The sequence below is a fragment of the Crinia signifera genome, chromosome 7 (genome assembly GCF_055691185.1).
Source record: "Crinia signifera chromosome 7, ASM5569118v1, whole genome shotgun sequence".
In the NCBI taxonomy this organism is placed as follows: domain Eukaryota; kingdom Metazoa; phylum Chordata; class Amphibia; order Anura; family Myobatrachidae; genus Crinia; species Crinia signifera.
In genome coordinates this window covers 174,213,741-174,274,688 of record NC_139223.1, presented here as the reverse complement: position 1 = coordinate 174,274,688, position 60,948 = coordinate 174,213,741, and the positions used below count along the sequence as shown (strand labels likewise).

Below are 60,948 nucleotides of genomic sequence, written 5' to 3'. Positions count from 1 at the left end.
ATATGCCGGGTCAGTTAAAGTATTATAGATAGACCTCAGCATGTAGGGCCTGGATCAGTAATTTCCACTAATTACCCCTTTACTGCACAGATGGTGGGAGAAGGGGGCATTGGGCTGAATGAAGGGGCCCTGATACATAACCTCTAGGGTGGTAGAGGATGTTTAATACGCAGAGGAAGGGTGTATAGTGGAGTGGGCTTATTATTTATAATTTTCTGGTGGGAGCACAGCTTGCTTGACTGCAGATATCTCCAGTCCCCGGAAATAGATTTCTTAGATTTTAATGGAATTAAAAAATAGAGAATCCTACCTACCAAATGGTATTGGGGACTAAAGTTCAGGAGGCAGAGCAATCCGCCAACGAGTATATAAAACTACATACCAGGTGTGTGGAGCTGGAGCACTAACCAGCTGCTGGAAGGCTGATATCTCTGGTTCTGGGAACAGTAGAGACAAGCTACTAGGGGGAAAGTCCCAGCTTTTGGAATATACCCTCAGAAAAACTCTTGTCAGACAGAACCTGAAATATCTGACTGGGAAGAGCAATTAACAGGCTTGGATGGGGACCACTGCTTTGAAATCAGATATCTCCGGTTCCCAATGCCCGATTTTTTAAATTCTTGTCCCCTTGGAAAGAGGGAACCCTCAGCTTTCAGCCTAGGGCCCGTAGACTCCTGGAGGGGTTTCTGGGTACTCCGAAACCCCCCTGTGTGCTCTACTGACCCTGAAAGATGTCTGATTTTTTCAGCGTAGATTGGTGTCGGTAGTGGAGTGCTTAATAGCCCTAATAGGCAAATAATTTACACCTAGATGCTATGGGGGCTTAATATTCGTTGCACAGACCTGGTACTTTCTTATTATTCCCACATATCAGGTATTCCAGTACCTATGGGTCTTATATTAATATATAAAGGATCCGACTATCATTGTATATAAGACCACATTATGCAATATATATGAGGCAGGTTTCAAAGTTTGGCTGCCACCTGTAAGATATTGCTATTCCTGTGTGTCTCACACCTTGTATAGTATATTCATGTGTATCTCACACTTTATATGGGATGCGGTCATTTGGTCTACTGCATTATGGTCGACAGTCATTAGGTCGAATCCATTAGGTCGACATGACTCTAGGTCGACATGGGAAAAGGTCGACATGATTCGACATGATTCTAGTTCAAAAGGTCATTAGTTCGACAGGTCATTAGTTCGACAAGGTCATTAGTTCGACATTCACAAGGTCGACATGGAGTTTTTCACTGTTTTTTGAGCCAACATGTGCCGACAGGCGGTATTTCATGCCCTACCATCCACTAGGGCGTGGTGGGAGAATAAAATAGTGTGCCGAGCGTAGCGAGGCACCGTGCCCGACGCATTGCGAGCGCAGCGAGCGTTGCGAGGGGATGCAGTGCACTTTAAACTGTGTCCATGTCGACTGTGTTGACATTCAGGTAAAAAAAACAGTGAAAAACCCCATGTCGACCTTGTGAATGTCGACATAGACAATGTCGAACTAATGACCTGTCGAACTAATGACCTTTCGACCTAGAATCATGTCGACCTTTTAGCATGTCAACCTAATGGATTCGACCTAATGACTTTCTACCATAATGCAATAGACCAAATGATCCCAACCCCTTTATATATAGGGGCTTTGTTTCTTGCTAGGCGTTCCCACCGTTTATTATAGTGGGAAAAGCCCAGAGGGTTTTATTGCCACCTGCTGAGTGTTTGTGCTAGGTAGCACAAAATTCTGATGCCACCTGCTGGATCTTTTTATGAAACCCCATCTATACTACATAGCATAACTCCTTTTGTTGGTATTTGCTGCCCTCTGCTGTTAAGAGCTTAGTAGCTCAGTATAAATGATTTTATGCTAATTTCCTCCTATGCCGACACACAATATTTTAGCTGAGACATTTCAGTTGACACTAACCTAACCGACACGTGTTTCATCACTGGTTACCCAGTTTTTTCAAGGCCAACCAGAGTGTCCTCGCCACCTTATATTTATTGGTATAGGATCACCAATCAGAATTCTGATTGGTGATCCTATACCAATAAATATGCGGTGGCGAGTAAATTGTATAAGGGAGTCTTGGACATTAAAAGTAAAATTTTAATATTTTTCTGTGCACCCCAGGGGGGAAGGTGCAAGCTGAAATGCTGACACTGAAAGCTGATTACACCGAAACTGTACAACAAATAGAGGTCTGTACAGTAACAATTGAATAGTGCCAACGTTTCCAAATTAAAATACCCTAAAAAAAAAAAAAATATATATATATATATATATATATATCTCCACTCAATCCGGCACTGCCCACCAGTGTAATGCAGATGACTTGCCCGGATGCTCGTTCAATGGACAGGGAAAACCTGACCACATACAGCAATTCCAATAAGACACGTCACTCCGGGTCTAGTAAACTCAAAATGTAGTTTTACTGGTCTATATATATATATATTTTTTTTTAAAAGAAGCAAACTGGGAGGAAGCCAAACCGTATCAATCTTCCCATGAGGTGGAACCGTAGCTGAAACAAGGAAACGGCCTGTTCTAATCAGCATCACAAAACATGTAAGTATCCCTACATGCTAACCTAAGTAGCCAAATGTAATACTGTGTATTTAGCGCCTCGGGTGTCCGACCACCATGTCAAGTATCCTCCTCCAACCTCGGCACATTTATGCTGCTTTCACATTGCCTAAACATTTCAGACCCGGTATTTTGAAACCGTATATTACCATTTTAAATCCCTTTCACACCGCACATAAATACCGGGTCTCAAACAGGTTTGCAGTGTAAAAACAGGACAAACAGCAGCTACGAGAGCTCATTGCATATATAATGAGCGGCTCATTACATATGCACTGGCGCTCTCATAGCTACTGCCTGAGTTCTATATACCGGTTCAGAGCCGTTCACACTGCATAAAATCCGTCTCTGAACCGTGTAGGCTTTTTACCCGTTTGCAAATATCGGTTATTTGTAACCGGCAAATAAGGACTGGTGCTTTCACACTGCAGCTCTAAAGGTGGCCATACACACGCAGATTTATCTGCAGATCTGTCTAGTTGGAACAAAAACATGGTTATGGATAGCGCAAATTACAGTTGACCATTTGCTTGGAAATGCTGGAAATCTGAAAAACTGTCACTCATCCATAACCATGTTTTTGTTTCAACCAGCCAGATCTGAAGATAAAACTTGCTAGTGTATGGGCACCTTATTAGGTTTATGTAGGTCACTGTTACAAGCAGCAATCTTTAGTGCAAGGTAATGAGAATATGTTTGGGTGAGAACAGACTTTCTGAATGACAGTGACATCACAATTTAAATTACTCACTCACGTACAATACAATGGTTACAAAGAAAAATAAATTGATGTATTTTTATTTTGTAGCTGAAATAAAACTTATCCAGCAGATAAAGAAGAAAAAAAAAAAAACAACTAAACGAACATTACCAATAAGAACCCTACCAGGAAGGAATAGTTACAACTACTCAGCTGGCATGTCATTCTTGGTACTGGAAGGAAGCATTTCAACATACATCGAGCCAAATGTATGAGGTGGCGGGTTTTTGGAAGTGCAGAGAATTTGCAGAGTTAGCAGTCCGACTGAACACAGAAATGTATATTAAAAAGGCAAAAGCCGGTTGGTTTTCCTTAAGTAATAAAATTGGGTGTTTTTAAATCAGACTTAAGAAATCTCTGCACTTTCAGAAACTCACCGACGATTGGGCCCTTGGAGATTGCATTTAAACGGCTTTGCCACTGATAGGAAAATTAGTTTAAAGCACACAAAAAACTGTTGCACAACAGGATCAGGATATTTTAAAACAGAGCATTCAAATCATAAAAATAAAACCGCATACTACTATACAGATGGGATTACAATCTTAACTACATCTCCTTTAGGACACAAAATCTCCAACTACGACCATTAGAGAATTATCCGCCCGGTTTGTGTATTTAAGACAAAAGGAACTTTAATAGCATACTGGTTTTGTATAGCAGCAGGTCCACATGAAACGGACAGGTTATTTGAACAAACAACTTGATTGCTGCAATTAAAAAGATGGCCAATTTAATTATATCAACAATGGAAAGACCTGGATTTAAACATCCTTCATATAATCATTGGCAGTAGGATATTATTTATGCAGCTAACAGATCAAGAAATGAGAGCAGGCCGTGCGTTTCAATCACGTCTCAGGTAAAGAACAGTCACCGGATTGACTGTTCCTAAAACTGCGTCAACATGAACATCTGTTCTACAGCCTAGTACGTTTCTCTTTAATAGCTCAAATTTGTACACCCATCATTTGAAGTAAATAAAAGCACATTTTCCTTCCCAAGGTTCCATAACCCTCATCCTCTTAAAAGGTAGCTGTGTGGGCAGACTAATTTGTACTATGGCTGAAGAGAGCACGTGTATAGACGTTCACTCTACCATCCAACTATTTACACATGGGACGCAAAAAAGGAGGAGGGGGAGACATCTGGAAACTTAAGAAAGACTGCTGAAAAAAAACAAAAACACAAAGAAACAATGCCACACAATATAATAAAATACATGAAAACAGAACCACTTTATGTAGGAGATTATGATTCTTGATATTGGCCCTCTCAGCAACAGACCTTCCAACGCTTGTAGGTAGGGCACCAAAGAAAAAAAAACAAATTAAATCAGAATAAAAAAAAAAATTCTGAAGAGTCCACTAGCGCTTCCAAAAACGAGTGATTAGCATGTCATTGAACGGAGGGCGGAGGTGGGAAGTTGGATGCGTGAAGGCTTCCATATTAGTGGGAGAACTTGCTTAACACATGCCGCCTGTCTGTTGTTGAAACACGTCAATAGTATCTTCATCTTCCATCTCCAGCTGTGTGATAAATCCAGATAAATAAATGTTACCATAAGACAGACTATTCCAATTTGCATTTCCTTTCAATACAATTCTGGGAACTACTTCCAGGGCCCTATTGTTCTAGCAATATAAAACAAAGAATGTAGCTGTAGCTTCTACCCCTAAAGGTGCCCACACACTAGAAAGATCTGCGATCGTAAGATGTGCGCATAAATTAGCCTTGAAATCTTTTGTCCGTCCTGGACAAAAGATTTCAGGCAAGCGCACATCTTTACCAAAGATTTTTCTTAAGATCCTGTGTGCGTTCCTATGATCTTTTGTTAAATCTTCTGATCTTTCGTGCAGCACGTAAGATCAGAAGATTCAGCTAAAGATCCACGGGAGCGCGCATCGGCCCGATTTTCGACCGATTATCGGTAAACATCGGACGATATATCGGAAATCGGCCCAAAAATCGTTCTAGTGTGTGGGCACCTTAACACACTAGAGGACTTGCAGCACGATATTGCACAGTTATTGAGTGTACACTACACGTTTTTATCAACTGGGTCCTTCTGGGAGATATATTTTAAACAATTATGTAGTGTGTGTGTATAGGGCTTAAGGGAAAGACCATTGGGGGAGGGGTATTCAATATGGGCTTCTAAAGGTGCCCACACACTAGAAAGATCTGCGATCTTAAGATGTGCGCATAAATTAGCCTTCAAATCTTTTGTCCGATCTGAAGATTTCAGGCAAGCGCACATCTTTACCAAAGATTTTTCTCAAGATCCCGTGTGAGTTCCTATGGATCTTTTGTTAAATCTTCTGATCTTTTGTGCAGCACGTAAGATCAGAAGATTTAGCAAAAGATCCACGGGAGCGAGCATCGGCAGATTTTCGACCGATTATCGGTAAATATCGGCCGATTTATCGAAAATCGGCCAATCGGCCCAAAAATCGTTCTAGTGTGTGGGCACCTTAACTGTTTTGTCACAATCTTCCATGCTGTGGGAAGCACATGGACAATCGCGCTGAAATGTACAAATGTTACAAAGGGTGATAGCTATAATCATACAGAACCTATTTTATTGGACAAAGAACTAAGCATTATAGGAGTATCTGTGAGAAGTACAGCTCAAGGGCCTGGGACGATGTGCATTAGGACAAACTGTACACCTGCAGAAACATTGGTGTATAACCAGAGAATGGACTCCTGTAACCTCACGCGCGGCCAGGTCATCATGCAATAAAATCGATAAGTTTGTTGACATTTTCCCCAATTTCATTAAACAGAAAAGGGATGCTTTGTACAGGATGTGGGAAGAACGAGGACCATACCTGTGCAGGGGTGTCCGTTTCATTAATAGGCTGACCATCAAACCTGAACCGTATCTGTCTCATTGCCAAACCCTGAAATAAACAAGAAAAAAAAAAAAAAGATACATTACAATTCACAAAATGTAACCAAGTACACAAGCTGGATGAATGATTGGTGTTTTATATAGCGCCAATATTTACATAGTTTATTTCTGGTGTGGCTTACAAGTTTTTCTTCTATTGGACAACTTATGTAACTTGATTAAAGATTGCAAGCTTGCAGCAGGGCCCTCCTACCCCCAAGTCTGTCTGTTGTTACCCAGTTTGTTTTATCACTTTCTACTATTGTAAAATGCAACGGAATCTGCTGCGCTATATAAGACACTAACGGAATCTGCTGCGCTATATAAGACACTAACGGAATCTGCTGCGCTATATAGGACACTGTTACGGAATCTGCTGCGCTATATAAGACACGGTTACGGAATCTGCTGCGCTATATAAGACGCTGTAACGGAATCTGCTGCGCTATATAAGACGCTGTAACGGAATCTGCTGCGCTATATAAGACACTGTAACGGAATCTGCTGCGCTATATAAGACGCTGTAACGGAATCTGCTGCCCTATATAAGACACTAACGGAATCTGCTGCGCTATGTAAGACGCTGTAACGGAATCTGCTGCGCTATATAAGACGCTGTAACGGAATCTGCTGCGCTATATAAGACGCTGTAACGGAATCTGCTGCGCTATATAAGACGCTGTAACGGAATCTGCTGCGCTATATAAGACGCTGTAACGGAATCTGCTGCGCTATATAAGACGCTGTAACGGAATCGGCTGCGCTATATAAGACACTGTTACGGAATCTGCTGCGCTATATAAGACGCTGTAACGGAATCTGCTGCGCTATATAAGACGCTGTAACGGAATCTGCTGCGCTATATAAGACACTGTAACGGAATCTGCTGTGCTATATAAGACACTGTAACGGAATCTGCTGCGCTATATAAGACACTAACGGAATCTGCTGCGCTATATAAGACGCTGTAGCGGAATCTGCTGCGCTATATAAGACGCTGTAACGGAATCTGCTGCGCTATATAAGACGCTGTAACGGAATCTGCTGCGCTATATAAGACGCTGTAACGGAATCTGCTGCGCTATATAAGACGCTGTAACGGAATCTGCTGCGCTATATAAGACGCTGTAACGGAATCTGCTGCGCTATATAAGACGCTGTAACGGAATCTGCTGCGCTATATAAGACACTGTTACGGAATCTGCTGCGCTATATAAGACACTGTAACGGAATCTGCTGCGCTATATAAGACGCTGTAACGGAATCTGCTGCGCTATATAAGACACTGTAACGGAATCTGCTGCGCTATATAAGACACTGTAACGGAATCTGCTGCGCTATATAAGACACTGTAACGGAATCTGCTGCGCTATATAAGACGCTGTAGCGGAATCTGCTGCGCTATATAAGACACTGTAACGGAATCTGCTGCGCTATATAAGACACTGTTACGGAATCTGCTGCGCTATATAAGACGCTGTAACGGAATCTGCTGCGCTATATAAGACGCTGTAACGGAATCTGCTGCGCTATATAAGACACTGTAACGGAATCTGCTGCGCTATATAAGACACTGTAACGGAATCTGCTGCGCTATATAAGACACTAACGGAATCTGCTGCGCTATATAAGACGCTGTAGCGGAATCTGCTGCGCTATATAAGACGCTGTAACGGAATCTGCTGCGCTATATAAGACGCTGTAACGGAATCTGCTGCGCTATATAAGACGCTGTAACGGAATCTGCTGCGCTATATAAGACGCTGTAACGGAATCTGCTGCGCTATATAAGACGCTGTAACGGAATCTGCTGCGCTATATAAGACGCTGTAACGGAATCTGCTGCGCTATATAAGACGCTGTAACGGAATCTGCTGCGCTATATAAGACGCTGTAACGGAATCTGCTGCGCTATATAAGACACTGTTACGGAATCTGCTGCGCTATATAAGACACTGTAACGGAATCTGCTGCGCTATATAAGACACTGTAACGGAATCTGCTGCGCTATATAAGACGCTGTAACGGAATCTGCTGCGCTATATAAGACACTGTAACGGAATCTGCTGCGCTATATAAGACACTGTAACGGAATCTGCTGCGCTATATAAGACACTGTAACGGAATCTGCTGCGCTATATAAGACGCTGTAGCGGAATCTGCTGCGCTATATAAGATACTGTAACGGAATCTGCTGCGCTATATAAGACACTGACGGAATCTGCTGCGCTATATAAGAAACTGCAAATAAATTAAAGCCCAATGCTGCAATGGTGACACTATTTCTACAGCACATTTATTACGCCATAATTAGGATCTTCCATCTTCACACCGTACCACAATGCTGTTCGTACACCAGACGGGAGCTAGGTACCCTGTAATTACCGCTATAGTCCTGATGTATGTCCTTATAGAAAAGCTTAATTACAACAGTTTGGAGGTTTTTTTTTAAACACAATTACTCGTGAACCATGAACAGATTGAGGACAGTTACATAAAAAGTTCCAGATGTAAAGACTATGTTGCATATAGCACCTGGCATTATATGAAAAATGTTCTGATAGAAAATAGAACCCCTGATTGGTGGTGGTGGTGGGGGGAGCCTTGCACCGATGTAGATGCTGAGTCCAACCCCCACAGTAACGTCGGCAGGCCTGGCCCGACCCACTAGTGACCTCTGCGGGCCCGACCACTCATGCTGCCCCTGTATTCTCTGATCCTAGAAGGATCGCTAAGGATTTGTTTTGACTATGTACAACTAAGTAAATGACCTGGTCCCACCAATAATGCCATCTGCCACCACCCAGAACACATCAGATGTTTGAGAAACTTTGGTGTCAAATCAGAAAAATATCCTGTTTGCAGGCCAGAGCTACAGGAATATTTCCAGCTGTATGGAAGCAAATCGCATTGTCTCAGCAACCTGTTGCCTTCAAAAAGAAAACCTTTTGTGCTGTGATGCCCGCAAAAAAAAAAAAAAGCTGCATCTGCCACAGTCAATTGACCCATTTTGTCACACAATCAAGTGCAGTCAGATACAAAAATCGCGGCATTAGCAACATACAAAGCAAAACTACTGCCAAGTTATTAGGATATAGAGCCATTACGGCACTGTACCTGTCTGTCACAGTATGCTTTCATAAGCTTGCTGAGAGGAGTGTGTCTCTTTATTTTGAACTGGACCACAGAGCCATCCTGTCCCGCCACTTTAAGATTGATGTGGTCATTCTCTGTCTTTACTCCTTCCTGCAAGAAATAAAACGGTTCAGATACAAATAGCACAATAGGACAGTGTCCAACTCGTGTAACTGGCACACACGGTAAATATGTAACGTGAGCGATTTCCCCCAAATATCAGCCTATTTTCTCAACTTCAACAATATTCTGGACTAGATGTCAGATTATGGCAATCGTATTACCAGCAATTCAAATGTTGCTCTGATCGGGCACTCACAGATGGCCAATCTAAAGTCCCGACTTAGCGGCCAAACCACCGGTTTAATTGCACGTTTCTTCTCGCTACCACCTTAGCTGGTTGCGATAAGAAACGAGTCTTCCACAGTTAATGGGTGCCTGAATGGAATAATTGAATTGCTCTGTTTTGGGCCCCATTGTGACAGCCGCAGGGGGAAAACATTTGAATTGCATCCTGAGAGATTAAGGAATAGTCCTCTTAAAAAAAAAAAAAAAAAAAAAGCTTGCAAATGTAAATAACATGGACACAAGTACTGTATGCATGAATGTTAATCCCAACATAGTCCATACATGCAGGACGACATTGCAAGCATAGCCCCCCTCTGAAGGCATCAGCAAGAGTGTATGAACTGGACCTGGGCAACATACAATATACTTTGTAAATATTTAAAAGCCTAGAATTATTGTCTCATAAGAAATTCTGCAAAAGTACAAGCAATCTAGACAGCTCCAATTCACGTAAACTAGAAGTTCTTTTCTTATAAATGGAAAAGGGTCTGATCCATTCTATCCATATCTGCAAACAATCAATTAAACTGTAATTCTAATAATCAGTGATAGTTCAGCTTCCAAAAGGTCAGTTATCTACAATTACAGAGCAAGAGGGAAGTGCTGCTGGGCTCTCCATTGCTCACACGGCTGTACCAGACATAAGGACCAATAGTACTATTCGCAGGATACTAGTAAAAATCTCAGTCAGACTGGGCTGTTTACAGAGCAGGAACAAAGCTCTTGTCTCTCTCGTAATTTGGGGTTGCCATGGAAACATGTCCTATTTATATGAAAAGGGAGGTATGGTGCTATCAAGTTGCATTCACTAAAGGCCCGTACACACGGGGCGACCCGGCACGGTTGCTCAGCACACATCGCGGAAAAACCGCGACTCACACGTGTGCTGAGCGATCTGTGCAGCGTGAGGCTTTGCCTACTGTTTATAGGCATAAGCATTCGCCCCATATGATGCGAAGGAATCGTGCCGTACTGCAGTACAGACTACCAACTGCTATTATATTGGCTTTAGCTGTTTAAAATAGCTAGACCGGCGATAGGGACACGAAGGGGCTGCGCATTGATATATGGGCCCTACACACACAGCGATTTGTGCTTCATTTCTAAGCGATCTCGTCAAATTGCTTAGACAATAGGCAGAAATCACTACACGTGCATGCTCAGTCCAACTCCAATCCCGAGGTTCTTGGGGGACAAATCCTGGGACCCTGCTGATCCCGGTATTGACCCCACTGATAGGTTCCGCCGCCCGCCTGCCCCCCCCCTCCCCCCCTCTCTAGAGCTTAAGCTCCTTGGAGCAGGGCCCTCTACCCACCTGTTCTCACAGCCCTCTTCTCTCGCACTCCTAGTGGGCGACAATCTATACTCATCTCTTCTCACCCATAATCTGTTCCAGCTTCTCTGCTTCCCTACATCTCCGCTGTGTTGTGTACAGAGAATTGTGTTTAGCTTCTCAGTTACTGTAATGTTAGGGTCTGTTTCCAGATACTCTATTGTTCTAATACGAACAGCCCTACAAGACACTTGCGGCAGCTTATAAACAAAATGTAATAGGTTGGGAACACGCCGTGTGCTGACAATCGTTGTGCGGCTCACTACAAAGCATTAGAGCGCAGGTTCTCAAACTCGGTCCTCAGGACCCAACACAGTGCATGTTCTGCAGGTCTCCTCACAGAATCACAAGTGAAATAATTAGCTCCACCTGTGGATCTTTAAAAAAATGTGTCAATGAGTAATGAACGCACCTGCCGGGTGACCTGGAAAATGTGAACTGTTTGGGGGTCTTGAGGACAGAGTTTGGGAACCCCTGCATTAGATGCATGTTAGCACCATAGATGTGATGTTCAACAATGCACTAGGGGGGATTCTTTCTGAAAAATCCTGGCTTAGTATAATTTCTTATACCCCTTTCACACCAAGAAGCAAAATTACCAGGTTAAAGCTTGTCAACCCAGGAATCTGCTGGAAAAAAAAAAAACAAAAACAGGTTTTTATGTGGTGTGAAAGGGTCAACCTGGGTTGCCGACCATTGAAAAAGGTGGAGTTGACAGTGAGAGCCAAGTTCCCCGGCAGAGCTTCGCACATTAGGTAACCTAGAACCCACCACAGACGCCTATGGGGGCTGCTTTTGCATCCAAAACCAGCGGAATTACAGCAGGATTTCCAGTGTTCTTATAACAGCAAAACCTCATGCATCAGCATACAAGGAGCATGTCTGTTCTCCAGCACAGAGGTTGCTAGAATATAACTTTAATCAAGGACAAACGAATAACAGGTTTAGTGCCTGGGTGACCTCATGTCTGCATTTCACTTGGTTTAGCCAGCCACATAATGTGTCCCTTATTAAAGGGATATTATAACACCCGTATACTGTACTAGTGTTCATTCTAGCACCCGCTATCTTTGAAAACCCATGCAGTTCCTCTTCCCTACCTGGGGTGTCTGTCTGCTGCAGTGCTTCTAGTACAATGTGGTCTGTATATCAGCACTGATATGCAAACCATACCTGTGCTAGAAACACCACAGCAGACAGCGACACCCCAGGCAGGCAACAGGAACTACAGGAGTTTTCAAAGATAACGGGTGCTAGAATGAACACTACTGTACATATCGCCGTGTCATTATAGAATTCTATAGAAGCTATTTCTAGCAACCATATACATCAGACCATGCAATATGTCAATGTATTTAAGGAATATGACAGCAACCTTATATATTAGGCCTTGAACATTTCATTATATACTGTAAGTGTTATTTTAGGAACCATTTACATATCATTATAAAAGTATAGGATTACTGCAGCAACCATATAAGTCTGGGCCTATACATAAGGCCATACACCGTTTATATAGAAGGGATGCTACAACACCTTACGCACCAGGTCATGTGGGAAGGTAGATAGATTATACATATGCTACAGTACCTATATTGTAGGCCATGTACATGTCATCAGTCAACTAGTTTTACATCCACTCACTGGCCTCGCTCGCTCCCCTCCAATCTGTCCTCAACTCCGCGGCTATGCTCATCTTCCTCTGCTCCACTTCAATAAAATCTGCACTAGCTCCCATTCCCTTACAGAATCCTCTTCAAACTCCTCACCCTCCCATAGGTACAAGGCCCTCTTCAATTCCATGGCTCCATATCGCCCCAGCCTCATCTCCCTTCATACTCACTACTGCCCTCTACGGTCAGTGACAGTCACCTCTCATCTACCCTAATCATTGCTTCCCATGTTTTAGTTCAAGATTTTGCCAGTGCTGCACCCCTTCAGTGGAACATACTTCCCCGCTCTATTAGACTCTCCCCGACATTGCAAAGCTTCAAATGGGCACTGAAAACCCACCTATTCATCAAAGCACACCCTTCTGCTGCATAGCCTAGTCCTGAGGCTGCTCCTCCAACCCCCTACCTTCACCATCTCAGCTTTGCTTACATCCTGCCTTCAGGCCATCTCCCGCATGTTACCGGTCTGTCGACCCTTCCCACTAGATTGTCAGCTCCTCAGAGCAGGGTCCTCTTCCCTCTTGTTGTCAAAGCCATCTTCTCACATTTCGCTTACAGCTCTCTCCTGCTACTTACATCTAAGCTGTAGTATGTATTGTGGTGATCCGTTACCTGTACTTGATTTTTTTATTTACTGTAGTGTTACGTTCTGTCTCCTTGTACTGTTCTATTGTATGGTGCTGTGAAACACATGTGGCCCCTCAAATACAATATAATAAGGTGGTTATATAGAAGGGATGCTACAGCAACCTACAGGTCACCAACATACAGGTTATATATAAGGCATGCTCAAACCTCCTATACACTGGGCTACATGCAGGTTATATAGAAGGGATGCTCCTGCCCCCTATACACCGGGCCACATACAGGTTATTTATAGGGGATGCTCCAGCCCCCTATACACCAGGCCACATGCAATACAGAAGGGATGCTCCAGCCCCCTATACACCAGGATACATGCAGGTTATATAGAAGGGATGCTCCTGCCCCCTATACACCGGACCACATACATACAGAAGGGATGCTACAGCCCCCTATACACCGGGCCACATACATACAGAAGGGATGCTCCAGCCCCCTATACACCGGGCCACATACAGGTTATATAGAAGGGATGCTCCAACCCCCTATACACCGGGCCACATACAGGTTATATAGAAGGGATGCTCCAACCCCCTATACACCGGGCCACATACAGGTTATATAGAAGGGATGCTCCAACCCCCTATACACCGGGCCACATACAGGTTATATAGAAGGGATGCTCCAGATCCCTATACAACTGGCCACATACAGGTTATATATAGGGGATGCTCCAGATCCCTATACAACTGGCCACATACAGGTTATATATAGGGGATGCTCCAGATCCCTATACAACTGGCCACATACAGGTTATATATAGGGGATGCTCCAGATCCCTATACAACTGGCCACATACAGGTTATATATAGGGGATGCTCCAGTCCCCTATACACCGGGCCACATACAGGTTATATAGAAGGGATGCTCCAGTCCCCTATACACCGGGCCACATACAGGTTATATAGAAGGGATGCTCCAGTCCCCTATACACCGGGCCACATACAGGTTATATAGAAGGGATGCTCCAGTCCCCTATACACCGGGCCACATACAGGTTATATAGAAGGGATGCTCCAGTCCCCTATACACCGGGCCACATACAGGTTATATAGAAGGGATGCTCCAGTCCCCTATACACCGGGCCACATACAGGTTATATAGAAGGGATGCTCCAGTCCCCTATACACCGGGCCACATAGGTTATATAGAAGGGATGCTCCAGTCCCCTATACACCGGGCCACATACAGGTTATATAGAAGGGATGCTCCAGTCCCCTATACACCAGGCCACATACAGGTTATATAGAAGGGATGCTCCAGTCCCCTATACACCGGGCCACATACAGGTTATATAGAAGGGATGCTCCAGTCCCCTATACACCGGGCCACATACAGGTTATATAGAAGGGATGCTCCAGTCCCCTATACACCGGGCCACATACAGGTTATATATAGGGGATGCTCCAGATCCCTATACAACTGGCCACATACAGGTTATATATAGGGGATGCTCCAGATCCCTATACAACTGGCCACATACAGGTTATATATAGGGGATGCTCCAGTCCCCTATACACCGGGCCACATACAGGTTATATAGAAGGGATGCTCCAGTCCCCTATACACCGGGCCACATACAGGTTATATAGAAGGGATGCTCCAGTCCCCTATACACCGGGCCACATACAGGTTATATAGAAGGGATGCTCCAGTCCCCTATACACCGGGCCACATACAGGTTATATAGAAGGGATGCTTTAGTCCCCTATACACCGGGCCACATACAGGTTATATAGAAGGGATGCTCCAGTCCCCTATACACCGGGCCACATACAGGTTATATAGAAGGGATGCTCCAGTCCCCTATACACCGGGCCACATACAGGTTATATAGAAGGGATGCTCCAGTCCCCTATACACCGGGCCACATAGGTTATATAGAAGGGATGCTCCAGTCCCCTATACACCGGGCCACATACAGGTTATATAGAAGGGATGCTCCAGTCCCCTATACACCAGGCCACATACAGGTTATATAGAAGGGATGCTCCAGTCCCCTATACACCGGGCCACATACAGGTTATATAGAAGGGATGCTCCAGTCCCCTATACACCGGGCCACATACAGGTTATATAGAAGGGATGCTCCAGTCCCCTATACACCGGGCCACATACAGGTTATATAGAAGGGATGCTCCAGTCCCCTATACACCGGGCCACATACAGGTTATATAGAAGGGATGCTCCAACCCCCTATACACCGGGCCACATACAGGTTATATAGAAGGGATGCTCCAGCCCCCTATGCACCGGGCCACATACAGGTTATACAGAAGGGATGTTACATACATTTGGATTCAGGGATATATAGATATATAAACACACACACACAAAACAACAATCTGAAGAACAAGGGCAGCCCGGCCGTGGCTACATTATCCCCATGGCCGGCACAGGGCCCGGAACACATGCCATTACCCCGGCACACTGGCCATGGCTCTCCCCGTGCCCCCCGGCTAACACCGCCACTCTCCCGGCACAGGAGCGCGGTCCCCGCGACCATCGCCGTCCCCGTATCCGGGCCTGCGGGGCAGCGCGCTCACCTTGGGCTTCTCCTCAGACATGGCGGCGGCTGCGTCTCTCTCTGTCTCCCGCTCTTTTCCTCTCTCGCCGCTGGGGCTCCTCTCCCTCACCCTCACCTCGTGCGCGCGCCCCGCGGCCAGCCGCGCCAGCCCATTCGCCCCGCGGGGTCACATGGCGGGGCCGTGCGCGCCCCCGCGACGCGTGCACGGCGGCGTACCCTCTAACCCCCCCTCTCAGATGCTGCCGAACGCCCGCCCACCTCGCGGGAGCGCGCACTGGACTGTGTGGGGGGGGAGGGGTGGGACTGGCTGAGGTTCTGCTGTGATGTGGGGGAGGGGGAGCTGCGGGAACATTTGTTGGGAGGGTGCCTGGCGCCAAATACCAGTATAATAGGGGCAAATAGCGTCAGGATGGGGGGGCGGAGCCGCCATTTCCACCTGCCCTTCCCCCCCTCACCCGTCGTGCCATCCCATCTATAGCCTTAATTGGGGATATGTGTGTAGGGATCTGACTGCAGCAATGTCTATTTTGCAGACAGTTATACGGTTACGCTATTTATTACAGAGCGTAATCCATCGCTGCGATTATCGGCGGTATACTGCCGCTTCGCTGCGGCTTGAGGCTGTTTTCGCCGCCGCCTGGCATTGAGCTGCCGTGCTGCCTCCTCCTGCGCATGCGCGCTGGTGACGGCGGCGCCGAGTGAGGTACAGCGCATGCGCGCTGGTGGGAGCCACCTGAGGCGCATGCGCGGAGATTCTGCCCTGGCGAGGTTTCGCGCGAGGGGCTCGGCGCATGCGCGCTGCCGAACTGGCCCTACGGCGCATGCGCGCTGCGTCACCTGGCGCCGACGGGTGACGTGTCCCCGGAAAGCGGAGCTTTACTTCCGTAAATAAACAGCAGAGGCGAGCAGGGCGCACATAAAGGATGGCGGGGACGGCGCTAAAGCGGCTGATGGCCGAGTACAAACGTGAGTTGTCGCCGGAGACCGGGCTCAAGCCTCGGGTACACTTGTGCCGCAGTGACATGTTTATTGTCACTTTAGGGGGAGATGTATCAAGCATTGGATAACGTGCCAGCCAATCAGCTCCTGTCATGTTACCGGCTGTACCTTGTAATTGACAGAAGCTGATTGGCTGATAGTTTTATTTCTCTCTATATTATCCCTTGCCAAGGCTTGGTACATCTTCCCCTTAGTTCCAAGTTCAGAGATGCTGGGGTTCCCATAGTTCTGTGTGCAGGGTGCTCTAAAGTCCTCTGTTTGGGCAGCGCTGCGAAGGGAATCGCCAGCTCCTTCTAGCGATACCCTATAGAAGCCTACGGGCTTCTATCCACAGCGCTGTGTGAGGGATCTGTCACGTATCCCCCCCCCCTCCCCAGCATGCCTGTGGCTGGTGCTGTCACTCTTCATATGCGCAGAGGGACTCCCGGGTCTCAGACCCGGATGTCCAGATATGGGGCCGCATTGCAAGAGCTGCCCTTTGCATTACTAATTGCATATGTTGGTGAATATGCGATTAGTATAGATGTGGTAGCTGGCGATGTGTGGCGGATGTTATGCCAGTGTTATTTTCCTTTAATTGTTCCTATGCCACCCCAACCTCACTCAACAGTAAAGCCCCACGTGTTTCTCGTGGTGCGTTTACTTGTTCGGTAGGCAGTGAATGTACGCTGCCTTGCAAGCAGGTCTGAATTAGGCTCATAGTGTGTATGCAGCTTAAGATGAATTGATCATCATTGCCTCATATGTCTACTCTGTAACATGCCAATTTACAATGTAGAATAGCAAAGCAAAAGGAGAACTTAGGGGCAGATGTATTAAGCCTTAACAGAGATAAATGCACGGGTGATAAGGAGAGATAAATGACCAGCTGCTAACTGCCATGTTACAGGTTGTGTTTGAAAAAAAGTCAGTAAGGAGCTGATTGGCTGGACATTTATCTCTCCTTATCACCCTTGGATGTATCTCTGCCCCTTAGCATCTTACAGATGAAACCTTGCGCTTCTGTAAAACAAACTTTGGGACATCAACAGCTGCACTAAACTTTGCTGCAATTTCTTTTAAATCTTTATATATACACCAATTAGCCATAATGTTAACACAGCTGATATGTGACGTGAATAACATTGATGATGTCATTATAATGGCACCTGTCAAGAGGGGGCTATACCAGGCAGGGTCAAGTTTTGATGGCCAGACAGCTTGGTCAGAGCATCTTCAGTACGGCAGGTCTTGTAGGTTGTTCCCAGTATGCATTGGTGAGTACCTACCAAAAAGTAGTAGGTACAACAAGTGAACCTGTGCCAGGGTGATGACTGCTCAAGACTCATTGATGTGGAGGGGAAGTGAAGACTAGGCCGTCTGCTCTTATCCTGTAGAACAGGGGTGGGGAACCTCAGGCCCGGGGGCCGTATGTGGCCCCCGTAGCCGGTCTGAGTGGGCCTCCCACCTGCCTGGCAGCTTTGCCGGGAGTCAAGTACAGGGGAATTCTCGCGAGAGGTCGGTAGTACTCGCAAGATTCCTCTTAATCAATAGCAGGACTGTCAGTCCTATTCAGCGGCAGCCGCCGGAGAGTGGGGCGGCTGCAGCAGGACAATTTGTAAGAGACATTTTTACATATGGCCCCCGAAGGTTTTTTTTTTCCATACAAACGGCACTTGGCACAAAAAAGGTTCCCCACCCCTGCTGTAGAAGCTACTGGCTAAGGGCCTGATTCTGGTTCCCTTGCAAAAGCAAATGCTCTTTCTAAAGGACGAAACCATGTGCACTGCTGGTGGGGCAGATGTAACGTGCAGAGAGTTAGATTTGGGTGGGGTTTGTACTTCAAACTGATATCTATAATCACAGTGTAAATATAAAGCAGCCAGTGTTTGCCCTGCACATAAACAAAATCACTAACCCAAATCTAATGCTGCTTTCTCACTGCTAAACCTGCTTTGACCCGTTTTTTTAAACGGTTCTTTAAACGGGTCAAAGCAGGTTTAACCCCTTTCCCACTGCATGTAGTAAACGGTATATTACTGGTTAATTACCGTTTTTGTACCTTTCACATTGAACCCCTTGTGAAAGCTACAAAACAGTAATTAACCAGTAATATACCCTCCTTCCCCTGGTACCTGCCCTGTGCCCATCCTCCCCTGATACTTACCTGCATGGGCGATCCGGGCAGCGGGGTTCACGCACTGCTGGTGAGGCAGCGGGGTCTGGCATGGGCACAATACTTATGAGCCGCTCATTACATATGCACATATGTAATGAGCGGCTCATTGATATGCACTATTAGTTCCCATCAGCTGCAGGGACTGCCCGGACGCCGTATGGACCCCGAATGGACCCTGCTGCACCACCAGCACCCACAGCACAGTGCCCTTGCGGGATGGATCCCGCTGCATCTCCACTGCCCAGCATCCAGAGGGACCCCAAGTACTGTGCCCATGCCAGACCCTGCTGCCTCCCCAGCAGTGCGTAAACCCTGCTGCCCGGGTCCCCCACGCAGGTAAGTATCAGGGGAGGGTGGGCACAGGGCAGGTACCATGGGAGGGGGGGGGGTAGCAGGGCAGGTTCCAGTTTACCCGTTTAAGACCCTTTCCCACTGCCCAAAAAACGTGTAAAACACTGCTTTTTACACGTTTAACAAATACCGGTATTTCTTAAACGGGTAACGCACCCTGGAGCTTTCCCACTGCAGCTCTACTCGTTTAAAAGGGCTAAAAAAAAGGCAATTTACCATTTAAGAGCTGCAGTGGGAAAGGGGTATATCTCTCTGAACATGTTACATCTGCCCCACCTGCAGTGTACATGGTTTTGTCCATTAGAGAGAGAATTTGATTTTGCAAGTGAGCCAGAATCAGGCCTTACGATAGACTTGTCAGAACACACAGCCGACTGCTGCTAGCGGTGTATCCGCAGACCGGCCAGACCCCTGTCCACTGCAGAACAAAGTACAGCTTTTAATGTATTTGTGAAAACTCTTAAGCTTCCGTATTTGATCTATGATACGCATACGCTGTATCTGCTAGCAGTATAGTACTTTTTAGTTGAAAAGAGCGATTCATAAGGTATCAGTGCTCCATACACTTATGTATTTATTACCAGTTTCTTATATAGCGCACACATATTACGCAGCTCTGTACAGAGAATATAAGAACATTCACATCAGTCACTGCCCCAGTGGAGCTTACAATCTATATTCCCTACCACATGTACACAGACATTCTAGGGTTAATTTTTTGTTGGAAGCCCATTGACCTACCAGTATATTTTTGGATAGTGGGAGGAAACCGGAGTACCCGGAGTAAACCCACGCAAGTATGGGGAGAATATACAAACTCTGCACAGTTAGAGCCATGGTGGGAATGGGACCCATAACCTCAGCGCTGTGAGGCAGTAATGCTAACCATTACACCATCCGTACTGCCCCGTATATATAACACATGGTGGGGATAGAACCCATGACCTCAGCGCTGTGAGGCAGTAATGCTAACCATTACACCATCCGTACTGCCCCGTATATATAACACATGGTGGGAATAGAACCCATGACCTCAGTGCTGTGAGGCAGTAATGCTAACCATTACACCATCCGTACTGCCCCGTATATATAACACATGGTGGGGATAGAACCCATGACCTCAGTGCTGTGAGGCAGTAATGTAACCTTTACACCATCCGTACTGCCCGTATATATAACACATGGTGGGGATAGAACCCATGACCTCAGTGCTGTGAGGCAGTAATGCTAACCATTACACCATCCATACTGCCGTATATATAACACATGGTGGGAATAGAACCCATGACCTCAGTGCTGTGAGGCAGTAATGTAACCATTACACCTTCCGTACTGCCCCGTATATATATAACACATGGTGGGAATAGAACCCATTACCTCAGTGCTGTGAGGCAGTAATGCTAACCATTACACCATCCGTACTGCCCCATACATGGGTCATTCCATGTCAAATCATCACAAAACAAAGTAATACCCCTTTTACACCGCTGCAAAAACCCGGATTTTTCCCTTGTGGACCCAGGGTGATTCCCGCTCCTGGCGATTGGAGATGATGTCATCTCCCAGCGTCTCCTCCATTTACCCTGCGGGTAGGCACCGCAGTGTTAAACTGTGCAAATCCTGGATTCAACCTGGCGTGGATCGATGTTCCAAATGCGAGGTCTGATCCAGGATTTGGGTGTAAAAGGGGTATAACTTTTCAATCACGGTCTCAGATTTTCATGAAATTTGGTAAGATAATATATGACAAAGTTGCGTTCATATGCAAAATGTAAGTGATACAGTGTTTATGAAACAAGGTTTTAAATGTGACATAAATTGAATGTATGCATGCAATGTCCTCTGAAAAAAACAAAAACAACAAACCCAATAACTGCTTCTATTTGCGGTAGACCTTTCATATCGGTCTTGTTTTGAAGCTAAGGGGCCGTAGTTTTTATAAAAAATAGTTTAAATATTGATTTCTACGTTTCAAGGTCACATGATGTGACTTTAGACTTTGATTATCGAAAGTGTTTTACATTTTTTTTCTGTTTTGTACGGTTAAATACAAACGCTCTTTGTCATAACATTCATCTGCAAATTGGTGCCGGCATTTGGGAGAACTTCCATGGGATGTGTATTCCAACAGGATGCGATCCTTGGGTTGACATATACATACATACAGTTGACATGGTTTTGAAAAGGATATTTTGCAAGGGTTTTTCATACCCATCCATCCATTAGGGCATGGCAGGAGAATAAAATAAAATCTCATGTCGACCTATTTCATGTGTCTACCTTTAGTGGTCCACCTACTGTATGTCGACCTAGCACCGTGTCCTTTTGCAACCCTGTTGCATGAACACTGTGTACCGCTGAGGGCTAACATTTTACATATGAAAGTAACTTTGCCATCTATCATCCTACCAAATGTCATGAAGATCTCAGCCGGTCAGGTTGGAAGCTGGGATGATTTGGCGGCTTGGTGCTGTATGATGCGTATAGGCGGCTTGGTGCTGTATGATGCGTATAGGCGGCTTGGTGCTGCATGATGCGTATAGGCGCCTTGTTGCTGTATGATGCGTATAGGCGGCTTGGTGCTGTATGATGCGTATAGGCGGCTTGGTGCTGCATGATGCGCTTAGGCGGCTGGGTGCTGCATGATGCGATTAGGCAGCTTGGTGCTGCATGATGCGTATAGGCGGCTGGGTGCTGCATGATGCGTATAGGCGGCTGGGTGCTGCATGATGCGCTTAGGCGGCTGGGTGCTGCATGATGCGCTTAGGCGGCTGGGTGCTGCATGATGCGCTTAGGCGGCTGGGTGCTGCATGATGCGCGTAGGCGGCTGGGTGCTGTAGTTCACTTATACTTGTTGGTTCAGTAAAAAGGTTGACATAAGCAAAAGGGTGACCTGAGGATTTTTTTTTTTTTTTTTTAAACATGGTGTTTGTCGAGATGGACACCATATAATACCCATTTCACACTAGTAAGCCGGGTCGCAAGTGCTTTCACATTAGCCGCCTGACCTGGCATAAAGCTGGGTGGGTGTCGTCATGGGGAGGCGGGGCTGGGAGATCGCCCAGTGGTGCCTTTACAGTGCAGTCAACAGGACTCTGATTACTCATTTCCACTGCTCCTGGACCCACGAGCGTCCCGGGTCCAACCCTGATCAAGATCCTGGTTGAAATACCGCTGGACCCGGAATATTTTTTCAGGACCATTTCACACTGACCAATTTTCCCAGGTTGTTGTGCAATAACCCGGGAAATATTTGTCAGTGTGAAAGGGGTATCAGTGTACCACATCCCCTCGCTGCTCTCGCCATGCTTCGGGCACAGTGACTCGCTGTGCTCTGCACACTATTTTACTCTCCCTTTATGCCCACTGGGATAGTAAAGTATGAACAAGTTGGTTTAAAAACAAAAAAAATCATGAAAAACTTGTGTTGAACCTATTGCGTGTCGACCTAGACACTGGCCCTTATTCACATCTGATTGCAGTACAAATTTGTTCTCAAAATGGGAAAAACCATGCTGCACTGCAGGTGGGGCAGATGTAACATGTGCAGAGAGAGGTAAATTTGGGTGCAATGTTTTGAAACTGAAATCTAAATTGCAGTGTAAAAACAATGCAGCCTGTATTTACCCTGCATAGAAACAAAATAACTCACCCAAATATAACTCTCTCTGCACATGTTACATCTGCCCCCCCTGCAGTGCACATGGTTTTGCCCATTTTGAGAACAAATTTGTACTGCGATCAGATCTGAATAAGGGCCACTGTCAACCTAATAAACATATATATTCCCTTTAGCCCACAGCCCCTGTGCTTCTACTAAAATGTAATGTCACAAATCTCAGTATGAAACCTGGTTTTTCAGACACTCTGGGAGTTGAGTGTTTCACCAGGCAGCTGCCACTAGAGGGCGCCCGACAGAGGCTCTGTACAAGGTCCTTTTCAACATGATAGTTAGGTACGGATTGTTTTTTGCTTTATCTCTCTCTCCAAGCTATTATAAACCTTTCCCTTAATTCTCTATTTAAGGGTTATTCCACCCAAAATATATATTTTTTTCCAAATGGAATTCTGAGACCTCAAATTTTTTTTTTTTTTTATGTTTAATTTGGTTACAAAGAAGTCCTCCAAAGGATACTTTCCGAAACAATGTGCACTGCCCAATCGGAGAGCAGCATTTGGGGCACACACCGGATTACTAGATCCACATCACACACAAGTCTTCTGTCTTATTGGAGATTTTACCTACTGCAGTAAAGATTTGTTACCTACATTGCATTGCGTACTACAATCCATTGTGAGGCTGTCGTGTGATTTCAAAGGAAATCGTTTCACGTTCATCGCACAATTATGGTCATCCTGTTGTGTAGTAGCAGGGGTTTGATATTGGTCTAAGTGCAGCATACCATTCCCTTTTTCTTATATTGCATTATCGTCCTGGTGTGTACCCAATATAACCTCACATTGGGCCAGATGTATTAAGCTTCAAACAGTGATGAAATGGAGAGTTAAAAAAACAGCCATACAGCCAATCAGCTACTCCCTGTCATGTTACAGGCTGGGTTTGAAAAATGGCAGTTGGGAGCAGATTGGTTGGCTGTTTATCACTCTCCACTTTATCACTTTTGAAGCTTGATACATCTGGCCCATTGTCTTGTATCGCCTACTTGGCAACGACTCATTTCTCAGATAAGTTTGACAGACTTGTTACTAATACAGATAGACCACTGGATATCTGTCACCTGATGGTCTGGAACTTCCTTTAATCCGGACACATCATGTGCCAGGGGGCAGTTAGTATTGTTAGATGTAGAAGGGACTGTGGCAGGGTTTAGAATAATTTACGAGGGTTGTGGGACGGTTTAGAGAGGCAGTGGGAGGGTGTTGGGATGCACGGGGCGGGGTCTGGGACATGCTGCGGGAGCTTAGATACTCCACAAGCTGCCGAGCGTGGTGGAGTTGGTGCTTAGGGGGGCTACCTTCTTACAGAAGGTGCCACCGATAATCCAGCAAATTTGATAATCCGGCTCAGTGCTTGAACCAACAATGCCAAATAATCTGTGTTTATTTATTTCATAACAGTTTCTTATATAGCGCACACATATTCCGCAGCGCTTTACAGAGAATAGTTGAACATTCACATCAGTCCCTGCCCCAGAGGAGTTTACAATCTATATTCCCTACCACATGTACATGCACGCACAGACATTCTAGGGTTAATTTTGTCAGAAGCCAATTAACCTACCAGTATATTTTTGGATTGTGGGAGGAAACCGGAGTACCCGGAGGAGACCCACGCAAGTACGGGGAGAGTATACAAACTCCGCACAGTTAGGGCCATGATGGGGATCGAACCCATGACCTCAGTGCTGTGAGGCAGTAATGCTAACCATTACACCATCCGTACTGCCCCGTATATATAACACATGGTGGAGATAGAACCCATGACCTCAGAGCTGTGAGGCAGTAATGTAACCATCACACCATCCATAGTGCCCCGTATATATAACACATGGTGGGGATAGAACCCATGACCTCAGTGCTGTGAGGCAGTAATGATGCTAACCATTACACCATCCGTATTGCCCCGTATATATAACACATGGTGGGGATAGAACCCATGACCTCAGAGCTGTGAGGCAGTAATGCTAACCATTACACCATCAGTACTGACCCGTATATATAACACATGGTGGGGATAGAACCCATGACCTCAGCACTGTGAGGCAGTAATGTAACCATTACACCGTCCGTACTGCCCCGTATATATAACACATGGTGGGGGATAGAACCCATGGCCTCAGTGCTGTGAGGCGGTAATGTAACCATTACACCATCCGTACTGCCCCGTATATATAACACATGGTGGGAATAGAACCCATGACCTCAGTGCTGTGAGGCAGTAATGCTAACCATTACACCGTCCGTACTGCCCCATATATATAACACATGGTGGGGATAGAACCCATGACCTCAGTGCTGTGAGGCAGTAATGTAACCATTACACCATCCGTACTGCCCCGTATATATAACACATGGTGAGGATAGAACCCATGACCTCAGTGCTGTGAGGCAGTAATGCTATAACCATTACACCATCCGTACTGCCCCATATATATAACACATGGTGGGGATAGAACCCATGACCTCAGTGCTGTGAGGCAGTAATGCTATAACCATTACACCATCCGTACTGCCCCATATATATAACACATGGTGGGGATAGAACCCATGACCTCAGCGCTGTGAAGCAGTAATGCTAACCATTACACCATCCGTACTGCCCCGTATATATAACACATGGTGGGGATAGAACCCATGACCTCAGTGCTGTGAGGCAGTAATGATGCTAACCATTACACCATCCGTATTGTCCCGTATATATAACACATGGTGGGGATAGAACCCATGACCTCAGCGCTGTGAGGCAGTAATGCTAACCATTACACCATCAGTACTGACCCGTATATATAACACATGGTGGGGATAGAACCCATGACCTCAGCACTGTGAGGCAGTAATGTAACCATTACACCGTCCGTACTGCCCCGTATATATAACACATGGTGGGGGATAGAACCCATGGCCTCAGTGCTGTGAGGCGGTAATGTAACCATTACACCATCCGTACTGCCCCGTATATATAACACATGGTGGGAATAGAACCCATGACCTCAGTGCTGTGAGGCAGTAATGCTAACCATTACACCGTCCGTACTGCCCCATATATATAACACATGGTGGGGATAGAACCCATGACCTCAGTGCTGTGAGGCAGTAATGTAACCATTACACCATCCGTACTGCCCCGTATATATAACACATGGTGAGGATAGAACCCATGACCTCAGTGCTGTGAGGCAGTAATGCTATAACCATTACACCATCCGTACTGCCCCATATATATAACACATGGTGGGGATAGAACCCATGACCTCAGCGCTGTGAGGCAGTAATGTAACCATTACACCATCCGTACTGCCCCGTATATATAACACATGGTGGGGATAGAACCCATGACCTCAGCGCTGTGAAGCAGTAATGCTAACCATTACACCATCCGTACTGCCCCGTATATATAACACATGGTGGGGATAGAACCCATGACCTCAGTGCTGTGAGGCAGTAATGTAACCATTACACCATCCGTACTGCCCAACCTGTATAAAAAATAAAGTTATAACTGCTGAGAAATAATAAATCCCACTATGGTGCCCCCAGCTTATGGCCTTCCTGCCCAGTGGTGATATAGGAGTTGTTGGGGCTATGTCGGTGTTCAAAATTGAGCACATGGTGACTGCCTAACGCAGAAACGATTTCTTTTCAGAGCTAGAAATGTCATCTATCATCGCAGTAATAGCTCGGCTGACAGCTCCTGCTATTATCTGGTTTGTGTATAGGGCAGGGTGAGGAGGATGGACAGGCCAGGCAGAGGAGCATTGCTGGAATTCGCTGCTGCCAGCTATCCCGTCACTATAAATCAGCGTTCACAGCAGGGTAGTGACCTCCTGAAGTGTCTATCTGGGAGGAAGGGGTTAGTCAGACGCTGCATTGGTTACGTCATCCAGTGTTTGCATCTGCGCTCTGTGTAGCCCTGGGGGTAATAAGACTAGACATGTTCCCTTGCTGTAATGTTGTAGTGTGCTTGCTTTCTATTTGTGGTGTCTTAAGGTCCATACACACTGGGTGACTATGCCCAGCGTGTATGGACAGCGATGATGACAATCACCGCTGCAGGGAAAGCCGCTCCGTGCATACACACTGAGCGGCTTTCCCCCTGCCCGGCGCCGACAGGGGGGGGGGAAGGCGGCGTTGCATAGTGCAGAGCTATGCAAAGCCATCCTCAAAGCCGCTCATTTGCTGGTAGACGAGCGGCTTTCCCGGCGATGTTGCGGGATCGCGTTGCAGCGCTCATCGTCGGGCCATACACACTGGGCGGCTTTGAGCTGAAAGCCGCTCAAACAGGCTGTTTTGAGCGGCTTTCAGCTCAGACGCCCAGTGTGTATGGGCCTTAACTATTTCGTTTTATCTAATCTTTATGTGGCTGGCCAGTTACTGGTTAATTGTATTGTGATGTTCTATATCACAAGACTAGATGGGCCAAGTGGTTCTTATCTGCCGTCAAATTCTATGTATCCTATGCGTTCAAACTGGAATTTAAATTGCAATGTTAATACACACACAACAATTCTTTGCCGTCTAAGCGATTTTCCCGGGGACGCTCTCTAAACCTGTCCACCCTGTCGCTCATCTGCTGGTGGCGGCCGGCGATGGTGTGGAAGCACGCATCAGCGCTGATCACCGGGCCATACACACTGGGCAGTTTTTCAGATGACAGCAACATTGAGCTGCTCTCAGCTCAAAATCTCCCAGTGTGTGTGTGTGGGCCTTAAGAATACAGCAGCCAGTATTTAACCTGTACACAAAAAAATGACCCACATCTAACTCTCTGCACATGTTACCTCTGCCCCACCTGCAGTGCAGCATGGTTTTGTCCATTTGTGTTACATTTTGATCACCCTTGATAATTGTATAACCTGTAAATTGCAAACCATGCCAAAATAATAGATTTCTGTACTTTGTTAAACAATACAACATGCCACTAGGTGGAGACATTGACCACATGCGAGGCAAGTAATAGCATCTTCTGTTCTAGGAAACTGGTGTAAGGAATTGAGTTAAAGCCTAGGACCGCATGTTACTTTGCATTGCATTCACAGCACATAACCACCCAGATAGTCCTTTCATCGCAATATGAGTGGGTTCTGTACATCCAGGCTCAGCATAAGATTCCCGGCCACGGTTGTGTTAAGCTGGGTACACACTACACAATTTGCGGCACAGCTGATATAGGTAACCATATCGGCGGTGCTGCTGGACGAACGATCTACATACTCAACAGTATTGTTAATAATATCGTTCCGTCACATCACACGGTCCCCCGCTGAGCATTTTTTTTCTGGGGGGCATTAGTGATCCGCGAGAGCGTTATTCATTATTGTCTAGTGTGTGTGCCCACTATTTAATTATGAGTGATAATATCATTAACCATATCACCGTGTATATCGCTTGCAGGTATTGCATAGTGAGTACCCAGCTTTACAGTTTTGAACTACCCAATCATTTCAGTGGGATGAATGAACCCCACTGAACAAAGTGGCCCTTATAGATGAACTGAGTTGTGCGCATTTGCAGAATATTTGTTTTCCAAGAAATTGTTCTCTACCGACCATGTGATCAAAGCAGCGATTGTTATATGTCCTCATCAATAGTAACCGTTATGCATTCTGCAGTGGTGTAACTATAAATTTTGCTCCCCCCTGCCAAAAAGTTTGTGAAAGGGGTAGGGGGTACTTAACCGGGTTGCCGGTCCTCAACCGGGTTGCCGGTCCTCTGTGTGCTGTCAGGCGGGGTATCCACACAGGTGGCAGGCGCAAATGACAGGACAGGCGGCAGATCAAGATGACGCAGCTCTCCGGTGCCCTCACTGCTGCCAGAGAGCTGCGTCATCTGTGCCCGCTGTCTGACCTGTCCTCTGCGCCCGCCGCCTGTGTGGATATGCGGCCTGCACAGAGGACCAGCAACCCAGGGTGAGTATTGCCCACCGCCTCTGCCGCTATCCCACCTCTTGGCCTCCTTCCGACACCAGAAAATGCAGGGACTTTTCTGGTGTGAAAGGGGCCAACCCGGGAATGCCGTGGCATGATCCCTGGGCCGAATTCCCAGGTGAGTCCCTGCATTTTCTGGTGTGAAATGGGTATAAGTCACCAGAGACTGACTTAGATTAGCGAGCCCTAGAGAAATTATTCGATGGTCAGAGACCATCGAATGATTTTGGGCCTACACGCAAGCCTGCAAATAGACATTTATGCAAATTATCTATCCGCAGTGCTGCGGGGACATTCGGTGTGTAGCAGGGGTCCGACTTTCGCCCGGCGATACAAGTCTCGCAAAACAGCGAACTAACGCTGCATTGTGACCCAACCAGAATGAGGGCCTCAATCCAATGAACTCAAATCGATCATGTGATTTGATTATTGGTATGCTCATTATTTTTGTTTGGCATTGCGCTGATGAGTTAATCAGTTAAACAGATGTAATTGCTTTTACTGTGATGGCGATTGAGGAGACTAATTAGTTGATGGATTTCTGATCTGCGTCTGTTACAGATGAAGTGACCGAGTAGAAGATGGGTTGGTGTGATCATATTACCAGGCTCTGGACAGAATTCTGCTTTATACATTTTAGTTACTTGTTCATGTTCTGTTTAAACCTCGTACTGTTCGTGTTTGTCCTTCATACAGGGAAACGCTAGTACACAACATTTCCTAATCGTACGTAATGCGATAAAAGACCAACTCGCCTCTAACATCTCTGGGGTTACAAGTTTAATGTATTCCTCAAAGCGAGAACCTTTACTAAACAGGCAGCGTTGTATTGATTGTACCTAAATGATGTCTCTGTTCCGAGCCACCGAGATGGCATTATCTTCCCAGACGTGTTCTAAGAACCGCAATCCGTCTGCTTCCAAACGTCCTTCCTTCGTAAACACATCTGATTTATCACTTCTATTCGCATTACTTATTATGTTACTGTAATGAAAACACTCTTACTCCGAAATATCACAGGGGTCCTGCCTTTATTATACCGCCCACCTACCTTTACCATGGGTCTTTGGCAGAAAATGATGCCGCACAATTTGGCCTAGGTTTTACGCTTGCGCCAGGGATGGAGTTATAATCGACAGGGTTAGGCTGTGGTTTTGGCACTAGCGGGGAGGGTTAGGGTACCTATGGTGCCGTAGTTTTGAATGTCAGGATGGCGCTTTGACCCTTTGATTGTCGCATCCCCGCAGCCGTGATATAAAGGGTGAGCAGTGTATTTTTTATTCATAGAAGATAAAAGCATATATCTGCGCTGCTGTGTTGGTGACTGTGGTCCTCTGTACCTGCGCCTGGGGTGAGAGTCTGACTGCGGGAGGGGGGGGGGGGTATTGGAGCCTTAACACCACAAGGAATCTCCCTGCTGATGGATTAGCCGGCTTACAGCCCATGTTATGAACCCGGGGAGTTTATGACCTGAACGCTCTAAAGTACAATCTCTGTAATTGGAATGTGACTCTACGCGCACCTGAGCTCCAGCTTCATTATTCTTTCCTCCGACGTCCCACCCCCAGTATCCTGCAATGTATAATGCAATAGCAGCTCGACATCTCGCCATGGTACACAGCCATTCCGTCGACAATCAGTGTGTCAGCAATGACTAATCCAGCTGCAATGTGCTGTGTCGGCATTAGAACCTGTAGTAATGATGGGTCACACGGCTCTTATCTACAGATGAAGTCTAGGGGTTGCATTTACTAAATCTTAAAATGAAGGTGTTGTTGCCCACAGCAACCAATCAGATTCTGTCTATCGTTTCTCTGAATCTGGTTGCTATGGGCAATGTTTATCTTTGAAGCTTTAATAAATTCACTACTAGGTTTCTATGATGGTAAAGCGTCCTCTTTCTAATGCCAACGTGGCTGAAATGATTAGCTTGCATTAGAATGGTACCCGCATTATGGCGCCGGCATATTCACTGTCGCCGTAGTGATTGCTGACAAAATGTGTACCGTGGCTATAGGCCGCTGTGTCATTCATACCATAGAACCTTAGAACATTCTTACTTTACAAATCTGACTCCATGAACGTGGCTGAAGTATTCTACTCTCATCTCCTCGTCTTGTTTCGGTGACCATAGCGGAGTATTGGTTTTGTTATGTGACCTGGATGATGTATTTTAGGTTTAGCTAGCGGTGTTCTGCAGAGCTGTGCGGAGCCTCGCTGTCGGGACCAGAGCTGGAGTGCGCAAATCTCACTGACTTTGTCAGACTGACTTTTATTACTCTCCCCTTCGGCTGCATACGAGGGGACATGTTCTTGTAAGCGAAAATATATGGTATGTTTAGGCATAAATATTAGACTTTTTGGGGGGCAATTCCTCTGTGAGGTCAGAGTGACGGGGAGGAGAGGGGGCGTGCTAATGCAGAGTGGGTGAATGTTTTAGGGGAAGGATTGTAGAGGTGCTGAAGTGTGAATGAAGCATGTGATATGACCACACCCTCTAGTTCATGCACGTCCAAACTGTGGACCGCCAGCTGTTGTGAAACCACAAGTCCCATCATGCCTTGCCACAGTTTTGCTATTAGGGAATGCTAAAACTATGGCAAGGCATCCTGGGAAGTGTAGTTTCACAACAGCTGGAGGACGACAGTTTGGACACGCCTGCTCTAGTTGAACTGTCACGCGTGGTCCCGCGGGTCGAGAGGCCACAGATCTTACGTGCTGCATGTATGATCCATCGGCTTTCAGTGTGGTCGCAAGCGGAACGTATGTGCTTTTTAAAGCGCTTCTGACCTGCATACAATCAGGTCGTATGCAGGACATTCAGGTGTATGGCCAGTTTAAGGGGGTGTTTTTCTTTTAGCTCTGTTCTAAAGTGTCCAGCAGCTATGCAGTTGGGTGCAGACGCACCTTGGCTGCAGTGCGCCCCACACTTTGTATGGGACAAGCTATCTGCACATTTTTAGCGTATTTGCATGCACGGACACTTGGAGCGTGCACGGCGCACTGCATGTTTTCTGTTCCGCTGGTGCCTAGCACTGTGGAGGAGGGGGCGGCGGGGGGCACACCCATGAGAACGCCCAGCGTTTGCGCGACCGTCAAATGATTTCTCCCCGCACCCAAGGCTGCGAATGGATGGTTATGTAAATCATCGATTCGCAGCCGTGCGAGGGGAGAGCCAACCAGAATAAGGTCCATAGTCCGCAGCACTTTACAGAGGAGAATATTTGAACATTTCCATCAGTCCCTGCCCCAGTGGAACTTACTTTGTAGTAACATTTATCAAGTGCATTATGTGAATTTGTACATAGCAGCTGATTGGTTGCCATGGGCAACTTCTCCTCTCCTATCACTGCTTCCTAAATCTCGCCCTGTGAGTCCTCTGTGTAAGGATTACGTTCCTTATTCCTTACGTAATGCTGATCGCAGGCAGATACTGTTCCCATTTTTATGCAGATTGGTGACGTATTGCTGACTGCGTGAGTCGCTGTAACCTGCCACAAAATGGACCCACTACTGCCGTTTTGGGGTGCAGCGTTGCACAAAAATGGAAGTTCTCCCTATTCTGTGAATGTGTCGGAACCAGCGTCTGCCCCGCGGTGTCACTGGCCTTGGCACCTTCGATGCGGTGAACAATCTGAGTGACATTAGTTATGCAGATGTTTGATAGATGTACTGATGTCTTCGCTGGTGAGCTGATGCTTCGTCTTTGGACACGCGCAGTGGGATGGAGACGCTACAGGTGGGTCTCTCACATCTGAATCATTTACCTTCTCAGATTCGCTACTACCTAAGACGCAGCACACATCACTACTGCGTCCGCCTCGATCAGTTATTCCGATACGATAATGCTGCGATAGATCAGATCACCGATCTGTTTCGGAAACAATAAATTGTACATATTCATAAATTGTAATAATTGAGATGAATGAAATAGTGAATAATGTAGATTTTTGCTCTTTATCGTGGCTACTTTTGTTGATTGGTGTAGTCAGCCTCTTTATATTCATTTTGGCCATTTGGCAGCTGTGTCCTTAGAGTTTAACATCCTACAGGGGGTCTAGTAATTCACTCTGCGGTTTGGGAAAGGTATGTAGTAAAAAACCCCAAAAATAGAAACCGTGACGAACGCATCAAAAAAAATTTCAGATCACTATAGAGAATCCGTTTTTACTTAAGGAATTCATTAGATGGCAGCATTTGTAGGACTCCGTGAAAGCACAAACGATTGGAAGCCAGTTTCTAACAGAAAATGGCGTTTTACCGGTCCATACAAAACGAAAATTGCAATCCCGCGTACTCAGCCCTTGCAACAGTTGCAGGCGGTATGGTTTCACCCGAAGGTATTTGTGTAAAATACACCACAGTTGGATGCAGCATCTGCAATTCACGACTTGCACGACAAGATGACTTCTTGGTCTCCTCAAATGCTTCTTGCACAACATTTCCGTTCCCGGCCGAACAGTTGAGTGTTCCATGATCCAGGTATACAAAGAAAAAACAAAATATGCAGCGCTGATTAAATGAAAACTAATGTACTCGTTGGATTGACTTCACAATTTAATAAGCCACACATATAATACAGAGAATAGTTAAAAAGATGCATTGGTGCAGATAAGCAGAAATCGGATATGGCTCAATACACTGTCCGTTCCTACGGTGCCTGGAAGTTTTATGATAGGACCGCCTCTGTAAACCGAGTGAATTATATTTACCATCCGCCTTGCTTGGTCTAGGGAGAAATGGATCCTGATGGAATGATCAATTTCCCTTTTGTTGTCCAAAGTCCCTTAGAATGGAGAGTCCATTTGAAAAGAGTGGGGCTTGCCACTGGGTGTTGGTGTGACAAATTGAAATTGTATCCGGTCCGTTCAGGCTGGTTCGGGCAGATATGGATCACAAATGATTGCTGGAGCCTGTAGTCCGCTTCTGGGGTTGGTGTCCATCTAATGCCTTTCGCTTTCTCAAAGGTATCATGGATGATACAGGGGTCCAGTTTCATTGAACGCTGTGTTCCCCGTATGAATCGTCTTGTCTCGAGGTGAGTCAGTTTGGTACTTCATATGATATTATCGCCATACTGTCACAACGGACTCACATTTAGCCAAATCTAACACACGCTAAGACTTTTGTACACCTGTAAATGCCATTTTTCTGTTAAAAACTGCCCTCCAATTGTGGGATATGGTCACTAGTTTGACCACTGAAGATCGACAGGACCAAGGTCGACACAAGCATTAGGATGGCAATGTCGACATTAGTTTTTCTTACACTTTGGCAGATTCCATGTCGACTATGTTGACATTCGGGACAAAAATGGGAAAAACTTATGTCGAATTGTCGACCTAATACTTGTGGTTGACCTTCCAACCCTGTCGACCTTAGTCATGTCGACCAATTTCAGGTGTCAACCTTAGCCCTGTTTGTGCTTTTACTGAGTCCTACAAGTGCGGCCATCTAGCGAATTCCTTACTTAAAACTTGAAGTGATTCTCTATAGCAGGCATGGCCAAACTACGTCCCTGCAGCGGTTGTGAAACCACAAGTCCCATCATGCCTTGCCACAGTTTTGCTGTTAGGGAATGCTAAAACTATGGCAAGGCATGCTGGGATGTGTAGTTTCACAACAGCTGGAGGGCCACAGTTTGGACATGCCTTCATAACTATAACCTTCCCAAACCCCAGAGGGAATTCTGAAGCACCCTGTATAATTAACGAACATCTCAGTGTTCCTTTTACATAATGTAGTACAGGGGTAATACCGCAGGACTCGCTCTCTCCTTGTAAGCTGGGTTATACAGAGAGAGGCCAGAAGTCTATTGTAGTCCCTGTATAATTAGAGGGCTGACTCAGACCATTGTACAGTTCAGGTCCGTGTTCCTGTAGCCATCTGTCACGGGCTACTGCTTTATATCTGAGGGCTTCCCATCTGGAATAAGAGGTCACATGTGTAATGTCCTGCCGTGCCGCACTCTACCCTGTGACTCAGAGGTCTGACACTCCTGTCCCGCAGACCAGTGACAAGCAGCTGACTGTTCCAGTATCAGACCTCCACCATCCTCCTCCTGCCCATTAAGTCGCAATCTCTCCAAACTTCAAAGTTTCCTGGGAAAGGTTTGAAGGCTAGAAAACCGCATGAACACTAATAATGCATGTAAACAAGGCACAACTTCAACATAGCAATTAAACATGGGATGTGGGTTACAGAGTGGGCTCAAGCCTTTGAAATCTCTGTATTCTGTGCCAGCTTATTATCTAAGGAGACATTGTGTGACAGCCACCTTGTTCTTCAGCATCCACAAACTGCAGAATGTACTGTATAGAAAGGAAATGCATGTGGGGTAGGGGGGGGGGCTTGTCTGTGTAGTGTTCATTCTAGCACCGACCATCTTTGAGAACCCATGCAGTTCCTGTTCCCTGCCTGGGGTGTCGCTGTCTGCTGTGGTGTTTCTAGCACAGGTCTGGTTTGCATATCGGAAATACAGACCACACTGTGCTAGAAGCACTACAGCAGACAGCGACACCCCAGGCAGGGAAGAGGAACTGCATGGGTTTTCAAAGATGGCGGGTGCTAGAATGAACACCACTGTGTGTTTATTATTTCCTTGTTACTGCGACATAACGATTCATAATCCATTATGGACTGTGGATTATAATGGTATAAAATGTTGGCGTTGAGAAACGGTCTTGATTCTGCAAGAACAAGGCATACCCAACTATTTTGACGGCCAGCAAGTGTGTTCACACTCGTAGGATGCCATGCGACCGGTGGGAGAGCACAATCGCGGTTACACCCTAAACGTTCCGTCCAGTATGTCGTTCCGATTTGGCCATAATGAGAGATCGGTCTGAGATCGTTCTAGTAGGACACTATATAGAGCCAAGTTTTCAGTGTATTATAGTATATGACCCACTGTAAACAGTCGTTTAAGCTACATGTATTGTGGCAGGGACTGCATCTGTACACATGGGAGTAATGTGGAGGGTCCGGTCCAGGTTTTACAGCAGCAGCAAGAAAACTGATGTGATCAGAGTTGGGCTGATTAGCAGCACCTGTGGCTTCCTGATCTAAGTGTTACTGGGGCAGAGGGTCATTGTTCCTGATGGTGGAATATCTGCCCAGGTGATAGGCCGGGGGTGTGGGCTAGGACGGGGACCACTGGAGCATTGTGAAGAGTTTGAACTATGCTGTGACACCTGGTGTGCAATCCTGTAACTATACTTGCCTATGCTGTGTACCAGGTATGCTGTTTTACCTGTTCCAAAAATAAAGACCAAGACTTCATTTTGATCCAGTGTATGTGATTACTTGTATTTTTGTTGTATACTTGCACTTTTTATTCTAGCACCCTGCATCTTTCAAAACCGGTGCAGCTCCTCTTCCCTGCCTGAGGTGTCGCTCTTTGCTGTGGCACTTCTAGCACAATGATGGGCTGTATTTCAGCCGTTGGTGTTGGTAACCATGAAGAATGGTTGATACATGCAAGTGTGTGTGGTGGTCTTTCTTTCTTTCTTTCTTTCTTTCTTTCTTTCTTTCTTTTTATATTTTATTTTTATTTTTGCGAGGGTATAGTTGGTCTACCTTTCGAATGACTCTTTGCTCACCATGCTTCAGGCAAGGCAGTGGTTCCCCACCTCGGTTCTCAAGTACCCCCAACAGAGCATGTTTTCCAGATCACGTGGCAGGTGCATTCCTTATTCACTGACACACTTTAAATTATCACAGGTGGAGCTAATTATTTCACCTGTGATTCTGTGTGGAGACCTGGACAATGTGCGCAGTTTGGGGTACTTGAGTACCGAGGTTGAGAACCACTGTGGCAAGGTACCTCAATCCACTCTGTCACCATTAGCATACTTTCTCAATCGTAGCCCACGTGAAAAAGTTTTTTAAAAATGAAAAAGTTTTTTTTTTTTTTTTTTTTTGTATACTGTAACTTTATTACTTACTGCTAAACTATCTGTTTTTTTTATTTTTCCGTTGTAAAAAGTTTTTGGATCTAAATCTCCTCAGATTCTGCGTGTAATGTTTTCTGAGCATAATTGTTCCCCTATGAGGAGGACGACTTCCAGTTCACTTCAAAGCATCGAAACTGAGCAATTTATTCGCTATAAACGCCAAGGTTTTTCTAGATGGAACTCGCCTGACTCCAGCCGAAGTGTGCAGGATAATAAATAACGCACTCATGTCTCACTCACTCTTTCTGTCTGTATTACAGAGCTGACGCTGAACCCACCTGAGGGAATTGTGGCAGGTACGTCTTCACTGTAAATCTCGCTCCTAAGGTTCACTCCAGGACCCTGCTGACAGCCAGAGGCTCGCTTATATGGAGATGCCCCTATTCTCTAACATGAGATACCTGGGAATCGCATTGGTCCACCGGTTCTAACACTTCCAGTGGAAAATCCGAACTTGCATTTGTTCTTAAACTTTGTCAATGAACCTCTTCCTTAGCCTTTACTAGAAGCCAATATCGTCACGGTCACCTCCGCCATCCCCGTTATGGCCCCTTCCATTACTCAGAGACTTCAGGGTGGGACGAGACAGAATTGTATGGGGGCGGGGCTTATTGTGGCATGGACTGGAACACACCGAAGACTTAGCAGCGGCACCCCAGATTCATTCATATTCTGCAATGGGATTACCATTTCTTTCTGGGGTTCTAGTCATTAGGTAGAAGTTGTCATTATTGGATGAACCATAGAAAACTAGATAAATTGACCCAAACCAACCTTGTCTGTAAAATGTGTACAACGGACTGCAATCCCTTTTTTTGGTTTCGTTTCTGAGTTTATCTGACCCCTTTATTAAACTTCTAGAGGTTGAATTCAGTTGTTTTGGCGCAGACGCCTGATCTCCGCTATAAAGTAACAGGGCAATATTAATTTATTTTGCGGGTCAGCGAGCGTTACTGAGCGCCAATAATTTCCAACACAGGCCGTGCCCAAGTGCACCAGGCTCAGGTGCATAAAGCAGCCAGGCCCGTCTAAGCTATTGGGCAAACCGGGTGTTTTGCACAGTTCTGCTTTAAGTTGGATAGGAGCATCACGGGTGCCAACAACACCTGAGTCCGAGATGCACAACAATTAAATAGCGGGTGCCCAAAAAGAGAAATTACTTATTTTGGTTATTTCTGGTCTGTTCATTGTGTTATACAACCTTGTTTAATTAATATGGGACCGCACACAGGGCCTGATTCAGAGCTGATCGCTGCTGTACGAATTCACAAGGTGATGGATTTTCGAAAAGCTGTGCATTGCTACGGAACATAGCGTGCCTGTGCAAGGCCAAACAGCGACAAAGTTCCGCTTCTAATCTGGGGAGCGATGTACCCCATACACTAACTCAATTTGGGCTGATTTCACCAGTTCCCGACGGAAAGCCAGAGAAATCAGCCCAGATCTGTTCAGTGTGATGTCCCCACAGGTCCGATGCGCGGTCCCGTGCGCATCGGATCCGAGTCGGAGGTCGGGCCGGCATGTGGGTCTGACCTTACACCTCCCGTCGGCCGGCCGTGCAGAGAACAGGGGACGCATGTGATCCGTCACAACTTAACGGACAACTTTTGATATATGGCATATGACCCTGCCGCCCGGGACCTCGGCTGGGCATACACCGCTGCCAGAAATTGCAGTAGTGTATTCCCAGCTTAAGCCGTGAAATGTGATAAACCAGCAACCAATCGGCTCCTGCCTGACATTGTTCAAACCCAGCCTATGACATGACAGTTAAGAGCTGATTGGCTGGAGGTTTATTACTCTCCATTTGATCACTTTTTTAGCTTCGTACATCTTGACACTTAACCTATTCCCCTCACAAATGGATTGAAAATGGGCGTTTGTGGGTGGTAACTGACCACTTTCTGGGTGTGTCAGGCGTGCCGTAGCGGTTTAAGGGAGGGTCTGTGACGTCATCCTCCATTATCCTGTTTCTATCTCACAGTGAGAGGGACAGTGTTGCGCAGAGACTGCACAAACTGGGAAATTCATTCGGTGGTGAGTGAGTTGTGAATGGATTTGCAGCTGCCGATATTATCGCAAGCCATTCGCACACTTGCACAGCGCAGGTTTTCTCTCTGAGTGGGGACTATCTGAAAGCAGTCCTCTGCACAATTACCCAGCTGCAATTCTGTCTGAATCGGGCCCACAAAACAACATCAATCCAAAAGTAAGAAGAAGAGAAAACGCCAGACCAAAATAAAATGTTCTAATCCTACTGTCAGCGGGTGGAACTGTGGGGTGATCTCGGTGGGGTTTCTGTGGTTTGTGGTACATGTTTCTCCATGCAGGAGGTTCTAGACACTTTTTATATGATTTTTGCTTTGCGGGTTAGCTCAGAAAAGCTGGTTAATAACCCAATAAAACGCTGTAAAAAGTCCGGGTTGTCCTGCTTTGGGCCTTTTTGGTCGTACTAATTCGGGAGGTTTCTAAGTGGCTCTTATCCTCATCCTGCTCCTGCCATAGTCCCACTCCTAGAAATAGAGAATCAATTCTTGCAGACCGGCCTCCATTATGCGGGTAGGTCCACACCTGGTCTGCTGGTGCTCCAGGTAAGTAAAAACGAGGGTGCATTAAAAAATTTTGTTTGGGTGAAGATTTAACCCTTTGAGTGCCAACATCTCTCTGCAAAATATCTGCTAAAAATGCCGGCGTCGCTCACATTTGTTAAATAAATTCAAGTAATAAATGTTGTGTCAAAAAAAAATATTGTATTTCCTATATAAGGTAACCTACAAATGTTTGCTTCATTTTCACACCTATTTTGACAATTTCGCTTGGCACTCAAAGGGTTAAACACAGGGCTATTTTTCTGCAGGCTCCAGCAGGAACTGAGGCCCTTATTCTAGTTCACTCTTTCTGACAAAATATTTCTTAGATGGACAAAACCATGTGCACTGCAGGTGAGGCAGGTGTAAAACCCCACCCAAATCTAATTATCTCTGCACAAGTAACACCTGCCTCACCTGCAGTGCACATGGTTTTGTCCATCTAAGAAATATTTTGTCAGAGTGAACTAGAATAAGGGCCATAGTTCCTGCTGGAGCCTGCTGAAAAATAGCCCTGGTTAAACAACAATATGGCATTTTTAACAAAGTATTAAAATACTATTTAAAAAAAAAAAAAGTAAATTATTTGCTAAATAGCGTTTATATTGTCGCATTCTTTCTGGCGTGCGACGCAGAAACGCCTCTTGTGCTGACGTGATTGGACGGAGCCTCTATGTTTGTTTTTTCTTTTGCAGGCCCCATTAATGAAGAGAATTTCTTTGAATGGGAAGCTTTGATCATGTGAGTTCTGTATAGTGAGTGCCGTGTTATGAAGCAGAACAGTAACCCTATTGTGCATACATTACCATTGTGAGTTCAGCGTGCTTAGGCGGATACATCCCCTGAGCTTGAAGTGATCCCCAAACGCTCTCATTGTCTCTCCCTTTGCCTGTAGTTTGCAGCCCCCTCCTAAGAGCAGGACTTGCCTGTAAATCGATGGAAGAGTACAAGTGTTAGCTGTGTTGGCAGCAGGGGATCAGTGGTTCTACGCAGACGTGGTCTTTGTTTTACCGTCTCGCGTAGGAATTCCCCGCTGTGAGAATTGTAATGTGCCTTTTTGCTTCAGCTTCAAATTCCCTGTAAAACCTTAGGGAGGGGAAATTAAAACATTTTTAATATCTTTTAAAACAATCATTATGCCGGTTGCATCATCCGTCCTATTCCTCCTCTGTACTCGGGATGAAATTGTGCATTGTTAATGGGATTATTGTGTTACTTAGAGTTCATGTGTCTACAAAGCACAGTTGTTCCTGCAGCTTGGGTTTTAATTACCTTAATGACTTTTCCCGAATTTCTTTAGAAGGACAGATTTATATTTTGAACTGGTGAACGCAAAACTTTTTGGGAGCAAACCGGACCAAAGTCAATATAGCGATTGGTGGGGAACTGAGCCGGTGTGGATCGTCTCACAGACATGACTATGCTTGACTCGTGTCCATTAGCGTGCATCTTTTTTTTTTTTTTTAAACATTGTGAAGGATGCACAAGCAGCTTCTGCTGATTAAAATATGTGGCATGGTTACATTCTGTGAGTGACCGTGGGTCTACATAATAAATTCTAGGTTAGTGTTTTCCATTAAAGTACTGTAACTTAGCATTTTGTACGCACAGTCTCATACATGGGGCCGTATTCAATGCTCTTTTGCGAGCTGTGACACCGCTGCATTTAGCTGCGAGCCTCACTGTTTTGGCGGCCGCACACGCCGTTTCCGCCTCACTGTAAAAACACAGAGAGAAACGGCGTGTGGACGGGGGTAAGTTGAACACTGACCTGCGAGCTGTGATGGTGAGCAATCAGCACTGCTCGCCGTCACAGCTCGCAAAAGAGCATTGAATACGGCCTCATGTATGAGACACTGCGTACAAAATGCTAAGTTACAGTGCTTTAATGGAAAACACTAACCTAGAATTTATTATGTAGACCCACGGTCACTCACAGAATGTAACCATGCCGCATATTTTAATCAGCAGAAGCTGCTTGTGCATCCTTCACAATGTTTAAAAAAAAAAAAAAGATGCACGCTAATGGACACGAGTCAAGCATAGTCATGTCTGTGAGACGATCCACACCGGCTCAGTTCCCCACCAATCGCTATATTGACTAATGCCCACAGTGCTGATTGCTCGCCATCACAGCTCGCAGGTCAGTGTTCAACTTACCCCTGTCTACACGCCGTTTCTCTCTGTGTTTTTACAGTGAGGCGGAAACGGCGTGTGCGGCCGCCAAAACAGTGAGGCTCGCAGCTAAATGCAGCGGTGTCCTTGCATTAGCCGCGAGCCTCACAGTTTGTGGGAATCCTCGCGGTCATCTGACCCCCGGACATTGAGTAGGGTGAGTGGCCAGCACGGAGGTTAAACGGCGAGGATGGCTTTTTTTTTTTGGGCAGTCCTTGCCATCTAATCCCCCTTGACCGGACGCATGGAATACGGCCCAGAATATTGGCATTCCGCATATCATTTTAATCAACAGAAGCTGCTTGTGTATCCTATTTGTACTGTGAATAAGGTGCACTATAATAGAAAAGTCCATGCAGCACTATGCTACGAGCGTCGCAATCCCGTGTTGTGTAATGCGACATGTATTGTGTAGAGGGTAGATGTATGTGGACACATTGATACAACCCAATTGGTTTTGGACCATGAGTTTGTGTGCGGTTACCATGTGTGTTTGGGTTTCCTCCCACAGTCAGAGTAACCAAATTCATTGGCTACTGACTAAGTGGATCTGTGCGGTGTAGATGTCTGGCTGGAAGCTACGTCGGCTTGATGGGAATGGGTGACACATTACCGACGCGGCCAGATCCACAGGACACCACTGGGGTAGTCAGAGGCATGATCTTCTGAATGTGTGACAGAGTGTTTATTTTTGCCAGAAGTCATAAGGACCCTGATTTTAACGGGTATGGGTCATTGGGTTGACCAATAGGTCGACATACATTGCGTTGACCACTGAAGGCCGACATGGCTTTTGTTGACACATGAAATAGGTTGACATGGATGGAAGGTCGACAGAAGCATTAGGTTGACAGTCAAAAGGTCAACGTTTTTTTTTTTTTTTTCAGCTGTCTACATGTCAACATGGACACTGTCTAAACCGCCATGCTTTGGGTGCGATTTATTCTCCCTCCACGCCCTAGTGACGAGAAACCCATGTCGACCTTTTGACCGTTGACCTTCCGTCCATGTTGAACTATTTCACGTGTCATCCGAATCCCTGTCAACCTTCAGTGATCATGTGACCGTATGCATGTCGGCACTTGCTGTGTCGACCTAACGGCCGTATACCATTTTAACATTGTGTGGGGTTTATTTACAAAGACCGGAGTTCTATATCAGATGGGATGTTGCTACGGGCAACCAATCCAAGTCTGTCTATCTTCTAGAACAGGGCTGGGCAACACCGGCCCTCCAGATGTTGATGAACTACACATCCCAGCATGCCTTGCATCAGTTTCAGCATGGCCACATAACAAAACTAATGCAAAGCATCCTGGGATGTGTAGTCCATCACCATCTGGAGTTGCCCAGCCCTGTTCTAGAAGGTGCTAAATGACGAAGTAGAATCTAATTGGTTGCCCGTAGCAACATATCCCATCTGAAATAAAACTCCCCTCTTAAGGTGGCCATACACACGCAGATTTATCTTCAGATCTGACTGGTTGGTTGGAACAAAAACATGCAAATGACAGTTGACCATTTGCTTGGAAATGCTGGAAAACTGCCAAACTGTCACTCATCCATAACCATGTTTTTGTTCCAACCAGCCAGATCTGAAGATAAATCTTACTAGTGTACGGGCACCATTAGTAAACCCCCTGCTTCTCCTATTCCCATGCACCCGCTCCACCACTCGAGAGTTTGGACCCAGGTTGATAAAAAGCTCTAATACCTGTAGACCGTTTAGGATACGAGATTTCTGTCCGTTGTAAAAAGCTTTTGCCGGTTCTCCCGCACAGCTGCCTCCTGCTTACATGATGCGCATCCCTTAAGACGTGCCTCGCAGGCAGATAGTTCAATTATAGCCTCACACACCCTGCCTATTACCAGCGCGCCATGACCTTGCCATTAGACCATGCTTTGATTTCCCTACGTCGTGTTGTTTTTATGTTTTGTTTTTTGCCCCTCGTCCTGAGTTCTCTGTGTAACCATCAAACACTTTGAAGTGCGGGTTTTTTTTTTTTTTTTTTTAGACTGAAACTAAAGTGCTTTATTAGCAAGAAAGTCTTCTCCCTCTTTAATTAGTAATACGCGAGACTGGACTTCACTATCAATGAGCCGGTGACATGAATAATAGACTTCATCAGGCCGTGAATTCACACCTGGAGTCTCCGCGATTAGAATCCTGCAAACATAAAAGATTCCATCGGATTTGGTGCTGGGCATAGTTTTTTGACTCATGGTGTGATTATATATTCCGTCATAATGAAAGTATGGAGTTTTGTGAGCATTAAAAAATATATATATTCTATGGAACACCAGGATTTTCATCTTGCTCAACTGTTTCGTATGGCTCCCCGATACTCGCTGCTGAGACTTCCTATTGGTTTGCTGCAGCCGGTATAGTTTGGATTAATGTTCTCTAATAATTACTTCCTAATATATTCAAGAAGTCGTTCTTTATTGGAAACATTTTAAGCCGGGTACACATAAGGCCATATACAGTACGATATCTTGTATGCGTTATATAGTGTCTGACTAGAATCCGTTGAATCACATTGGGTTATCCCAGCTGATCCGCTGCTTGCAGTATGTAACTGTACCTTGGTCTGTCCCAATACACCATTGTGTAGCCTGCATGCAGATTTCCAAGTAACGTTAAACCCCAATTCCAGAGTTTTTCTGTGGTTTGCTAATTGACAAACACATTAAAGTGATCGCTCTTACACACACATGTAATTTTCTTGTCTAGCAGACACTTTACAATACGCTAGACATGTAAGGTCGGAGGTCAGAACGATTGTCCCCTGCAGCCTTAACGTTGTGTGATTTCTGTTTCTGTGCTGTGTAGATCAGTCAGCAGCTCTGCAGAAGTGGCGGTGCGGCACATGAGGCCCGCTGTCTGGCTAGGGCTGCTGTGACCGCCACTTTCACGTCAGACTTTCAAATCTATGATGTCTTTTCTACATGTTTTAGTAGGCGATGTTAAAATGTTGCTCAAACAGGAATTTTTCTATATTGCGTTGAGGAGGCGCCGCCTTATCGAACATTCAAATGCTTCTGCGGTAGAAGGCGGGTTCCCAACCTTTTTTAATGCATCGTTTCCTGGTCCTGTTTCTTAGAAAAGTGGCACACGTTTGCTGCGACTACCTCAAATCGGCATTTCTAATTTTGGAGCTCCCATTTTTTTCGGGGGCGCACAGTGATTTCCATATTTAGTAACGCCGCAGTCGCGACTTGATTGGTGACTATTCCCCCGCTTGTCTGATTTGCTGTTTGCATACAGGCAGAGGCCACATTGGGACAAGTTAATCCTGCAAAGAATGAAATCCATTGTGGGATTTTTAGGTTGCTATGCACAACATCCCATCTTTAATAGAACGATCATCTTAGTAAATTTACCCCCGTGACAACCATTTAAAAAAACAAAAACTTTTGCTAATTGATTGAAACCCACTGGCCGATCACCCGACGGCATGTGTGCGATTTACACTGCACATACGTGAAGGGGCTTCTGTGATCTCACTCGTAAGGAGGAAATCATGGAAAATGGAGACTGTTTGGAGGCACTGGCGCGGTTGGGAAAATGGAAGGGCGTCATGGCCTTGTTCGGGGTGTGTGTCTGCTGAATGCGGCATACTCGTATGCAGTAGCAGCTCTTACTGTTTTTTTGGTGGAGGGGGGCTGCCGCAATATGTGTCTCCCCCTCCCCCCCCCTCCCCTCCGCTGCCACCGCGCTCCACTGCCTCTGGTCCCCTGCACGGGGCCAGCGCATACATACTGCGCATGCACTGGCCCAAGGCTTGATGGGTTCCGGCGCATGCACAGTATGGTCAGCGATACTATGCATGCGCAGAACCCATTTGCGCAGAGAGCGCGATCCCGGAGGGAGCGAACACCCCCCGATGGGATGCCTTGAGTGACTGGCCAATAGGAAGTCACTGCCAGTCACAGTGAAGTCTCACAGACTGCATCTGGCTTCACTTTAGGCAGAGACAGGGGGGGGGGGGGGGGGCTGCAGCCCATAGGTAAAAACCGCCACTGCTCGTATGTATAATAACATGGTGCCTGCATCGCTACATCCGTGTCCAGTCTGCATAGCCATAGACCAACCCTTAGCTTTAGTCCTCGTTGTGTAGAGGCTGCAACTGTGTACGATGCTGCAAATGAGTGTTTGATGGCTCCGGTGGGCGTCCCTTTTCATTCCCAAAATAATAACAGGGGTGGTGACACTAGGCCTCACCCCTTCATCTGAGGTCACACCTACCCGAAGCCCTGTCCCCTTTTCGAGTGCTTTGGTGCCAGGTCCCAAATGAATAACTTTGACATTTGGGAGTGATTCATTTGGTGGAAGTGTGGGCAGACGTGCACTTTACTACTGCAAGGGGTATGGGTCATAGGGTCAACAAGAGGAAGGTCAACCTGATTAGGTGGACATGCATCAAGGTCGACATGGGGTTAGGATGACAGGTCATGGGCAAGGTCAACAGTCAAAAGGTCAAAATGTTTTATTTATTTTTTTATCCCGAATGTCAACACAGTCGACATGGACACTGAGAAATGCACTGCGTCCCCTCGCATGGTTTGTTGCGCTCGGCACACTATTCTATTCTCCCACCACACCCTAGTGGATGGTAGGGCATCAAATACCTCCTGTCGGCAAAAAAAAACAAGTGAGAAACACCATGTCGACCTTTTGACTGTCGACAGTCAACCGTCCTCTTAAAGACCTAGTGACCGTATCTCGCTGCAAGTGTTGAGGTGCAAGGAGTTTTGTGTCTTTTAGTTTTAGCATACTCCTATGGCTGGGGTAGCCGACCCTAGTCCTCGAGAGCTACCAACAGTGCATGTTTTGCAGGTCTCCTCACAGAATCACAAGTGAGCTAATTAGCTCCATCTGTGGATCTTTTAAAATGTGTCAGTGATTAATGAGTGCAGCAGCTAGGTTGTCTGGAAAATGTGTACTGTTGGTAGCTCTCGAGGGCTGGGACTCTGTCCCAGGCCCAGACAGAAAGGGGCCCCGGATAGGAGTCTGTCCAGTATAATTTGTCATAAACAAAGTTCACCGTTCCTTAGAAGCAATATAGAGGCTGAGCAGCGCGGCCAGTGCTACCGACACCGGAGGTCTCACCAGGCATGCTCGGGGTTCAAGAAGGGGAAAGGGGACCCTGCCTAATTTGTCAGTCCCAAGAATCCTTCTATTGTTCTAACCACCATGTCTTCCTCTGCAGGGGCCCAGAAGACACGTGTTTTGAATGTGGCGTATTCCCAGCAATCCTCAGTTTCCCTCTAGATTATCCACTGAGTCCACCAAAAATGAGGTTTACCTGTGAGATGTTTCACCCAAACAGTAAGTGGCCAAACAGACCAACACGCAAGGAAAACTCTCATCTCCCTCTTTGTTTGTGTAAAGGACTCAGTCGCACACGTGCACATGGAGACTATGCTACACTTTGGGGCTTATTTACTAAGCACTTCCTGGGGTGTTTGGGCCCAGCAATATAACGACCCATACACACTAGAGGATCCATTGTTGGCCGTATGAACGATAATGATATATCGTTCATATCTAGTGTGTACACACAATATGCACTCCAGTGCATTTATACAACATTTACAGTGTTTGTCTTTATAAGGAGAGGTGGTAGATCATGGCTGTAATAAACCAATAATCACCATCTATATCTGACCGAAGAACAATAGTAAATCCTCGCCCATCCCACTAGTAATTACGTTGTTGGGTTTCTCTCCCCATGATTTGCTCTGTATAACAGGAGTCTTACCCTATCCTATAGCCAAGGACCTATGTACATTTAGCAATACTCTGTGGTCTATTGGGATGGGATTACCGTTATCCACAGACCAGTACAGCGGCAAAGTGATCACAAGGGATCTTGGCTTGTATGCGAGCAGAGGAACCCAAACAAAGTACAAGACAAGAATGGAAATTGTTATTTAATAAAATGTAAAACTCCATTTAAACAATATTGTAACAATTTCTTGATTATGATTGCGTTCGCCAAGGCACCCAGCAGCTACGATCTGTCCTAAGGCCCCCATACACTGGTGGGATATGGCCTGTGATTGTAACGCATTGCTGTGACTGATCTCATGAAAACTGGCACATCGCAGGTGGTTTTGGTGCGATTGCAATGCCATGCGCGCTCCCGTGTGCCTTGCATCTCATTCGCAGATCTGGCTGGCTGACGTAAATATTCATTGCAGCCCGGAACCCCTGCTAGGATCGCAAAAGGACCACATACAATGTATCCTATGCGCTCCTGTCCCCCAGGAAGGTCCCTCCCACATTGCAAACAAAACGCATGCAACCAATCGCTGAGATACATCTCCCCAGTGTATGGGGGCCTTTAGACAGATGTCTACAGATGTTTCCTCTTGAAATTCTAAGTTGTGAAAATAAATACTCTTGTTCTTTGTAAGAAGACCTGGTAGACTGTTTTTCCCTCCGACCCCACCAGTTATCAGGCGATTACACTGTGCGTTACTCCCTGTATTTATGTGTACCCTTCCTGTGTTGCAGTATACCCAGACGGCAGGGTGTGCATCTCCATCCTACATGCTCCAGGAGATGACCCGATGGGGTATGAGAGCAGCGCAGAACGCTGGAGTCCTGTGCAGAGCGTAGAGAAGATCCTGCTGTCCGTTGTCAGCATGCTGGCAGGTAACGCTCTGTCTTACATAGGGGGGATTTACCAAACCTTTTGAATATTATTTTACTTTATGCTATAGTGATTTATGTATATTATTGTGTGACCAGATTCAAAGTCGTCTGCCTTTACTAGATAAATTGCCCCTTTTCTTAGAGCTGGGTACTCCCTGCAGCTACGGGTATTTGTTCTGACATCGGAACAATTGCTCGTGAGACCAGATTGTGTGTGAACGCTGGAACAATGAAGAACGGAACAATCCTGTCCTGTCCTTCATTGGCATCTTAAAGGAGACTAGCGTCACATCAAACCGGTGAACACAGGCACCCACTCATCGCGCGTAATATGTGCCGATGTGAACGATATGTCGGTCCTATATGCCGGATCGGGTAACATAACGCTCAGTGTATACCCAGCTTCGGTCTCCTAACTAAATCGCTCATCCTTTAGTGAGATATGTCTCATTGTCTTCTAATGATTGAACTTGAATGTCCGCTTGGATGTAAGCGGTTACATCTGATTTGGGAAACCTTATAAGTGAGAGAATAATATTACTGCACACTCTGGCTTATTCAGCATTGACTGTCTTGGGTCTAATTGCTTTAAATGGGAAATCCAGATTCCAATGAAATATGTTGTCCGTATTAGATAGGGAATGAGCGTAAGCAACTGCAATTACTAAAACAAACACATATACAGTGTAAATGGCTAACCATTACCTCTGTCTGCAATTTAACCCGGGTTACAAGAAGGGTTTACCCCTGGTCACCCTCTGTATAATGGGCAACCCAGGTTTAATGTGAATGCGCCGGATCCGGGATGGTGCTGGTTCAGTCCCAGGTCCGACCCGTGTTTACGATCTGAAAGGAGTATTCAAAAGAAGCTGTAACTAATGATGGACATATTTTTTACTTCTTCCGTTACCTCTTGCAGAACCCAATGACGAAAGCGGAGCGAACGTGGACGCCTCAAAGATGTGGAGAGATGACCGTGAGCAGTTTAACAGGATCGCCAGGCAGACGGTGCAGAAGTCTTTGGGCTTGTGAGGAGTCACATCCGTACCGAACTTGAACAGAAATGTGTGTGTTCCCATTACTGCCCCATAGCTGCTGGCTGACAGTCCTCTCATTGCTGGGATCTGTGACCTCTTACCTCTCGGTTGGAGGTTTTTGATGGCGTTTGATCCCAATTGGAGGGCTCCATTACTGCACATCCTGGCATTTTAGTTAAATGGAGAATTTTAATTGGGCATCTCATAGACGTTGTATGTACCCGACTTAGAAAACATTGCATACTTTACAGTACAAAGTCCCCATTTGTACAAGGACTCTGAACTCATTACCCTGAATATGATCTATCGTACAATCCAACACAGTATTTTGTAACTGCACATTATTGTCTAAATAGATTTGAAAATTGCTCTCGTCTGCTCTGAATTGTAATCCATAAAGCCACTTTATATTGAAGTCGTAATTTGATGTTTGTAAGTGGGCACTGCCGGGAGAATTACGTCCATAATGAAGGATAATTGTTTCTGAGTGGACAAAGCTGGGATAGGTAAATCTTCCGCATTCGGTGGAGTGCCGCAGCTTAATATCGGTGTATAGGAAAGGTTCCACACTCCTCTTTTTATAAGGCCGTGCGTCCGATAAGCATTATTATGTAATGAGATCTGAGCAGCTAAAGTCGTACATTGCGGGTTTTTTTTTTTTTTTAAATCAATGACTGGTCTACAGCGTGCCGATATACACTTAGCTGCAGTATATGGAGTCTGTATTTGTCTCTTTGTAACTTATCCATAGGATGGTTTGGTGTTTGAGGTTTTCAATTCACCATTTTAGAGGACCACAAAATGCAAATATTCAGAAATATAACAAGGAATTAGCCGGACGTCCCATCCTAGTGTAGCTGGGATAAATTGTCAAATATTATTCCCCGCTTCGGTACAGGGCAAGCTCCTCCCACATCTTAAGGACAGAGTCCCTATAGGCTACCATACAGAGTGACTGTGAAATCACAGCCACTAACGCTGAGCATCCAGCCCATAAACCAATTCATACTGGGGAACCTGCTGCGGGGGATGGAGAGCGTCTGATGCATGTAGGGGATTTGCCCTGCTGAGAGAGAAAGGCGAACGTTTGCCCGAGGCAACCAATTGGCACCAATGTGCTAGATAAATAGAAGAAGCTGATTGGTCGCTTTGCACAACTTAATCCCTTTACCCCTCCTTTGGCCTTGACTCCTCTCCCCCAGTGTCTTGCGTTTCCGATGCTACTTCTGCTTTCTGGCAGAGTTAGAGGTTTGGAACATAAGCGAGCGCTCGTTTTTTTTTCTAATTGACTGTATTAATTCTCTATACACTGTATGACATCTGGCCGAGACACATAAGAAGTACTCCAGGCTCGTGCACCGATAATCGGTTCCTGGAAGCCACCCCCCCCTCCCCTCCCCTCCGGCCAGTGCCTGAATGAAAAAGTATATACTTGAATCAAACATAACTGAAGAGTTCAAGCAAATCCCAGGGAACCGTCCTCAAAGACCATACTAACAAAGTGTAAAATAAGGAACCACATAACATCATAAAAAAATGAATGTAATTGTTTGCACATAAAAAAAAAAAAGACCGCATACAAGGGGACCGATCCTATTAGGTGCGAATCATCACAGCACCGGGCACACTTTACGGCAGACTGAATTTCCTTTAAAGCACTCGCGCCTCCATAGGGGTGCGAGCAATTTGAATCAATTTCGGCCCAGTGATGGCTACGAGATCGGGCTGAATCGGGTGAGTTTAAATGCCTGAAATTGCCACCCAAATGTTACCTTGCATCCTTCGGACCTAATAGGATCGACCTCAAGGTAACAGCATGGCAATTCTTAAGTTAGGGAATATTGGATTTTCCACAGTAAGGATACACTCCAGAGAACACAAAGTAATCCTCACATTCCCCACCTATCACCCAGCCTCTTTTAGGCATTGGGAGCAATGACCCCCTGCTCTGGACAAACATATAACAAGAAGTAACAGGTGCTGTTAATCAGCAGAGTGATTCACAATACATCTTTATAAACATGGCCTGGTTCTTTCTAGCCCTGCTGCTGCTGCTCTAAATCCTGGACTGGATCTCTCTCAATTAATCACCTCCATGAGATGAAGTACAGCCTGTGACCACTAGAGGCCAAACAAGCTACACCCATTTCCATGAAAGAGACGTGTTTATCGGTACTCCGTGTATCCCGTCTCTAGCGGAGGCCTGACGGTAGACGTGACCTGTGCTAAGAGTCTGGCTTTGTAGGCGAAATTCCCAAGTTTTGTATCTGAGAAAACGATAAACAATCTTTCATATTACATATGGGCGGCAGATGGGCGACCAGGTGTACAGGTGCCAGCTGTTCCTCCGTCCGTATTATTGTCAGAATATCATCTGGGTTGCAGAATGATGACCTCTATTAACCTCTCAGTGGTGACACAATTGCATCGTTAAAATGATCACCGCGTGTTTCTCATCAACCCTGATTAATACATCTAAGCGCAGTCCGTGTCCTGTTCTAACCATAGTGTCCAACCGGGTACATGACAGGGCTCCCGCTGACTCAATAATGTGCATTGTTAAGTCTGCGGGGGGATGTTACATGTTTGCAGCGGGGGGTTTGTTTTGTAAAATCAAAGCTATTTTTTATTGATTTTTTATTAAATTCTTCGTCATCCACATATTATAGTAACATAATTGGTGAGGTTGGAAAAAGACGTTCGTCCATCAATCACACCTGCAGGCTTGAAGAACGCAGCCCACACCCATGTACAGGAGACTGCCTGTAACCTTGGGGCAATTCAGACCGGCTCAGTGCGGAACAAATTCTCTACCCCGGCTGATGTTTGGGGTTGTGCATTTGCGAATATGTGCATGACATCAGTGCCCCGGTATTGTTATTCTTATATAAGAGTTTGTTTCAGACACTTTATTGCACATACAATGGACGCTGTAGTCATGCGTGCGACCTGTAAGAGTACATAGCCGCACAAGGCTACACGCTGTCTCCTGTACATACGTGTGAGCTGCGTTCTTCGTGCCTGCCGGCGTGATGAATTGCAGAGATAATGTTTGGAGGGGTGGAAGGCTGAAATTATAGGGTGTGTAGGGTTTTTGATTAGGAAGCCTAACAGCATAAGTAATAACCTAATAAAGGTATAAAGCAGGGAGCCAGGCCAAGCCGTAAGTGGCATGTACTCCCAGAGATTCCCACCTTTATTGTTAGAGCAGAAACTAGTATCAGGGGAACACCCAATCTTGGCAATAAGGAGCCTTAGGAACATGATTTGAAGTATAATTGAGTTGCCACAGGGCACAATACAGTAACATTACACAGACGTCTGTTCTAACATGTATACAAAGTATCGCTGGGCCATTACACATAACTGCTGCTATTGGTAATGAACATGGGAATTGTGCCCCGATCCACATGTAAGAAAGATCACAACCTTGTAATGCGTAGAAATGTTTCCCATATTGAGGTTTGTAATGCAGGCGGAATAGCTGACCTTCCAGTTATGTGATATGTAAGGGTCTATTCAATCAGAGTCGGAAACTGCTGTTTGAAGGAAAACAGCAGTTTCCGACTTAAAACACATTTTTGGAAACGGGGCCAAATTGACAGGTTTTGGCCTATTTCCGACAATCTCTATCTGACTTTAATAAAGTGGGATTGAGGAGATGAGGTGGGGAGGACGGCGCTGGGTCAGCAGCAGCACCGGGAGGACGGCGCTGGGTCAGCAGCAGCAGTCAAATCCGAGAGTCGGATTTGGAGACACAATTGAATCGGTATTGTCGGATCCATTCCGACAAATGCATGTCAGAATGGTTTCAACTTTAATTGAATATACCCCATAGTTGTAAATTCATCCCAGTCGCTCAGAGGCAAAACTAAGTTTGGTACCCCCCTCTCCCCCACATCAGGCGCCGTCCTCAAGTGGTTAAGTCTAGTGAACTGATAAAGTAGTCAGTGATAACGCACCAGCCAATCAGCTCTTAACTGTCATTTTTCATTTTTTAGCTGCTTCGTTATCACCTTCCAATGAATTACTTCTTGAGGCTTAATAAATCTACCCCTATATTCTTAACAGGAACTACAAGAGAGACATCGTATCGCCAGGCAGTTACTATGGAGTTTCATCTGGTGGCATGCCACTGGTCATCCTGTTGAAGAGCCACGGGCATTGATTGGCATGGCTGATTGGCAGTGTGATGAGTAGAGGTTCATGTTGCTCCACGCGTCGGGCAGCAGCGTAGTGCTGGAAGAGTTGCCTAGTTACAGGCCTTTAAAAACCAAAATTAAAAAGAACGGGTTAACTGAGATTCTGTAACGGAAGGAGGAGAGCGCTGCAAAATCCCAGGACTGCAATCTCAGGGGCGTAATGCAGGAATTTCAGAGAAAATCCTCAATCTTAATCATTCTCCTTATTCAATCTAAAAATCAAAGCCTCAGGATGCATCGTGTTGGGCACGAGGTCAGGTCAGGGTCACCTGTAAATGTAATAGTCCGGTTATCCTGAGCTGAACGCAGGACATCCGCTTTGTGTTACGGTAATGCGGTTTGCCTACGGAACGTCTTACAGAATGATGGACTCTATAGGTTTGCAGTGAGGACAGTGATGTATAGAATGAAGAAATAATAATGACATAATATAATGGCATGCTGGATATTAAGTGACCTATAACTTACATAGGGCAGATGTATTAAGACTTAACAAGAGATAAATGCAAGGGTGATAAGGAGAGATAAACGTCCAGCCAATCACCTGCTAACTGCCATGTTACAGGCTGTGGGCCAGATTCTCTAAACTTCAAAAGTGATAAAATGGAGAGTGATAAACATCCAGCCAATCAGCTCCTACCTGCCATGTCACAGGCTGTGTTTGAAAAATGTCAGACAGGAGCTGATTGGCTGGCTGTTTATCACTCTCTATTTTTATCACTTTTGAAGCTTAGAGAATCTGGCCCTGTGTTTGAAAAAAGTCAGTAAGGAGCTGATTGGCTAGACATGTATCTCTTCTTATCACACTTGCATTTATCGCTTGTTAAGGCTTAATACATCTGCCCCAATATATGCAGAAGAAAATATAAATACGCTTGAGTTCGCAGGGGTACGCCAGCATATAGGTGCGCCCCTGCTTCCACCTCATGCCTGCCCCTCAATCAACGAATGTGTTTGCTCATGTGTAGGGATGGACATCATGTATCGATGTTCCCAAAACATCGATGGTTGGGACCTAGTGCTCAGTTTTGGGCATCAATAGTCGAGGGTCCAATAGTTTTGTGCCATCGATGGATGGCTTGCGATGGTAAGGCTGGGGGCCAGGATCCAGTGATCAGGTTACCGGAATCCCAACTGCCTTCTGAAGACTGGCGCCGGAACATCGAATGGATAAGGATGCCAATACCGGAACACCAACTGGCATGCCTCTCAACTTCTGGTAAACGGTAGGTTGGACCCCCACACTCACCGAAGGTGCACACCCGAAATCACTCCTACGAGACCACGCCCCATTTTTGCCTATGGGGTCATGGCCAGTGCTCTGTGAGTTGCTGCCCATTATTATTTACCTCCAGCAATCGGCATGCACTGTACTATAACCATCGGAGAGCCGCGTCCGAATCAGCATTGTGAGCACCTCTGACTCAGAACCTCTCATTCACGTTTCACGGAACCTTTCATTTGTTTGGTTGCTATTGAGAGAGCTGGAGGCTGATTATTGAAGCGTTCAGCATATGAAGGGCCACCATTACTAATGCTGGTTTCTGTCAGACAAGTATTTATGACCAGTCCCTCCCAATGGAAACCATACGACTCCTTTAGGGTTCTCAGCACGATATAATGATATGGAGACTCCTGTCAGAGAAAGAATAATGACACCGTTCGCTGGTTTAATAATTCACTGATTATATTAGCAAGACCCCGGCTACTATCTAACGCCCGGACCGCATTACACAGAAGGTGAATGGTTTGTTATGGGCTCATCACCTCCGTAACATGTACGTTCATCAATGTCTCATGCGGTGATGTTTGCGATCGGTTCTATTGGTAAAAGCCCTGCACATTACTAATGACACAATATACAGTATGTGCTCTGTGACCCCCCCCCCCCCCCCCCTGCACTCTGCCTGCCGCCGCCTCTGCTTACTCTATGGCCCTTATTCTAGTTGACTCAGGCAGATGCGTATTTCGGACAGGAACCGAGTGATCTTAGCCCCGCCTACCGTACGGATCGCTCACATCGTCCGAATGCGGTAAGACGCCGAGTGAACGGACCGCGAGTGGATGTTTCATGTGAACACCTCCCCCATCTGTGGGAACCTCCCCCATCCTCCGATGGTCGCCGACCATCGAATGATAGACCGAGCGGTCAGACAGCTCCAAGTGCTCCAGACCACTCGGACATTTCTCCCTGTGAAAGCAGGGATATGGGCGGGCAGCTGGCACCCGGCTATGTCATATGTCCGCCCCCTACACGTGCATCACAGCCGGATTACCATACGTACACCCAGCGGTTTCATGGGAACGCCCATGAAACGCAGGGCGTACGCATATGGTAATGAGAAAAATCAGCTCTTTACGCCCCTCTCCACCCCCTGTTCCGACCGATCATTTTCGTGAACGGAATTCACGCCGTGTTCGCACGTGCCAATAAACGCCTCTGCACATGCGCAAACACAATACATCGGGCGTCCGACTCAATCAGAATAAGGGCCTATATGGGAGCACCAAGGGATGTCAGCAGCGCTCTGCATAGACTTGGTGTACTATATTAGGATGACAATGTCTATGTCGACACACACAAGGACGATAGTGACAAAAGGTTGACATGGAAAAGGTTGAGTTTTGCACATTTTATTTTACAGTAACATTAACACCTAAGCCTGTGGACCCCTAATTAGTAGGGCATCCTACTAATGCCATTGCTCATCTTTCTATGTTTGGCACATCTCTCCGACACCGCTACACTTCCAATTAGAGCCCACGTGGATGGTAAAGTAAAAAAAAAAAATTGGTAAAAATCACAACTTCTCATGTCATCCTTTACCGGTGTTGACTCCTTTTACATATTGAGTTGGTACACGTCACCACTTTGTATACACCATTCCTCATTTTGGACTGGATTGTAGCTATAAATACTGTGGAATATACAGACCGTCCTCAGTGAAAGCTGTCACACCAGTGCTCCGGTTGTCCCTTTCCCTTGACATAAAGCTTATGGTACTGGGGGGGTGTCATGACACCAAAGAGGGGTCTCAGAGGTCTACTCAAAATCGCCATTCAACTATCACTGGACTGTCAATCCATTTTAGTGGTCGAACACAACATTTCCACCTCACTGTAAGAACGGCGGGTGCAGGAGGGTCAGTGGATTACTGACCTGTGAGCTGTGACAGGGAGCAGACAGCACTGCTCACCGTCACAGCTCACCAGGTACCATGAATATACCCCAGAGTCAACATGGACCCCGTAACGGGCACAGTGCCTCTCTGCTTTTGGCACACTATTATATTCCCCCACCATGCCGTGGTGGATGTAGGATATAAAATACCGCCTGTCGCCACAAAAAAAACATGAAAAACTCATGTCGACCGTTTCACTGTTCTCATCTAATGCTTCTGTCGACCTTCCAACCTTAGCCATCTCGACCAATTTAGGTGTTGACCTAAGCCCTGATGGAATGAGCCAAAATTCACATAATGCCACTCGGATTGAGCCAAAATTCACATAATGCCACATGGATTGAGCCAAAATTAAAATATTGCCACATGGATTGTGTCAAAATTCACACAATGCCACTCGGATTGAGCCAAAATTCACATAATGCCACACGGATTGAGCCAAAATTCACATAATTCCACATGGATTGAGCCAAAATTCACATAATACCACACGGATTGAGCCGGATGTATTATGCCAAACACCATAATGCCTATTAAAAATGATGCAACGTAAGTGCTGCTTATCTACATGCTCATTGCCAAGGGTTTCATGCTCATTGCCAGAGGTTCCATGCTCGTTGCCATGTGGGTATACATGCTCATTGCCAAGGGGGAATACATGCTTGCGGTAAATGGGGGACAGCCGCCGCCAGGCAGAAGTGATAGCCACTGACAGTGGCAGAGCCTGGCTGTATTCAGAGCACTGCAGGTCCCGGCTATTTGAAATAAAACCCCTTTCACACCAGAAAATGCATTCCCAGGTTGGCCCCTTTTACACCAGCCTAGTCCCTGCATTTTCTGGTGTGAGGGGGAGAGAACCCCCCACCACTTTAACCAGTTATCTCATTTAACCGGCTATATCTTTGGAACCAACTGACCCATTTACATGAGACAAGTATCATATTGAAGAACTTTTGAGTGGGCTTTGAATGATTTTGGTCCAGTGAAGCTGGAACGTTTGGTTCCAGAGTAATCTGCCCTCAAAGAACATGAACAGCCATGAAATTACATTTCAAAAATAAAAAAATCGGTATACACACAATATCTCTGGAATCGATTGACCGATCTGGACCATCCTAGTATCATATTGAAGGTCCAGCGATTTGGAATTGAATGAGATCAACCACAAGCTTCTGTGATGCCAGTGGGGGAACTGGCAGCCGTCGGAACCAGTGCAGGTCGGAATTGACAGGTCCCATATTATCCTATGGGGAAAAAACGTTACAGCTTTGCCAGGCGATATCTCTGGTTCCCGAGTGGCTAGAGACACAGGGCTGGGCTTGTTGGAAAGCCCTGATCCTCAGCTATTGGATGGATACGTGGATGGTAAAGTAAAAAAAAAAAATTGGTAAAAACAAAAAATCACAACTTCTCATGTCATCCTTTACCGGTGTTGACTCCTTTTACATATTGAGTTGGTACACGTCACCACTTTGTATACACCATTCCTCATTTTGGACTGGATTGTAGCTATAAATACTGTGGAATATACAGACCGTCCTCAGTGAAAGCTGTCACACCAGTGCTCCGGTTGTCCCTTTCCCCTGACATAAAGCTTATGGTACTGGGGGGGTGTCATGACACCAAAGAGGGGTCTCAGAGGTCTACTCAAAATCGCCATTCAACTATCACTGGACTGTCAATCCATTTTGGTGGTCGAACACAACATTTCCACCTCGCTGTAAGAACGGCGGGTGCAGGAGGGTCGGTTGATTACTGACCTGTGAGCTGTGACAGCGAGCAGACAGCACTGCTCACCGTCACAGCTCACCAGGTACCATGAATATACCCCAGAGTCAACATGGACCCCGTAACGGGCACAGTGCCTCTCTGCTTTTGGCACACTATTATATTCCCCCACCATGCCGTGGTGGATGTAGGATATAAAATACCGCCTGTCGCCACAAAAAAAACATGAAAAACTCATGTCGACCGTTTCACTGTTCTCATCTAATGCTTCTGTCGACCTTCCAACCTTAGCCATCTCGACCAATTTAGGTGTTGACCTAAGCCCTGTCAAGCTTCAGTGGTCGACCTAAGCTGTCGCCCTTCACAGGGTCAACCTAGTGATTGTATGATGCTGCAGATGCCTCTGACAAGCATGACCTGTTGCTACAGATGGAGCAGCTCCCGCCGGAAGGAGGCGCTCGCGTGCCCCATACTGATGTGCCCCATTCTGATGGCACCATCCCCCGCCCTTCCATCTTGCCCTTATCCCAGTGTCGTCTTTCCCATTGGTCACAATGGGCAGTTGCCCAGGGGCCCAAGGATCCTAGGGGCCCACCCCAATGAAAAGGACGGCACTGCCCTGGGGAGCTGCGGCAGCAGGTGCGTGGTGGCCAGCGGCGGCTGGATTGAACCTTGTGCGCTGTGCTATTTGCCGGGGCTCGGGAAGCTGATTTTCAAGAGATTAGCCAGACAGTGATTGGCTGATTTCTCTCAGCCAATCAGCGTCCGCCCAATCTTTTCAAAATCAGCAGCACTGCCCGCCATCCGCAGCATCCCCCCCAATATCGGACGAGGAGAGTGATGTGCATGTGGGGCAGCATGGAGGTGCGCTGGCCACCTGCCGCCGCTGCTAGCTAAGTGACAGGCAGTGCGGACAGCTGGCTCTCCCGGCAGGAGCCGCATACACGACTCTCTCCGGCACTCCTCCTGCTTCCTGGGCTGGGGAGGCACTGAGACCGCAGCAGTAGCCCCGACCAGCTCTGGTGAGGATGTCCTGGCGGCCAGGCTCACTCTCATCCGGGTGTAAGCTGCTCTTTGCAGTCAGTGGGAAGAGGACCATCTGGAGAGACTACAGGCGTTGGACTAACTATCTGCCACAGCACCCAGGCTCTGGTGGGGGGGCACTACCATAGGTGCAGGGGGTGCAGCTGCTATGGGGCCCAGAGCTGAGAGGGGCCCACTTTGCCTGTCAAATTATCATGTGCTGTATACATTTGTCAGCATAAGGTGATAAATAGGGGCCCTTACAAACTTTTGCTATGGGGCCCACATGTATCTAGTTACGCCACTGCCCAGGGGCCTCGCTAATGTTCTGCCCAGGGGCCCCTGACTATGTTAAGACGGCCCTGCCTTAGCCCCCCACACTCCTCCATAACCTGCCAGTCTCCCTGAAGTAGAGACAGGCAGAGATTCTGCTTCCTGCTGCCGAGTGACTATACGCTCGCGGATTCCCGTCAGATGGATCGGGTCACTATTAAGATTATACATTCGTTTAGGAACAGCCAAGATTAGTTTTAGTTTCAAGTCATTGTATACAGACATATATACACACAATCCCCCTAACGTGCAGCCCAGCTCAATATATCGGTGCTGTACAAAGGATGAGAATGATTGATGTCCTCTGTGTTCTGTGATCCGTCTGAGTAATTGTATAGAAAGAAACGATATGAACACAAATGCCTTGATAGTAAATTACCTGTTAAATTACACACAAAAAAAAAAACATGCTGAGAATTGTTTACAATTATTTTGGTTAGAGTTGAAAGGTTTGTGTGAGTGAGGTGTCAGTCACAGCCTAAATTGCAGCCCTGTGTAATTACACGCAGGTCTTTCTTCTGTGCACATCTCAGTTCTAGCTTCTGTAGTCCAGTAAGTTAAATGAAGACTTATATCCATCCACATCCCCCGCAGCTGGCCTGCACCTAATGAGTTAATAATACGAGGACACAGGTGCACAGTTTTCTCATTCTACTTTCAATGAGAAGTTCATTTATTGTGGCTTGCTATTTATCATCTAAGCAATGGCAGGATGGAGAACATTCAACGTCCTTTGAACATTACAGGCAGGGGTTAAAGTGAGGGGGAACGGGGTGGAACTGAGTTCCACCACCTCTATTGGGCCCTTATTCTGGTCTGTGCGGCCGGAGCCGCATACGTTGCTCCGGCCGCACAAACCAATCCCCGCCTACAAGACGGATCGCCACGGCCGTCCGTACGCGGACGGCTGGCGATCCGCATGAAAATGGTGGGGCGTACGCCTCCACCATGGTGGGAGCTGCCCCCTGCATTCGATGGTCGACGACTATCGAAGGCAGGGCCGCACGCTCCACCCGCTCACGCAAGCTTAGACCA

General features: G+C 46.2%; 2 protein-coding genes across 2 annotated transcripts; one reads left to right on the top strand and one right to left on the bottom strand.

The window, feature by feature from the left end:
* Nucleotides 1-3,381: 3,381 nt before the first annotated feature.
* SUMO3 (small ubiquitin like modifier 3) lies at nucleotides 3,382-16,090 on the bottom strand. Its single transcript, XM_083154416.1, has 4 exons — nucleotides 15,933-16,090; nucleotides 9,373-9,501; nucleotides 6,194-6,265; nucleotides 3,382-4,888 (listed from the first exon to the last, which is right to left on the bottom strand). The coding sequence occupies exons 1-4, from the start codon at nucleotides 15,951-15,953 to the stop codon at nucleotides 4,826-4,828; spliced, it is 285 nt and encodes a 94-aa protein (XP_083010542.1). The 5' UTR covers nucleotides 15,954-16,090; the 3' UTR covers nucleotides 3,382-4,825.
* A 636-nt stretch (nucleotides 16,091-16,726) lies between these two features.
* Nucleotides 16,727-49,860, top strand: UBE2G2 (ubiquitin conjugating enzyme E2 G2). The gene is made up of 6 exons (XM_083154415.1): nucleotides 16,727-16,879; nucleotides 37,242-37,277; nucleotides 40,265-40,310; nucleotides 46,958-47,076; nucleotides 48,268-48,408; nucleotides 49,328-49,860. Exons 1-6 carry the CDS (start codon nucleotides 16,837-16,839, stop codon nucleotides 49,438-49,440), a joined length of 498 nt encoding a protein of 165 aa, XP_083010541.1. The 5' UTR covers nucleotides 16,727-16,836; the 3' UTR covers nucleotides 49,441-49,860.
* The last annotated feature ends 11,088 nt before the right edge of the window (nucleotides 49,861-60,948 follow it).

Coding starts and splice junctions, on each gene's coding strand:
- SUMO3 (XM_083154416.1), bottom strand. CDS start 15,953: ATGTCTGAGGAGAAGCCCAAG. Junction 9,502..15,932: donor TGTCTGAGGAGAAGCCCAAG/GTGAGCGCGCTG, acceptor TATTTCTTGCAG/GAAGGAGTAAAGACAGAGAA. Junction 6,266..9,372: donor AAGCATACTGTGACAGACAG/GTACAGTGCCGT, acceptor TGTTTATTTCAG/GGTTTGGCAATGAGACAGAT.
- UBE2G2 (XM_083154415.1), top strand. CDS start 16,837: ATGGCGGGGACGGCGCTAAAGCGGCTGATGGCCGAGTACAAAC. Junction 37,278..40,264: donor ACCTGAGGGAATTGTGGCAG/GTACGTCTTCAC, acceptor TTTCTTTTGCAG/GCCCCATTAATGAAGAGAAT. Junction 40,311..46,957: donor GAATGGGAAGCTTTGATCAT/GTGAGTTCTGTA, acceptor CTTCCTCTGCAG/GGGCCCAGAAGACACGTGTT.